The 72,089-nt window shown below is 31.1% G+C and overlaps 3 protein-coding genes across 3 annotated transcripts in view; all 3 read left to right on the forward strand.

Annotated features, from left to right (window-relative positions):
• The window catches only part of LOC108912123, a 91,087-nt gene extending 86,625 nt beyond the window's left edge, over window positions 1-4,462 (forward strand). Inside the window, exon 3 of the mRNA XM_018717290.2 lies at window positions 2,370-4,462. Coding sequence (XP_018572806.1) covers window positions 2,370-2,573 — 204 coding nt within the window. The 3' untranslated portion in view covers window positions 2,574-4,462. The remainder of the gene's footprint in view (window positions 1-2,369) is intronic.
• A 12,460-nt stretch (window positions 4,463-16,922) lies between these two features.
• On the forward strand, window positions 16,923-23,962 carry LOC108912127. The gene is made up of 4 exons (XM_018717293.1): window positions 16,923-16,961; window positions 17,022-17,059; window positions 18,894-19,195; window positions 23,440-23,962. Exons 2-4 carry the CDS (start codon window positions 17,026-17,028, stop codon window positions 23,926-23,928), a joined length of 825 nt encoding a protein of 274 aa, XP_018572809.1. The 5' UTR covers window positions 16,923-16,961; window positions 17,022-17,025; the 3' UTR covers window positions 23,929-23,962.
• Window positions 23,963-53,530: 29,568 nt separating this feature from the next.
• LOC108912128 lies at window positions 53,531-56,949 on the forward strand. Its single transcript, XM_018717295.1, has 4 exons — window positions 53,531-53,563; window positions 53,614-53,652; window positions 54,140-54,378; window positions 56,455-56,949. The coding sequence occupies exons 2-4, from the start codon at window positions 53,619-53,621 to the stop codon at window positions 56,923-56,925; spliced, it is 744 nt and encodes a 247-aa protein (XP_018572811.1). The 5' UTR covers window positions 53,531-53,563; window positions 53,614-53,618; the 3' UTR covers window positions 56,926-56,949.
• Window positions 56,950-72,089: the final 15,140 nt, after the last annotated feature.

Genomic DNA, 72,089 nt, shown 5'->3' on the forward strand with positions numbered 1-72,089 from the left:
GTATACATTTGAATAGAATAAAATAAGATTTACGGCAAATAATTCCATTTAAAACTATCTACTCATTTGATCCAAATACTTTTTTCAGCTTTCCTCTTTTTTATATATTTTATATGTTCAAATACTAAAATCATATAGTAGATTCAGAATATTTACCATCTAGATTCTAGATGATAAGTGGAAATCAGCAGTATAGTTATACTGAAATTCCAATTTCTTCCTAATTTGTGTTCCATTACTGCTTCCAAATATTACTGCTAAGGTCACTTAAAGTATCTAAAAGTTTATAAGCAATATCTTTGAAGGCAGGTCGATATAGATACCACATACCTACACATTTCATAAAAAAACTAGGATTACCTATTTAAATTAAATCCAATAGAGACAGAATAATTGAAACATGACGTAACTATTCTTATATAAGGAAACTACCAGCTGGTTTAAGTGTTGTTTATTTGGCATTAAAATATTACTTCACATGTACCACCTATGAACTTGTGCATTATTCAATCATTATGTTTTACTTATTGGAAATGCCTGGCAATTGATTGTACGAGTATTGCCGCCAAATTAAAGAAGTATACGGATAGATGAGATTTCTAGATCTACTTAGATAAAACCCACATCTTTCATATGTATTTTGAAAATATAATGGTAGGTTTGTATAGCATGATCGACATTGATAGTTTATGCTGTTTTGCTCGGTTATAGTTCATTAAAATAATTTGTTATAATGCATATGTTAATTTCATTTAGATAAACATTATGGTAGAAATTAAAAACAAATTCTTTAAAACTGTATTTCTTTACTTGACTTTTTGATAAAAATCTTACAAGAATAAGACATAAATGATAATTTGACGATCCACAAGAACATTTATATAGTCCAAATTATCGGATAAAAATACCACTTTTCCATTTACTAATGTATCTTCGATTCTAACTATTTCGAAAGGCGAGGTTATATCTCCAAAGAAAAGGTTAAAGCTCAAATTAACTTCTGATCCTAATCGTATTTCATCCTTCTTTACAGGGGATTATNAAACCCACATCTTTCATATGTATTTTGAAAATATAATGGTAGGTTTGTATAGCATGATCGACATTGATAGTTTATGCTGTTTTGCTCGGTTATAGTTCATTAAAATAATTTGTTATAATGCATATGTTAATTTCATTTAGATAAACATTATGGTAGAAATTAAAAACAAATTCTTTAAAACTGTATTTCTTTACTTGACTTTTTGATAAAAATCTTACAAGAATAAGACATAAATGATAATTTGACGATCCACAAGAACATTTATATAGTCCAAATTATCGGATAAAAATACCACTTTTCCATTTACTAATGTATCTTCGATTCTAACTATTTCGAAAGGCGAGGTTATATCTCCAAAGAAAAGGTTAAAGCTCAAATTAACTTCTGATCCTAATCGTATTTCATCCTTCTTTACAGGGGATTATGAATTTCCCTTAACGTATCTTTTAAATTTATCTTTTAAAACCTCCGTCTCTCCAGACATATACCAAAAACCTAAAAAGTTCGATAGATAACTATTACTGCAACTTTTTCAGCTTCGAAATTATTTTACGTGGTCCAACTTATAGTAACATTTATGGAAAAATGCTTCAGTTCAACGTAATTTCATAAAAGGTCCATCACAATTAAACTTCTGTGCCTTACTGTATGTTGCATTAGATAGCAGCAATCTGTTTGATGTCAGCATCTATACTGATTTCAGTAAAACTTCATTTACTTGATAAACTCAATATGACTGGTGGTTTCGATGATTTGCTTAGTCAATTAAAATCCTACGTCTCTGAACGTTTATAGTTTATCGAAGTCCGTGGTTTCAAGTCTACGGAACATGTTTCTACGTCTGGTGTCCCACAGGATTCCTGTCTCAGACCTTTACTCTTTTCGTAAATAATAGGGTTAACTTTATTAACTGCCTTCTGTGTGCTGACGATCTTAAGCTATTTAGAAAAATTAATTCTCCTCAGGATCCAATTACACTTGACTAAAATTTATGAGTAGTGTACAACTAATTGCTTTTTATTAAACATAAGCACATGCTACGTTCTGACATATGCTAGGAAATCCAATGCATTGTGTTTTGATTACACTATTTACAATTCAAGATTAACAAGAGTTAAGAAATAAGGGAGTAGAGCGTGTCATGTGACACGAAAATAATATTTTCTGATCAATTAACATAAAGAACTAGCTGAATGTTCCAAATACCTGGGAACCATTATCAAATATCGACATTCCTTTACTGATTTGCGTGTTTTTTATTACGTCATATATTTTTTTTAGTATATGTTTAATTGTTAATAATAATGAATATTTTTTGACATTACAGCCTGGTGGGAGGCCTGAAGCTGATTTCACACTGGACGTCCCACGTTCAGAGTTGTTGTCGAAGAGGATGAAGGAAGACAAGAAGTGGAGGTGCAGGTGCAGACTGCTGACTTCCTTTCTGGGTCTCATCTTCTTCCTCCTTTCTGTAATGGCTGTTAGTTTGATGCTTACCAGGGGAAAAAGGATGTTTGGTTCCATGGTCTAACATAGCACATGAAAACGCTTTAGTATCTACAGTAGCCTACACATTATTTCTTTCAATTATTTCGATGATGTCATGTTTCTAGTTTGTGCTTTTCTCAAAATTTGTTATTAGTTTTGTTGATGTTAATAGCATAAAGAAATCCAAAAACAAATGTTTGTGTAATAATAGAGCTAACTGCTGTGAATGTAATGGAAATGCAGGCAGAAAGTAACCCATAGTAAAGGTACCACTACTTTGCCATTGCGCATCCTACGCTAAGGGTTTCAGTGAATTTGGTTTACTTGTGCCTACATAACCAATTATTTTGTTGAATGTATGTCATCACTTTAAGAATCTGGAGATACGAAAATCCATGTAAATCGTTTCTTTGATACAAGTGGCGAGAAATTTAAATAATGTAACAAATTACATGGCATCATAACATGACAACCTAAACTGGGTTTAGATTATTTGTTAGGTAAAAAATATTTTATAAAAATTTTTGACTGATCCTTTTGGTTCAGGGATTAGTTTAATCAATTATTACAAAATACTTAATAAATAAAGGAAAAGCAATAACTTCAGACAATATAAAGTTTGTTGAATGTTGAAAATATTGTCTATAAAATAAAAAAGAAGAAAAATCCAATTAAAACAGTTCCCCATAAATCAACCCAAACAACCCAAATTAGGTTCCTGGTAAAAGAAAACAATTTTTGGGCTTCTTTTTGTTAACACGATTTTTAATTCCCAATTTATACCCAATTTATTGTACCATTTAAGGTCCCCCCTCTGCATCATGAAGACAGTTTTATATAGATTCTCGTATCTCCTTATGGTATGGAGGTAATGACATTTCGATGCTCCGTTTATGTTTTGTCGTTTTCTAATTGCTACACATGAGAAGACAAATTATCTAGAACACCTAGACGTTAATACTGAACTTGCTTATAGTAAATGAACCTTTAAAAGTATCACCCTGTATATATAACATTCATTGAATTTCAGTGATTAAGATCTTCCCATCAATTAGAAAATATTATATATTTTTCCCAGTATAATAATAAAAATTTCATTTTTGTATGAATGTGTTAACAATACTTCAACTCGAACCATATTTTTAATTATCTAGATTTTACGTTTAAATGACTACATCTTCGTCTGTTATAATTGTAGTTAATAATTCACTTTTTTACTTGTAATTTGTAAATATTCGACTTAAGAAATATTGTGTAGGTTTATGAGCTTGTATTTAAGAAATAATGTAATACCGAGAAAGTATAGGCAACCAGTAGTCTCTATAACTAAATCGATTACAACTGACCAATTTCATGGAATTACGACCTGCTTCTTTTTTTTTCTAATTGTAAGTTACAAGTAAAATATTTGTTAATCCTATTTTTAAAAGAAGATATGATGAATATTTTTATTTCACTAAGAAGTGAAATCAGAATCTGTTTAGTTAATTTTTTAAATATATCTATAAACATTAACTCTTATCGGTACCTATCTTTTCTAATAAAATTTGATTGTATGTCAAACTAAGTAAACTAATTTTTTGTTGAACTTCAGTATGTTATTAACAAAGTTGTACAAAGTTTCTCTCGTAATAAATATTGAAAATAATTTATTGAAAACACAGGTTACAATTTTGTAGACAGAAATTAGGTCCTAAATATTTATGCATGTTGCCTATCTTTTTTTCTATGTAAATTATTGTAAAAATAAAAATAATTGCTATCACTGCCATAAATATTGCTCATAACTTAATGTTAGAGGTGCCAAATAGTTACCACTTTTGTTACAGTATTGGTTCTTGTAGAACCTTTTATAGTTTTGTGATAAAAAAATGATAAGTGTCATTTTAGTAATAGTTTTGTGATTTCCTATATTTATAATATTTATAATTAATTATTTAATAAGTACTTTTACCATCAGTTTTAATAAAACTCATTAATCTCGTATGTCTGTAGTAAATATTATATTACAAAGGACAGAAATATACTAGATAATTAATTTTTGTATTATTTTATTCTGTTTTATGATCTTCTTCTGTTATTACATTATATAATTATGTATAATTAAAATATTTTCTAAAATTTCACAGGATTAATTAATTAAAAAATTATGGACATCATAAAATCTTAAAACGCGTCGATTTTCTATCAGTGTATTACAAAAGGTAAATTATTTGATTTATTAAATAAAAAAAGTAGATATACTATGTACAAAAATTATTATTTTACTTTTAAAATTGACTCAAGGTTCTAAAAACTGCAGGATATTTAAACATGTGACTTTACCTTTTGTAATATATTATTTGTTAAAATTGTTGGTAATTCTCTATATAAGCTGAATCATATTAACAGTTGATTCTGGATTTTTACTTAAATTATCTCTAAACTTTTAAGTCTGAGTGTAAATTAAAGTGAAGATGAATGTCTTATTGTACATATTGCAAAATTATAAAATAGCTGGATAATAAAATATTTAAATTTTTCTATGTAGTTTTATTCCATGATTTAGTGCTTTCACTTTATAAGATATTCAGCTGAATCAAATCAAGTCTAGAAATTTTCTTAAAATTATCTCTACTGAAGTCATATATGCTCTTTGACACCAATACAGGGTGTCCCACGGTGACGAGACATTAAATATATTTCAGAGACTATTATACAATATAAGTTGACGTCATCTTCGTGATTTTAAATAACACCGTGTATATTATTGCAATTTTGGATTCTACGTCAATTTTTAGGTAAACTTTCATAAATGTTTCCTATTCTTAAAGTTAACCGTTTTTGATATATGTATTTAATTAAAAAAAAAAAAAATAAAAAAGCAGTACCTATCTACTTCAAAAAGAGGTGTATTTTACAATAATAAAGATAGAGCGATAATATTTATAGGGGACATAACTAAAACACTAAGCTTCCCTGTCATAATTTCAAAATGACTTAATTTCATACAGGGAGGTAGAAATTTAATGCCGAATGTTAACTGTAAACCATCTTATTTTTTTTTAAAAAAAGAACACCCTGTATGTATGCTACGAAGTAACCTAAAAAAGAACTTATTAATTAATAACTAAAGACGTTAGAAGAAATAAATACTCTGTAGGTTAAAGCCCCATCCAGCATTGAAAAACATCTTTAATCTTATACCCTTGAAGAAAAAGAATACTGTCAAGATATTATTTTGAATAAGGTACTTTCACTTTAATTAAAAGATAACTGAGTTAATTTAGATATGCCCAATAAAATGTGGAAATAGTGTTGGTCTTCGTCAAGGGCAATGTTGGAACAATGCAAATACAAGACATATCGTATTTTTCGTATCGAAGAACAAAGTCTGACTTAACACCTTTATAAGAAAGTAAAAATACGAAAGCTAATAAAATATATACTTTTTAAATTAAAAAAATCCTTGCTTTTCATTAAATAAAGTTGCACATACTTTTAATATCAAATATTTAGGTAACTACATTAAAGAACGAAGGAACCAACTATATACGTAGACAAGGTAGTGATTAATCATTATCAAAAATAAGGAATAATCTATCCAAACAGAACATATGTACGAAGAGAGTTAAAAATGTAAATATAAGTTAATTATTGGAATTTTTGGTCCAAAGTGATGTTACACCTATTTAAAATGAGAATAGGACATAACTTGATTTAAATATATATTATCTCATTAAAGGACAAAATAATTTTTTCATAATCTGTATTCAAAGGCTAACATTAACCACGTAATTGAAAATTATTTCGAGATTGCCTCATTCTTGATCAATTTCAAAGATATTCTAAGGGTTTGAGGAAAAACAAAATTTATCTTCGGTTGTACTCAAATAAATCTTACATGATCTCTTGGTCCTTACCAAAGATTTAAATTTAGTATTTTCATATCCCTAAAGAAACATTTCGTTGTAGTTAAACCAGTAATTAATTTAGGAAAAATAATTAAGCGTTTAATTAAAAAATAATCGTATATCTGAAATTATTTCTAAAAATTAGTCTGTTATTTTAAATGTTCCAACAGTAACAATTCTTATTATAATGCGTGCTGCTGGTTGTATAAGCTTATTTAAAGATTTTATCAATTCTTTTAATAGAATAGACAATTCTGGAATCCGTACTAAATAATAGTGGAGATTTGTTCAAATTTCAAGTAACAATATAGGTATTATAATTTATTTGAACCCCTATTTAATGTAATTTTTACAAGTACTTCCGTAAATGATTCTAATTTTAATATATGTATAAAAGTAATTGAATCATATCAGTATATGAAAAGATTAAATTTTACATAAAATAATAGTATAACACCTTAAATTGAACTTCGAGAGTATAACAATATATAGAACAAAAAATGATATAATGCGTAAAATACTTTACTATTAAATTTAAAAAAATGCAGTTTTAATACTCCACGAATTTAAAGTTTGGAATAAATATATTTTACGGGAACTGTAAAATTTTTTGAAAAAGAGCCAATTTTACTTATTTGTGTCACTTACGAACCATTTAAGAAAGCACCCTATATAATACGAAAATAGTATTTTTCACGAATAAGGCCATTTTGGGTTTGATAGATATATCTTAACAGTAAAAGACTTATAAGAGGCATATGGCAAAGTAACGACCATGCTGGTTATATTAATTATCGCAAAATAGCTAAAAGATTGAAAGACTTATTTTTGTTCCATGTTTATTTTAAATACAGTATTCAAAATTTTAAAAGGGGCACCATTCTGAATTACCTACTGTAAAATACTTAACCGATTTGAGGAAAACTTGCATCAGACTGTAGGAAAACATATAGCCATTTTTAGTGAATTAAAAAATAATTACTTGAAACAGAACTATTCCTCACTGTTCCATAAGGGCTTTTATAAGTTCATGCATGAGTCGATAGTTAAACTTGCAACTGAAATATTCTATTTCTATCTTCATCCCAATGTCGCCGATAATAATAATTATCCAGGCTTCAGTTTAGGATTATTGATACATGTGTAGAACTGTGTATTTATAAGAGTTACAAGGTATTAATCACTGTTCATATCGTTTTGTAAGTTCATGTATATGATTAAAGTTGATAATGTTCGATAAGAGGATTAAATACAGCATTGAACTCAGTACCGATCTCTGAGTAACACCGGCCGGATGCTTTAATTGACACGTACTTCAAAATGGTCTAGTTTAGGTGCATGGTGTTTTCGTGGAACGCCTTTGAAAAGTTCAAATCATCCAGACATTAGTGAGAGCCTTTTTATCCACAGATAAAGTTTAATTATTTAGGCAGGCTAACACGTTCATTATTGTTGAAGCGTAGCAAGAATCCAAGTTGATAATTTGAAACAATATTGTAGTTGAGAAGGAAATTGGTGTGATGGTTAGCAAATATTCTCCCCATTAGTTCAGACAAAGTGAGACTTATTAGCCTGTAGTTGTTCTCGTCCAATCCAGAGGTATCTGTCTAGTCATATCAGCTAATGGTATGGTGAGAACTACACTACGATCTATTAACATTTTGTAAGGGATCAAATTCGGCCTAGGAAAACTGTTAGCTTTGAGATCCTTTAGAAAACCTGTAATTGTGTAACTAATGATATTTTGGAGGTATTAGAATCCTTTGATATATTTAATGAGATGTAGAGGACCAACTGATTTGTGGATAAAGATGGTCTTAAACGTGTCTGTCAATAGTTCGACTACTACGGAAGAAGTAGTACTTACAGTTTTATCCCACTTTCGTAGTAGCGGAGTTGCTACTATGGACGACCTAAGAATATTTCTTCGGTGGTCTCTGATCCATTTTGTAGGTACGTCTGAGTTTTGTTTCACCAAGTCTATTTCCGACCATTTAGGAAGTTCTCATCAGGTTATACTGGCATTTGCTATTATTTCTTTCTTCATCAGGCTCTTCTGACTGTAGCTTCAACTGCTGTAATCATTTTTTTCCTTCCGTTACCATTAACATAGTCACAAGAACTAATTGCTATTAGCCCAATCAAAAAAGCAGCATTGAAATCAAATAAATTGACGTATGAACTTTGTTTTCACAATTACAACCATGATTTGTTCAGCTTCAATCTTCGGTTATATAAAAATGGCTCCATAAACAAGAAAATTTATATTACTTATCACTATTATGACTGATGCAAGTTCTTCTGCAATGTATTAATTTGAGCATATTACAGTAATTCCTAACGGATCCATTTTTTAGGATGCCCCATTTCATATTTTGAGTAGTTTATACAGTCTCCTCAAATTAAACAGAATTAAAGGACTATTGANTCTTCTGACTGTAGCTTCAACTGCTGTAATCATTTTTTTCCTTCCGTTACCATTAACATAGTCACAAGAACTAATTGCTATTAGCCCAATCAAAAAAGCAGCATTGAAATCAAATAAATTGACGTATGAACTTTGTTTTCACAATTACAACCATGATTTGTTCAGCTTCAATCTTCGGTTATATAAAAATGGCTCCATAAACAAGAACATTCATATTACTTATCATTATTATGACTGATGCAAGTTCTTCTGCAGTGGATTAATTTGAGCATATTACAGTAATTCCTAACGGATCCATTTTTTAGGATGCCCCATTTCAAATTTTGAGTAGTTTATACAGTCTCCTCAAATTAAACAGAATGAAAGGCGGCAATACACATGCCTCTTGCTTGCACAATAGCATGCAAGTAACTTGCAGGAGATAGCTCCTGGTATGTGTATTTATTAAAAGGCATGCCTGTAGAAGGCGCGCAAGTTAATTGCACATCATTTGATTTTTTGGCATGCAATGTGAGGCGGGGGGTTTCGGGGGAGTTCAAGTGGCATGTCGGAACGTGTCTATTTGCACCTACTGATATGCCAATAAGCCATATACTAACAAGGCATTCCATTTTACTTGCAAATGTATCAGTAGTGTGCCATACACCGGCATATGCCATTTCTTAGCATGCAAGTTACTTACCTATTTTACTGGTATGTGTATTTTCGCCTTAAAGGACTATTGAATAAAATAATTTTTCACAAGCCTTCAGTGATCAATCATAATCATCATACGTTATAGTTTTACCATCAGGTAGCGTGACTTATAAAACCAATGGTTTTATGAGAAGTACGGAAATTTTGACGAGGCAGGTTAACGATGCAACGAAAGCAGGTGCCGCTCTGAGAAAATCAGTGCATGAATAAATTTCAAATAAAATCTTCCTGCACCAGAACAGTAATACCATAAAAGCTTTTATGTCGATCGCACTTCATATATGCGTATATGGGGAAAGAGTTTAGTGAAAACTAACACATGTCATTTGCGTAGAATGTTACACAGATAGTGTTACTATTACTATCAAATATTTTTGTTGGATAGATTACGTACACAGGACGGTCACATTATGTCTACTATACTTGGAGATACGAAAAATGATGTCATAGTGTAGCAAGCTCTATATATTTTGCTGCTACCCATCCAAAAATAATTGAAGATCATGCTACTGAGATGCAGAACTAACGTACGTGTTTTTCAAGAATGTCAATTTTGAGTAGCTGCTGTTTCATGCTTAATTACTTTCTAATTGAACTCAAAATAGTAGCCCTAAAGGGAAGAATGATTCAAAACTAAGAAAAAAAAATAACAACTAATTCCCTATCGCAAACTCCCGTAAATTATAAAAATCATTTGTCGCAAGATAATCTTTTAACAGATTTTTAAAAATACAGGGTGAGTCAGTTTTTTGTGATAGGATTTTAACAGTTGATAGAGATTCATTTTTTAATAAGAAAAGTTCCTATAAACGTAGGTCTTAGAACGCTTCGTTTGTGAGATATAGGGTGTTGAAAACAAACTTTTTTTAAGAATTTTTCTTAATATCTCTAAAAGACCAACATATATTGAACAGAAATTTGGTATTAATAACACATTAGTTATGGTGAATAAAATAAAGATATGTTATCCATTTCACCCACCAGTGACGTGCCTGAGGTGGGTAACTGCCCCCTTTAAAAAAATAATTCGTACGCCCGTGAATTTTTCAGGAAAATTACATCATTTCTAAATTTTTTAATCAATTCTGAACAAAACAGATCTCTTTAAATTTTTTATAAAATTAACGGTTTTTGGTTAAATTCATTTGACATGAAACTATTCCAACGATATTGGTACCTAATACATTTGTGAATTAATAAGAAAAATATGATGTGCACAGAAAATCAACAAAAACGATTGAATGAATAATAACAGTTGATAGAGAATCATTTTTTAATAAGAAAAGTTTCTATAAACATAGGTCTTAAAAAGCTTCGTTTGTGAGATATAGGGTGTAGAAAACAAACATTTTTAAGAATTTTTCTTAATATCTCTAAAAGAGCTACAGATATTAAACTGAAATTTGGCATGAAAAAACAAACACAAAACTTAAAAAAAGAACTAATTGACACACACGTTACACAATGTTTGCGTTCTTTTGTTAACGTTATCACATTTAATCGTTTTTGTTGATTTTCGGTTTACATCATATTTTTCTTATTACAAATGTATTTCCAATATCGTTGGAACAGTTTCATGCTAAATGAATTTAACCAAAAACCGTTCATTTTATAAAAAATTGAAAGAGAGCTGTTTTGTTCAGCATTGATTAAAAAATTTAGAAATGATGTTATTTTCCAGAAAAATCCACGGGCGTACGAATTGTTTTTTTAAAGGGGGCAGTAATGGATAACAGATATCTTTGTTTTATTCACCATAATTAATGTGTTATTAATACCAAATTTCAGTTCAATATATGTTGGTCTTTTAGAGATATTAAGAAAAATTCTTAAAAAAAGTTTGTTTTCAACACCCTATATCTCGCAAACGAAGCGTTCTTAGACCTACCTTTATAGGAACTTTTCTTATTAACAAATGCTTCTATATCAACTGTTAAAATCCTACTACAAAAAACTGACTCACCCTGTATATATATTTTCAACATGTCTTATTGAAATTTATTCCAGAACTTTGTATTTTTCTGGTGGATTTATGTTTTGCATATTTGAATGAATAATTTAAAAATTTTATACCTATACCATTTAACAGCTGCAGAACATTACTTGTTACATTTTCCTTTCAACTGTTCGTCTGTCGTGTCTGAAATCAATAGTGACAATTCATCTGCGTATTTATTAGATCACAGTTCAACAAAAGGAGAACTGGACCTAGTGCAGACCCTTGAGGGACCCCATGTCTACACATTTGCCGTCTGTGTTATAGAGTTGTCTAAGTGCATTAAATTAAAATATTACTTGTGATGGGCTGAAAAAGACCTTCTCGTATTCAATACGAATTAAGTTTGCCTATAATTTATTATGATCGGGATCTTATCGATTTATCTTCATCAGACACCATTTTGATGACCAACACGGATGTTTTACGCATGTTTAAATTACGAATATTCATTTGAGATATACAGATGTATGTAGTAAGAGTTATGGATATATTTAAGTCGGATGCCCATGTAGATATCAAAACAATCTGATGAGTATTCAATTAAGGGCTGTAATATTGGACTGAGGACTAAAAATGGTTAAAAAAGCTCATAAAATATTATGTGGTATGTGGCTTCTTTAGGGAGTTTTTTTATTTAATTTCAAAGGCAATAAATCGATAAGATTTTAACAACACGAATATACTTTCACTATTGTGGATCCATGTTTATTTGTCTCCAAAAAAGAAAAATCACTTAAGTGTTGAAGGGTTACAGGGGTGGTTGTTTGGGACAGCCGTTGGTTGGACTATAATAAAAATTGATTCTTATTCATAAATCAGTTACATCGTCCTAGCCCCTCGGGAGTTGATTTTTGGGGTGAAGGAGAGGTTATAGAGCTTCATGCCCATTGACACTTTTCTTTTTCTACATATTAAGAACTATGAACCTGTAAAGTTTCAAGAAAAGTACCCGAAAGCCATTTTCCATAAAAAAAAGTGCGGAGTCCTTTCTCAATTGGCTCTGGTTTTCGAGAAATTCTAACCTAAAAGTGCCAAAATTGCGATTTTTTACATATTTGAGATTATGTTTCATGGAAAGCTAATTTTTTGCTGAAACCGTTAATGGGTTTTAAAGTACTTTACTTACTCTTTAAAATGCACTTGGACTTATTCCGATATCATTTTTCGTCTTTGAGAAATCGCATGTTCAAATTTAGTACTATTATTTCTCGATTTTTAGAGTTTATGGCTTTGAAGTTTATTTGTTAAGGTTTTGTGGGTTTATTGGTTTATGGGCTTAGGGTTTGTGAGTTCAGGATTGAGCGTATTCGACTCTTTTGCGTGTAATGTAGTTCCAGATTGATATAATACATAAAATATCGGCTATATTTAGACATCTTTTTAAAAGTTATTGCAAAATTTGAGGTGGTAGAGTATTTTGGAGTTCAGATTCATATGTAGCGACCCCAAAAACATGTAAGATCCCTACTTGCCGATGAATTTAGGTTTGTGGTTGCTGTGTTGTCAGTATATTCAAAAATCGAGCAATAAGGCAAACTACTACAACGCACCAAAATCCTTCAGAAAAGTACATTCTGGTTTCTGTGTTAAAGGGTCGGCCAAATTTTATCGACCTGTATATTTAACGATCTCGGAATGTAATAATTTTCATTTTTGCACAAAATAATTTGAATTATCTATAAACTCTTTAAAATCTTAAGAACTGAAAATTTGGAAAAAAAAACTGAATCTGGAAAATTCTGTATCAGTTTCCCTTTTCCAGTTTATAAATAAAAGACGCAACTATATTACAGAATATAGGCCAAGTTAATAGTATTCGTAAAGGAATTTACAAAAAACATAGTTCCAATCATAAGAATGTGCAAGAAAGTAACCGATTTTATTCTTATACGGGAAGAAGCGATTAGCGCCAGAAAAAGATATTTATGAAATCAGGGAAAGTAAACTATATCCTTTCTGATAGAGAGAAGACTTTTATATTAATATAGAGACTAAAAAATTACTAAGTTTACTGAAATTATTGCATTATTCGTTTTTTACACTTAGTACAAATTTCAAGAACAACTGAAATTACTCGTAAAATCATCATAAAGGAAGTAGATAAAGAATTAATATTTTTCAGTTTTATAGTTTTCAGTTTCATAATTTCAGTTCTCCACTAATAACGGAATTGAGTTCTTAGGTACTTATATGTACATATAATTAAATAGTGTTTCAGTAAAACGCCTTGGATGACTAACATATTTTTCAGATATAAATTAGGGAAATTACTATTTCTTATGGTTTTTGTTTCTGTTTTGAAATGCGCTATTATTTCATTGAATGGAAGGAAATCTCCTAATAGTCACGAATGAGGTTTGAATTTATTTTTTTTGAATTGAGAATGTCTTCAATTCTCTAAATTAATGTAGGGCGGCGAATATTTTACTGACATATTATTGCAGTTTAGAAGTTAAGCAAAAATCGTGATTCTATTTGCCATGCAACACGTAGAAATTCTTACAAATCTGCTGAATTCGGAAGTAAATCAGCTTCTCGAACAGAAACGTCTTCCGCCAAGTTTACAGCAGATACTTTCATTGCGTTTCTAATAGATCATCGGCAGTTTGTTATTTTTTTGCGTTTTGCCATTATCAGAGCTGCATCTACCGGTGAATGTTAAGCCGTTGCTCCGAATATAGGCGGTTCATGCCAAGAAAATGTTACATATTAAGGAATTTTTACATGAAATGCCTAACGATCCATACAACAGTGGCGCTGCTACTTCGATTAGACAAGAATTATTTACTTTAATCTTTATATAAACACATAAACATGTAGGTATATGAAAATCCTTGTTATCAATAATTCAAGAAAATTTCATAGATATAAATATCACTAAACTAAAAAAAAAACGCATTGTTAAAAAATTTGGAAGGGTTTAATTTATAAGGAATTTTAGAAAAATTTATTAGTCCTAAAGGCAATAGAAAATATAAACATATTCATGCCAAAAATGTTTATTGGCCTTTATATGTATTTATTTCGGGATTGTTAGTTGCTTTAGATTTTAGGTCAATCTTCTGAGGAAAACCAATTCACACATCACAGATCTATATATCGAAAGGTTTGGAAGATTTTTTTGAGTCTGAAGGAATTTTTCAGCAAAATATTCAAATATAAAAGTACAGAAAAGTCATTGTGATATTATTTCGCTTCTACAGTTCTTTTTTTTTCTTTAAGAAGGTATACGTTAACTTAACTCTCTTCTTTAGCTGCAATTTTAGATTGTTCCGATATGACCTTTTTTCTTCAAGATATCACCATTTAAAAACCAGCAGTTATATGTAAAATTTTCTATTCCATTCATTCTAAGCTTGGTCATCTAGAACATACTAAATAATAGTGTATACCTACATCTTTTATTGCTCGTGGTGCTTGATTAACGTGAGTTTCCTCACCCCTGATAAATCAAGTGCTTGATTAACGTGAGCAGATAAGTTTTTCGAGCTCCGAATGAATCATTTAAAAAATATTGCATTTTTTTTACCTGTCATCTAAACGTAACTCATTCAATACTAGAATCAGTTAACCTTTAATTCTTGGAAAAAAAGAAGGCGTATAGAGAAAACCAAAATGAACATTAAAGTGGAAGATAAGTACTTTACGTTAATGTATGTTATTGAGTAGCAGAAATATCTGTAGATGTAATATAACTTCAAAAACATGTTGCACTAGATTTGAATATCTCAAAATTCTGACAGAGCAGTTCTATGGTCAGTTTGGATCCAGAATTCGAAAAATTATATTAGACAGTATCAGATACAGTCTTGAATGGACTAATCCTCGACTTATTGTTAGTATCATTTACTTAGTAAATGTAGATTGTTTTCGAAAATTACCAAGTGTATAAAAAAAGTAATTACGAATTGACAAAAAGAGGTCATAATTATAGAGTCCCGAAGATGATGAAATAAAACAACGAAACAACAACGATTATATAAATTCATTTCTATAAGATTAATCTAAAAACAAAAGTAACTGACAATCTTAAAATAATAAATTATAGTCACTTTTTCTGAGCAAACAAAAGATGCTAGGCCTATACTACGATCATGACATACAAGTTATTTATTTTAAACCTAAATTTTGTCATTAGCTTCGCGGAAATTTGATGGGCGCATCTTTTGTTAGGTTTTAAATCGTTAAATATGTTATGCAGGGATGGTACTTGAATACTATGAGTCTAACTTTTTTAGGTTAGTACTATTTTCTGATGAACATGTTAATTCTACTTAAAGAATGTACTTTTGTTAATGTCAGACCATACTATTTAGAACCTCTCATACATAACCCTACCAATTTTTAAAAAGGTATGTTGAAGAATGACTTTTCCATCTTGGTTTATTGCCCTTTTTGATGTTTTTATAATTATTGTTAAAGATGACAAATTTGTTTTGAAATAATCACTCAAAGCGTACGTATATAATGCATTAGCTAAGCTAGTTCAAATTAATTCCAAAATTTGATTAAATTCTGATTAAATGAAGTGACATATTTCTTTCAAGGCACATATCTAAAACTAAAGATACATTTCATAGAAATAATTATTTTTAAATAAAATTACTCTATTCAAATTGTACTGTTAAGGAAAAAATACATATCTTCGTATTTTAATATCCCTCTCCTGATTTATTACAATTTTTTTTCAGAAGAGTAGTTTTTTGCACAATCTTAACGTTCCTTTTTCTGTTTTGTTTAGTACAGTTGATTTAAATAATTTGGAAACAATTAATTCACCAAAAATTTTGTACATTGTTTTAGTTATATTTTTTATATTATTGTGTTTTCGTTGTCTGCTTTTTCTTCTATTATTATTTCTTTTTTATTTAGTATGTACGTTTGTGTACACTTATACTTTATGTTTTTATCTGTTTAATTATATTTTACCTCCGCAATGAAATTGTTCTATGGGGTTGCCTAATATTAAAAAAATAAATATAGAAATAAATGATGTTTGAATAAACATACAATAACAATTATTTCATCGAATGATCTGACATTTTTTCTTATTTTTTTTTAATATGAAAATAATTATTAAAAAAGTCCTAAATATATTTATTCATATATTCATTTCTAATCTACTCTAATTGCATCATCAAAAATAATTTCATTAATTAATTCAATTAAATAAGATTCCAACGATAATACATGCGTGTAACGCTACTGTCCCTCTAAATTTTACGCTTGGCGCGCTTCTGAATCTGCATTTTTTCATCCAGTCCGTGCATTCTTACGGTATTAATTAATAATACTCACATTATAATGAACCCCTCCAAATCAAATCGCTATATGTATAAATAGAATTACCCCTCTGATAAAAATATTCAGTGTCCTCTTGCACAACTTTCCCATATCATCCAGTCTGTGCTAGCTGTGAGTAGTAGTGTGAAAGTCTTTCTTTTACATCTTATATAAATCACCTTTTTGTTTCAGGAAAATGTTCGGGATTTATGTATTTGCTGTTTATGCGAGTAAGTATTAACCTATAGATATTTAAATCTTTGATATAAAATGAGCAACTTGTGGCCTTTCTTTTCAGTCTAATAGACGTGACGATCCAGCTAATTATTTTAAATAGCTAAACTGTTATTCTATTATGCTATTAAATTATTACATCATTTTGCTTTTTTATGTATTTTGTAACGTTCTCTATAACATATAACTTTAAATACTAATTAACATTTTTTTTTTGGATCAGAAAATACACACAGGGTGTTCGTTTGGTGGATATCCTCTATAGCTTTTATGTGAATTATCTGATCGATGTCAAATTTGAAATTAAATAATTTAAATTCATTTTAATGTTTAGCCTAGTTTTTAAAACCTAATTTCACTTAGATCATACCATCAAAGACCAATGGCTTCAAAATCACTCCTAAACATTTTCATAGTTGCAATATAAACTCGTCATCCAATTCACCAGCCACATTTTTTAGTTTTATTCTTCTTTTACTGCTTCTGTCTGAATATACAGGGTGTCCCACTTAAGAACCGACACAGGGTAGGTGCATATAGGGGTGTCCAAAATATTGTTATTTAACCAAACTTACCAATATATATTATAAAGTTGCACTCTTGAGGAGTTTTTAGCCCCAAAGTGGGGCCCTAAATTTCGAAAAAAATACGAATACAAAAGTAAAAAGTTTTTAAAATTAAATTCTGCTATGAATTAATATTATTATTTTTCAATTCGGTCAATGAAAAAAAAGTTCGGTACAATTTTAGGGATCATCCCCAATGAACACCTTGTAGTGCTTCAATTAACATTAAATCATAGTCAAGGAAGACCAGTAATAAACCTCAATCATGTACCAAATTTGGTTCTTCTGCAGTAAAATGTTGCAGAGATATTAATTTTTTTCGAAATTTAAGGCCCCACTTTGGGGGCTAATAACTCCCCAGGGGTGTAACTTTGTATAAAGGTAAGTATGGTTAAATTACAATATTTCGGACACCCCTACATGCACCTGCCCTGTGTCGGTTCTTATGCGGGACACCCTGCATTATTAAACAAATGGGCAAATCTAAAAGAGATAAATAAACCTTCTATTCTTAAAGAAACGCCTTCAGTTTGGTTCTATTTTCACTGTTTCTATAAAGACATATTATTAAGCAAATAGGCAAAACTTGAACAGGCAAAAAAACCTATCCCATTCTTTATCAAACGTTTTCTGTTTGGTGACTTCTTTTAAATTTTAAAAAAGATAAATAAACTATACTTATTCTTTTCATAAAAGATAAATAAGCCTTGACCATTTCGTAGCAAGGTTTAGTTTTTCTGTTACTGATCCTGTATTATTTGCTCAGAAAATTGAATAGATAAAAGAACCTTGACAATTCAGCAAGTTTTTTCACTTTGGTTCTTATTTTGCTGTTTATATATGGATGTATTATTAAGCCAAACAAAGCTTTAAAAGATAAATCAATCATAATCTATTTATTTATTTAGCAAGTTTCTTCAGTTTGGATGTTATTACGTTACTGTGTCTACCTGAATATATTATTAAGAAAGCAGGCAAAACTTGAATAAATAAATAAATCGTGACTGTTCTTTAACAAGCTTCTTTCGTCTGGTTTTTCTTTACTGTTGCTGCATGAATATATTGTTGAATTAATACAAAAATCGCAACAGATAGATAAACTCTTTTTTTTCTTTAAGCGATTCAGTTAAAATTATTATTAAGGAAATAAGCAAAGTTTAAAAAGATAGCTTCATCATAATTTCTTCCCAACCTCATTCACTTTGGTTTTTATTGTACTGTTTCTGTACGTTAAAAATATAAGTAAACCTTGACCAATCTTCAGCAAGCGTCGCCTTGGCCGGTATTCCCGTCAAGAAACTGAGGATAATAGTTCCCGAGCAGCATGCCCAAGCTACGCACACCCTGGTCGCCACGAGCGGACACGGATTCGACGGCGGCGAGTACGGCGGAGATTTTGAGGGACACGTCAGCGTCGATGGGGGAAAATCCAGCAGCGGCGCCGAACTCACCAGCCTCGCTCATAGCTCCGCCCTGCAAGCCAAGAATGCCGTTCAAAATCAGCAAACCGCTGGCAGCCAAGCTGCCTTCGGAGTCAAAAGCAGCCTTGCCAGTGCTGCCATAGGGGTGAGTCTAGTCTTCTTTTCCACGTATTTCGGCAACTCTTGTGGTGTAAATACAGTCAAGGGGTTCCGAGAAATTATAAAATCATCTTTTAATTTTTTTTTCAATTACATACTTAAATGTAAAAAACAGTAAAATAGTAAGTTTTTCTAATATCAATTGAAGAACCAACAGATTGATAGTATGTACCAGGTTCGGTCGCTGACGCAGCAACTCGGCATTGAAATATTTGAAAAACTTGTTCCCATAAATATGGGAACATACCCATATATAGGTCTGGTCGAACTAAACGTGGAGGCGATAGAAATGTATACGCTCAGTTGAAGAATGCGAGCGCAGGCAAAGGAAAACGATTACAGTTGCATTGGGCTACTGGGCAATAAATCACAACATATGACAAGTGGTTAATAAATTGCCCAGTAGTGCAGTGCAGTAATGCGGAATTTGGTGTGATTCAGGTAATTTTAATTTATTATAGACACCTTCTATCAATCATTCATATTACAATTGCGAAAGGGAGAAATAAGAGGGATATTTTGTTTACTAATATTATCACAACATGGCATTTTGGAGACCTTTTAAAACGGAACAAAACGAAATTTACCACCAATATAATAAAATTGTTTCAGGACATAAATAATTAAAATATGTTGTTGGCCAATTGAACATATAATAAAAATTTTCTGCAAATTATTTATACAAATTATTATAATTTTTTACCTTTAGCAGAAATTTTTTTTAGGGACGCCTACGAAACTCATTAAATTTTAATACCAGATGTTTTTTTGCATGTTCAACTAACTTCGGAAAGCCATAATACGTAATAGTAGTAGTAGTAATAGTAAAATAGTAGTAAACATTGTAACAAGTAAAAAATTATTATTTTTTGACAGGGCTAGTCCAACTATACGAGATCTATACTTACGTGAACAAATATTTATGAATAGCGATTTTTGAATATTTATAAATTTTATGACATTCGTGAATGTTCGTTCATATTTGCTTAACCACTTTGTTTCCACATATCGCTCATCAACAGCTAGTATTTTGCAACGAAACTACAGAAATTATTTAATCTCATTTTCCACAAGCCATACGATCGAAATATTATCCCAAGTTGTATTGATTTATCTATTGAAAACGGACAATATATATATACAGGGTGTTATAATTCTACTTATAAAAATAATGATAAAAGTTCATATGATATATTTTGACGATTCAAACAGTTATTTTTGCAGTTAATATTTAGCAATTTTTTTAATCTATTATTGGAAAACTAGGAAAAAGAATGTTAACAATTTAAGCCTTAATGGACTTACGGTCCTTACTCTCTAGAAAATCTATCACGATTTTTTTATTTGTAGCTTTTTCAGAAAATTAAATAACTTTATATCAAAGGTCATACAAAAATCTTACAAAAAAGACTTCTCGTTTCGGATAACATTTACTGATTTCGTAAAAATCGCATTTAATGTATTTAAGCAACCCTATGAAACGGTTAAAATGATGTTTTTGTTAAAATTGAAAATAATGTTAAATGTGCTGAATTTTCTAGGGCCATTTAGTTTTTTGATACTTGCTTCGTAGGTGAAGTTTATTGCCAAAGACAAGTGCACCAAAGTTCTGAGGATGCCGTAATAAGAACAACGAAACGTTAACAAATTTATTATAGTGTTTATCAATAGAAGAAAAAAAGAATGCGCTCGTTAAAAAAATAGTAAATAAAAATTACCACTTAATTTATTCGTTTTTAGCTCTCGGACATTATGTAGAACGTGTGATACTTATGGTTTAAGCACCATTTTATGATTGTTTAAAAAGTTGTCCTGTAAGTACCAGACATGTGACGATGTGTTTTAGTTAAAAACTTTCAGAATTTATTATCGTAGACTGTGCTTTCACTCACGTAAACCACGCCGAAGAGAATTTTTTCAATCCTTTAGCGGAGTGAAGACAGATCTTTCGTCTAAGAGATTTCAGTTTAGTCAGGAATAGTAAGGAAAAGGAGAGGAAAAGCAGTAACAGCTTTCTTAGAAATTAAAAATTCTTTTAAAAGTAATAATTGTTGAAGAGATTTGTTTCTAGATTTTCTTTATAATCACAGTTTAAACAGTCTTTTTGATAGTTTTCATGACAGGAGTAAGAAAATAATGCTTTTTTCCACTAAATGGTACTCGATAGTAATTACTAAATTATTACAAATCCAAAATTTTGGAATTATGTACTTACATAATCTAAGGTGATGACTACAACTAATTTCGTTAGATATTAGTATTATTTTCAAAATAATTATTGGAACTTATAATGTTTATTTACGTTTATCTTTCATCTCTAAAAACAACTGATACTTTATTTAATCGCACTGAAATGTGGGTAAAGAGTGAATTTAGATAATAATTACACATATTCATTCTTATTTTTGATTTTCTGACTCATTTATTAACCTTTAAACTTCAAGAAGAGGAGAAGTCGATAGTTTAAAAGAATGAAATTTCTACAGACACAGATACGAAAATTGAAATTTATATAGCGTATTACCCAGTGCTCCCTCTGTGCGTCATATTTTTTGAAATTTTTTTTGAATCTAGATTTTGAGATATTGTTGTTGAAAGTTGTTTATTTTAACATAGGTTTATTTTTGCCCATAACTGAAAAAATGTAGAAATTGTGAAACAAAACTTTTCCATATATAGTACACAGTATTATCTTATTTTTAATTTTCATTGCATTTCTGTCTGACTTGAGGATTTATGTGGCAACGTCTCAATCAACTGGCAGCAAGGAGGGAATACATTTGAAAGACTTGATAAAAACGAAATTGATTTCAAACATATACATTTTTCCTAAATTCCATATATATTATTATTAACAACAACAGATTATTTTTTGTAATGTTTTTAAAAAACTAAATTAATTGAAAAAGGCTAGGAAGCTGTGATATATTTATTGGAATAAAAAATACAGTTGATAAATCCTTTTAATATATTTAATGGTTTACAAAAAACATCGTAATCCGTACCCAGCCATATTTAAGGTTACATAAAGTTTTCTTTACTTGATTAATATAATTAGTGATACTTGAGTTAAAAACATTTGTACGGAATAACAAAGGAACATAAATATTTCTCAGCAAACTTTATATCTAAAAAATTAGCTATAGTTGCAAAACTTTTGTAACATTACTAAAATAGAGATTAAAAACACGAACAGTGAGTAATAATGTAATTTCTATCACAGAACCTTCAAAATTGCATCCAACATTTTCTTTGACTTGGACGAGAGATGGGCGCGAGTGTCATTTCATTTCTTTAGAACTAAATTAACATAATTCTCGTTGTTTTACCAGTTCACATGATTTACGGATTTTAAATAAAGGATACAAATCTTCGCGAGGATAATACGATATATTTGCTATATATAATAATTATATTGTACATAGTTTACACACAATACATTTTTGAACGCGTACGCATCTTTACCCGAATTTGACGCGCAATATCTCCGATGTCCGAGGTCTGTAGGTTCGCAGTGTGTACAACTGCTAGTCAATTATTAGCGCTGTTGCCACATCTACATAGTCTTTATGCGTTCATTAAATATAATTTAAAACTACTTAAATATGATATTTTTATGTTGTTAATTAGTCAATATGTATGCTATGTGCATATGAGTAGATTTCTTTGCTATATAGATAATGTTTATCGCAAATAATTTCAAGAGAATTTAATTTTTTCAAATTGGCAGCGGGCTTTAGTCCCATAAGAAAAGCATAGGACTCCCCCTGCGCTCCTGACTTCCCTCGGACCCCGATATACATCCGTAAGAGAAACTGAATTGCAAGATAAAATCACTTGCTATAGACGTTGAAATGGGATTAGTTACAAGTCATTTTTGTACCCTAATAAATTGTGTTTTGTACTTGGTATTGATTTTGGTCTTTTGTATATCTTAAATAGTGTTATCTCTAAAATGTTGTATGCAGAAAAATTATTTCTTCTATCTATCCCACTCTTACAACGTTAATGATTTTTTTTTTGGTATATCATTATTAGGCAATTACACGAATATTTCAGTTTTACTTAAATACAAATATTATATTTGTTTAGACAAATGATTTGAAAACAATAAATTTTAAATTGCATCTTGCACCAGCCTCCAACTGCATTTTTGGTACTACATAGTACGTAACACCAAATTCACTAACCTAACTAATTTAAATCAATAATTATTTATTTTTTATTCAGGCTGCCCAGACCGCCCAAGCTGCCCTTGTTGGTAAGCGCGCCATCGTCCAGAACCTCAGAAGACAAGTCGATGAAGCCCAACAGCAACTTCAAGAAGAGATCGCCCATTACCAACAGATCGAGTCGGTCGTTCAAGCAGCCCTCTCCACCTCCCAGCAAGCCCAAGAGCAACTTAACACCTTGACAGCTGCCCTAGCCGCATCCCAGAGCGGCGCCCAGGGGGCCGAGAGAGCCGCTTCCGAAGCTGCGAATGTCGCAGCTAGCCAACAGGCGATGGTGGTCGAAGCTAGGCAACGTGTAAATAACATTCTCGGTCAGCTTCATAACGCCTTGGGTGACCTTCAACAAACGGAGGCGGCTGCTTACAACGCAGCTGAGTCAGCTCAGGCTGCCCAGTCCAACGCAGCAGCTGCGGGCTTGGAGGTAGCTGCAGCCAGCGCAAAAGGGAGTCAGTCTAAGTCTAGGGGTTCTGGCTACCATCATTTTTAATTCTATATTTTTTATATATGTTTACGTTTTTTTATCTGTGTATTTTAAATAAACTGTTTTATTATTAAAATTGTCTATGATTGGCTTGATGAGAGGTTCGAGGGAGGATCAAAGATTTTTTTATTTGTCAATAGTCAAGATATAACATTAAGTATTGAATTTAATTTAAAAAACCTAGATATAGCGTGTCCCATGATCAAATGTTTATCTAAGACGATTTCCGCGATATGTGCCTCGAACATTAATATAACATTACTTTTGTATGTTTTCAAAAACGTAATCACAAAATTTGATGCAGTAATACAAAAGAAATGTTTAGAAAACCATGCTAGTAATTTTGTATTTTGATTACATGTGTCGGAGATATGAGGAGGTTAGTCACTTTACAACGTAACTTCTACACCTTTGACTTATTTTTAATATTTCTGTACTCTTTGTTGAAGCGACATATTTTTGGTAAATAATAATCCTGTCAAATTTAAAATTTCCTATTTTCTTAAATTTTAAAATAAATAGGATAATTAAGAACTACTTTATTTTTGTTTTACAAAAGCAACTTATTTTCAAAATATTTGAATGATTAATAGGTTACCACAAAAAAGAAACTAAATCTGTACAAGTTTAGTTTAGTTTATTGATTATTAGCAAAGTAAATACACCTAACTTTATTATTTATGTACAACAGTCTTCAAATCAAACATGTGACAAATAAAAAGAACAACAAATACATTAACAACCATTTAAAATAAAATGAGAGTGCCAAGCTCACCTAGAGTTCCTGTGGGGAAGGAGCAAGGCAGAGAAACCCACGATCGTTGCTCTAACTACCCAAATATAAATACAAAACAACTGCTAACAAAAGGCATAAATTAAGATCCTTTGCTAATGATCATTAAGACCTGACTTATTTAATTTCTCACTAAATGTCACCCCACTCGAATTAGACATACACACTTCCAAGTAAAACTGAAGACGTTTGGTGTTAGTTAGCCGGCAGGGCCGGAAGGTACTGGTGTCCCATACGGGAGGCAATCCAGCTATGAGTTGAGATTTCGGAAGATCTGTTTTAGCAATTCTTTTTTTGTATTTAATTATTCATTTTTTCAGATTCGTGCCTCAAGGGCGAAAATGTTAGTAAATTCAACAAGGCCCGTATAGGCGTATGACATAAAGTGAGCACAAGAAATGCTTTATTATTTGTTTTTCGAACAACGTAATCATGATAAAACAAGATAAATGTGAAACAAAGGAGTTGTTATTGCAATATCGGGGCAGTCACGACAATATATGTAATAAATAATGAGCAATCGTTAATAATAATTGTAACAATTTTACTTTAGAAAAATATATGCCCTTGAGCATAAAGCAATGGGGGCTAAACATACAAAGAATTATTATCATGAAACATCTATAACCATCACAATCATAAGATTACATAGAACAACTAACAACAAAGTACTTAGAGAATATTACCTGCTAATTAATACGAGTTAAACACTTTGATTTTCACTATTTTGCCACACTGTCCGCCGATCGTCTTCCTCCCATCTCCACACTGTTCACACTTTAACTATTTAGGCTTCCTTCCAGAATTCCCCACCTAAGCGTTTGTTTTTGTGCTTCCTTCTATCAACTGTCAATATTACGTTTTCATTATTATACACCCACGTAACAGGTGACGTTGAAGTTGATGCTATAAGTATGGTTTTGCACAAGCTGGCGTAAACAAAATATTTGAGATGATAATTTGGAAGAAATATAGTCTACATGAGAGACCAATTAAGTCTGGTGTCGAGTATTATTCCAAGCAGCATGGCATTTATAGATGATATCCATTTGCCAGAAGAGAATAACAGATTTTGAGTTTTAATGTTGTTTATTTCAACATATTGGAAGAAAACCAAATCACTGCTTGAAATAATCTGTCATTATGCAACTCTATAGTATCTCTAGTTGTTGTGTCATCAGCAAATAGTAAACAAGAATCCACACAAACAGAAAAAGGGAGATCATTTATGTAAATAAGAAATAAAATTGGGCCCAGGACCGAGTCTTGTGGAACCCCATTCTTAATAGGTAGCAGGTCTGACTCACTTCCTTTTAAACTTACATACTGCTGCCTTTTATACAGATATGATGATAATAGATTAAGCATGTTTACTTTAATACCGTAGTATTCTAGTTTGCATATCAATATCTCCACATTAACACAGTCAAATGCCTTGGTGAGGTCACACATGGTAGCTTTCGTACTTGTGCCCTCATCAAGTCCCTCCACTACTCTATCAACTAATTTTAATAACGCTTTTATTGTATATTTGTTTTTTCTAAATCCGAATTGTGCTTCGGTAAATATGGATTTATCTTCACAGTATTTGAACAATCTGTGTATAATAATAATAATCTCAAACATTTTACTAATAATAGGAACAGTTGATATTATCTAGAATTGTACAATCGCCCTTCTTATGCAAAGGTAGAATTTTTGTAGTTTTTAGTGAGTCAGGCCACACACCTTCTTCTACATACTTGTTAAATAAACATAGTAATGGTTCAATTAAAATATCGATAGAAGCCTTCAACATATAACTATTCAATCAATAGTAATCCAATCTTGAAGTATTTTTAAGTAATAATATTGCTTCACGTACGTCATGATTCAAAATTGGTGACATAAAAAATGAAAATTGTGGTTTTGGGGCTTTGTTAAGTAATACCTACGGATCAAAGTTAACATTATCAATAGTATTATAGACTGCTTCAGAGACAGTAGTGAAAAAGATATTAAAATCATTAGGATCGATAGCACTGCTAGAATTTGAGCTACGAGTTTTCCTCTCATTGTTTACTAATTTCCATATACTTTTACTTTTATTATTAGTAATTTCATTTGAATAGAACTTTCTCTTTTCCAGTTTTAAAGTTTTTTTATAATTTGTCCGATTGGTACGGAAAACGGACCAATTTTCCTCAGATGGATTTGCATTAAAAGCTTTTTTACTAATAGACTCATTGAACAAGGAGGATATATAAAAATGTAACAAAGAAATATAAAAAATGCATAGGCAACATTTGATAGATTTGTTTAAAATATAGTCGAATATGAGAAACAGATAGGCATCTATTATTGTGTAAGTATAATTTTGTACGTATTATGCCTACATGTTTTTGAAATACAGAGTGATTCACAACTCAATGGACATATAACAAATGCGTGTAGAGGACACCAAAATATGTTGACTTTTCATATGAATTTTTTTTCTTATACCTACGGTTGCGGAGATATTGGCCTCTGAAGATATTTTAAAAAAAAAAACTCGAAAAAACTCGGTATTTCAGTAATGCCTTAAGACAGAACAACCAAATTTTGTAAATATATTAATTTTTTTGACGTCTTTAGCTGGTAGAAACTTGAAGTGACCGGCATCTCAAGAAGGGGTCACCCTTAAAATTTTATGAATTTTTTCAACCTTAACTTAATTTACAATTAAGATTTAATGGCAAATTCAATTTTACACTTTTTTATCCTTGTCAATTTTTCAAGAAACAGTACGTTTTTGAGAAAATAGCGATTTTGTGATAGGGGTCGAAACCGATTAAATCGAACAAAAATATGTGATTTTATAATTGCGGGTAGACTATACTACTACTGCTTTAAGGCCCACTTTTATAACCTAGGTTTAAACCCGAACTGAAGTTTAACTTTTAGATTCGACAAATAAACAATGGAGTGTTATTATGTCAAATCTGTCTGCAAGTTAAACTTCAGTTGAAGTTTAAACCTAGGTTACAAAAGTGGGCCTTAGCATCCAGAACTTAACTAAAGTTGATGCCAAGGAACTCTAGGCTAGGAATTTTTTGGAACAACTTTTGATAGTAGGCCGTGATTAAACCTATCGGTGGTATTCAGATTTGGAAGATTTTTTGCTAACAAGAAATCAAATATATTCGCTTTATTAAATTATTTTTCATTTCGTTCAACGCAAAATTTAACAAACAGTACTATTTCTTTGAAACTAATTAAGTAATAGTAAAAAATTAATACCAAAGATATTAAAACGGCCCCCATTTTCTCTTACACATAAATGTGTAAGTTCAGTTTCAACAGAAGTCGAATGTACAAATACAAAGCCCCCCAAAGAAAAAGTCACATTTACTTAAATCGGGCCATCGCGGTGGCCAGTGTTGAGGGCAGTTATTTCCACGACTTATCCATTGATTTGGAAACTGTTGGTTTAAAAATTCCTGAAAATTCATACTGAAATGCGGAGGCGAAGCATCGTGTATAAGCCACATTTAAAAACGTTTTTTTCCTTCAAATAATTGGAAGATTAAGAAATTCCGGGAATGGTACATTTCCAAACCAAGGTTTATATGAATTTCTTTGGTTATTTTGAAGCATGTTTGATTTTATGTTTCTGCATTTATTACAGGGACACTGTATATATATAAGTTTGATCTTACAATCAAATAATCAATGTTTACTACTACACTTACTAATGTATGATAATGAATGGTTAAATTAATAGTTCACAACTATAATACGAATATTGTTAATATTAAATAGTGAAGTAAAAGTTTTCTGAGTAGAGTAATTCAGATTTCATTCCAAATATTATATGGAGAAAAAAATACTGTATATAAAAGGTTTTTTTAAAAACTTACTGTGTTCTAAACAAATGAAATTTTTTTAAAATAAATATTTTATTATCCCCAAGAAGAACCAGTGGCTCCTCTATGGAGAAAGTAAACAAAGAAAGATCTAACAATTTACATGCCGTCAAAAATAAAATATTGAACAAAGTTAGTACTATTAATAAAGTAACAAGACATTACAAAAAAAACTTGGAACAACTAGTTTTCTAAAAAAATGAATGAATATTAGCATTTGTGTAAAAAAGCTACATATATGATGATAACTATTGACGTTTATCAATTAGTGTCATTATAAAGTACTGTTGGTGTCTATGAATTATCTTGTCATCATACATGTTATATCATATTTTAATGAACATGTGAAATTAATTGTATACCTACGTACTTAAAGAACTACGTAACTTCAGTTTTATAGTAAGTAGGGCATATTCAAACTAGTCATTATGCAGATCATCATGATCTGTTTCTTGTTACCGCATTGAATATATATTATAGTTTTAGTTTTATTTTGAATTTCAATTTAAAAGGATGTTCTTAAAAATAACAATTCGAAATTGATGATTTGAATTTGTTTATCTTAAAACTATTTGGTTTAAAAATCACCTACATATCCTGTATTTAAAGGTGACGTAAGTCATGATCCAAATTCAGGTATTAGTAATACGAGGGTGCAACTGCAACTTTTCAATTAAAAATGTTCTTGCATTTTATTTCACAATGTAATATTTTATATCCTTTCCATTCTAAAATGAGCGACACATTCCTTCACTTCTCTCAATGTATAGAATAATGAATGGAAAGAAATAAATTAACTGTAAATCATTTTTTACTTAAGATCAGACTCATGATTTTACTAGGAAAAACAGAAATTCGTAAAAATTTTACCGACAAAACTGCACTCCGCCTTCTATTATATGATATTATTGATATTACCATTATAACATTTAAAATGGTACCATTGTATTATTTCTCTATTTGCCACCTCAAAGTATTCGTAACCTAAAATATACAGGGTGTTTCAGATAAAGCGGGAAGTGATAGACTTTGTAAAAGTAAGAATAAAAGGATTATAATAACACGTGTTTTAAAAATTTTTGTTTCCGGGATATAGGGTATCAAATGTACACCTGAAGCACCGCATTTTCGTTTATAATTTTGGAAAGATATGTTGGCATTAAATTTGGTAAGACCTATCGTTAAAATAAATCAAAAGAGATATTATTTTTTGAGAAAAAATAAATAAAAGTATTTATTTTGCCCCATTTCGATAGGACTAATCATTTTTAAGTTAACCGACAAATTGTATTAAAAAAAATCTCTTCTGAGGTATTCAAAATATCCTTTTCTCTAGCCACGCCCAAGAGACACTCAAAAATGTTTTTTAGTAAAGTTACAATGAACTTTTTGAGTACCTTTCTGACTTCTGTCTTTCGATTTCGAAAGAGAAAAATAAATTAATAGAGTGTGTAATTCTTAACAAATGTTCTTTATTTCAGTAGTGTAATTAATATTATGCCATGACTCATACAAAAAGCAACTAAGGTAAGAGTTTGAGTGAAGTTGGTAATCTATGCGATACATACTCGTGCTACATACAATTTATTAAAAACCGTTTGCAACAAAATTAAATCAGTGCATCTTACATAACTTTAAAACAAGGAAGGTACCATCACTTTTAGAGATTGCAGTAATAAATTTTCTATTTTAAATTAATTAACTTCCGTGCAAACCGTTATTTAAATCCGCATTTTTGTAACTGCATCTGGTCTGATTATTTGGGGCGGTCTTACGAAATGTTAATTCTCTTTGTTTGGAAAACAGACGTTTCGAAATGTTCAGTTTCCTCTGATCCATGAATTTGAATATGGGTATACCAATTATTAGAATTATTAGACAATTTTTTAAATTAAATATTTTTTATCATTGACACTTGCACTTTAAAAGTACTAAGCTAATTGAAATGGATTTAAAAAAATTCTAAATTTTTATCAAATAAATAATAATGGTATTCACTTGATTTTTTAATGATTTTTTTTACGTACATCTTGTGGGAAGAAATAAATAATTAAGTGAATAATTAATTTGAATAACAATTATTATTATTATATATCCAAAACAATAATTAACCCAGGGAAATTAGCATTTGATCTAGACAAAATTCCGTCCATTCTGAATTTTTGCACAGATGTTCCTACAGGAACGTCCCAATCCTAAATCCGCAAAAATCACAACATGGTTATTGTTAACTCAATATATGTAAATATCTCCCATTCTATGCTTCGGATATCCATAAGGTATGAAATTTGAAGATAATTTTAATTATTTACAAGATCAATCTCTTGAATTTCCGGAAACCTCTCCTTTTCGAGATATTCAAGATCAAAGTTTTTCGCGAATATCTTTAGCCCAATGCATTGGAAAGCGATAAAGTTAACATAAAAGTTGTACACAATTCGATTGTCTACAAAATTTGTCTCTTATATTTTTTCCAAAACCTCGTGCTTTTCGAGATATTCAAGGTCAACGTTCCAAGGAAACCGGTTTTTCGCGAATGTCTCGCTTCCTATACTTCATCGGACGTCCATTTGCTATAGTAAAATCGTTCATAGAAATTAAAGTAATGTAACTAAATACTAGGTTGTTTAAAAAATATATTCTAAAAGCTTAAAGATTTTGAGGTACAACCTTAGGAAATACGTGTGAATTATTCTCGCGTCTCTTCGACCTCCTCAGTTAATCCTTATGGTTATAATTAGAAGTACCTAAATGTATATTTTACAATACGAAACTATTATATCCACTGATTCATAACCAACTTGGATATATCAAATTAACTATAATAAGTCGTTGTACCTAAAGCCTTCAATTATAAACTAATTTTTACCTGTGCTACGTTAACAGAACAAAATATCCACCAATTTCGGAAAAGTTAATCAAAATACTGACTAACATAATGATGTTATTCCAAGTACGAAACATGAATTATACTCTGATTAGTATATTTATTACAAAACCATTAAGTAAAAAATTAAATTTACTTAAGTAGTTCTGCAAAGAAATAATAATTTATTTTAAAGATGTAAAAAATTTATATATTTCTGGATTAATTGTTAATTAGCAAGCTCATTTTGCATTATTTGTAAAAACCAAAACGGAATAATGCATCGATTCACGCAGAGACTGAACGTTCTCAATTTCTAAAATTCCTCATATAGAAGATCTTATAAATTGATTACGTCAGATTCAAGTCAAGAGCTATTACAATTACAATTAATTTATCTTTTCACAGAAAATATCCGTTCCAGAATGTCAAATATGTCGTTGTCTATCTTCGGAAAAGATAAAAAACTGGTTAATGTCTGAAATTATTTGTTGCGCGCTTTGTATCTTTAAAAAAATATTGCATGTATAGAAATATCCTTTTATAGATGACTAAAAGTAGTTTACTTTTAAAAAAATATACGGAGTTCGACCAAAATGTTTAAGGGCGTCATAAATTAACGAAATAAGTTCCTGTAAATAGGTGAAAAACAACTTCCTGATTTTTTCAATTAAAAAACGATTTCAATCAAAACCAGTATACAGATGTAGTATGTGCTAAAGAACTGAATATCATAAAATTGATATTTACTTTTATTTGATTTTGTGATATTTGGCTAAAGTGATGTAGTCCAAGAGAGTTAAGTTCAAAACCTTCAAGATGTGCTTGTTGCTTGACGTAGATTAGATATTAGTAGAGTTTTTTTCTTTATTTTTTGAATATTTTGCCACCTGTGAAAAATTATTATTATTTTTTTTAATTTATAATTTTTTTCACAGGGGGCAAAATACCCAAAAAATCGAAAACTGTGGCACAAATAAATAACTCATACAATATATTAGTAGAAATTGCTAGAAAATAATATAATGAGAATATAAAACCAGGGAAAAATTAACAATTTCAAAAATATGACGTGTTTTTTCCCAATTTTCCAAAATAACTTTGTAAATATGCAGTTTACAGAAAAAAACATTACTAATGAAATTGTTGTGAAATTTGCTACAAGATAGAATGATTGATACTAGCGCATATCATATTTTTGTTGCTAGATAGCCACAACAGCGTAAAAAAGTAACGAAAATCGAGGCAATTTTGAAGCGTTCAACTGACAGGTAAGAAATTGTCCAAATTTACTATGAATATGGTCTAATAGGTCGATAAAGCTTTATAATACTTTATCTAGATCATAGGTCGACAAGATTTTCACTGAACTACAAACTCAATTGGCTCTGGTTTTGGATATCATAACCTAAAAGTGCCAAAATCGCTGATTTTTTGACATATTTGAGGTTATGTTAAATGGAAAGGTTAATTTTTTGCTTAAACCATTAATGGGGGCCTAAAGTACTATACTTACTCTCTAAAACGCACTTGGATTTATTCAAATATCATTTTTAGTTTTTGAGAAATCGTACGTTAAAATTTAGTAGCTTAGACTTATTTCTCGATTTTTGAATATACTCACAACACAGCATCACAAACCATATGGGTTTATGGGCTTAGGGTTTTTGGGTTTAGGGTTTATGAGTTCGGGATTGAGCGTATTAGCATCTTTTGCGTGTAAATGTTTTTCCAGATTGATATAATACGTAAAATATGGGCCATATCGATTTTTTAGATGTATTTTAAAGTTTATTGCAAAATTTGACGTGATAGAGTATTTTGGAGTTCAGTTTCATGAATTTAGGTTTGTGGTGCTGTGTTGTCAGTATATGTATTCAAAAATCGCGAAATAAGTCAACCTAGTAAATTTCAACATGCGATTTCTCAAAGACAAAAAATGATATCGGGATAAATCTAAGTGCATTTTAAAGAGTAAGTATAATACTTTAAGATCCCGTTAATAAATAGCATAACCTCAAATATTAAAAAAATCGCGTTTTTGGCACTTTGAGGTTAGGATATCTCGAAAACCAGAGCAAATTGATAAATTTGGACCTCGGATTCGAATTCAGCGCACCAAAATCTTTCGGAAAAGTACATTCTGGTGTAGAAGGTCGGCCAAATTTTATAGGCCTGTGAATATTCAAGATTGAAGCCATAGAAGCCGTTTTGAACGCAAGATTTCAATTTCTATAATTCATCCCCGCAAGTTTTGCGGCTGAGATTCATTGAATTTTCCTTAAATTATAAAAACATATATGGAAAGTTGTTGAAAAAACCTACCAAATTCACTTTCTGTTGTTACATTATGCACAGTTTTGCTCGTTGAATTTGATACTTAAACGTCTTTCAGAGAACTATTTGTTAGTACTTTGATATATTTTCCAACCTGCAAAACCGCTTCACAAAACTAATTGTTTATAATGTCAAAACTTTTCAAATCGCTCCAAAACTTGTTAAAAAACAGAAAATTGATATTATAACGATTCTATATGAGAATTAAGGGGTTTAAGTGTGTGTAAAAAAAAATCAGCGCCAATTAAAATGCCTAACTTTAACCTCAGCATTGACGCAAAAAAATAACGACATTTCGTGCTGAAATTTAATAACAAATTCTCTCATACCAAAACTATAAGACCGATTTGGATTGAGTTTTGGGTTTTCATTTTGTAATACCTTAAAGCACTTACATCCACATTTATAGTAAACTTGGACAAGTTCTTACCTGTCACTTGAACACTTCAAAACTATTTCGATTTGTAGTTATCTTGGACTATATAAGCTACAAACAAAATAAAGAAATATTGGGAGTTTTCTCTTAAATATTTCTGAACATTGATCAAGGAAGCAGTTCTCCTTTACCTTGAAGAATGCAAAGTTACCGCAATTCGTTGCACTCCAAAGAATAATTACCTGTAAGTGCAGCATTAAGATTTTATTTACTTGCTAATTACCAACTATGAAGAATATCGCTTTTATAGTAAGCTTTTCGAACAGTCATTTTGAACTAATTGCTACTATTAGTAAGAATTATTTTTATTAGACCACTATTACCTACGTCGGGATGTATTCATATCTTTGTTGATATTAATAGCGATTGTTGTTTTTTATTTCGACCTCATAATATGGATGATACATATTTATCGCAATTACGGTTTTAATCCTCTGATTGTGATGAATTATTGCAATTAGTTTTGAACATGCATAAGCCGTCACAGGCCTTTCCCGTGAGAAATTAGTAAAATACACGGAGCAATTAGAGGAGAAGGTGGTAACATGGAACCATGCTGCCAATACGGAACACTCGTAAATTTAAAGCCAGTAAAAATGTCTGGACTAAATTTAGACTAGCTCAAGATTTATTACAATTATTTCACAGTGGAAGAAAACAAAAATGAATTGTTGGTATTACCAACTTTAGTGAATTTTCATTAAATTCTAATATCTTCAGCTAGTTTTTTAAATTTAATAATAACTATACTATACGATGTGGTTATCACGAATCCTCCCTCCTAAGTAATACAGGAGGGGGGCGGGGTTCGACACCCCAAGCGACAAGTTTCGAAGGGTTTCTATCATAGGTACGAATTTTTCGCAAAAATTGGGCCAAGTAAAATATGGAAAAATAGAAAAAATGAACATTTAATTCAATCCAGGATATACAGGGTGTTAAAAAAGAGTGTAAAATATTTAAGGAGGTAATAGTATGAACCAAAATAAGCAGAAAAGTCTCAATAAACATCTGTCCGCAAAGTAACGGTTGCGGAGATATGAAATGTTTTATGTTTTTTAGCCCCTTTTATAATTTTGCAAAAACGTGTAATTTCTTATAATAGTTGGTTGATGTTTAGTGAAATAAACAGTACGTATTTGACAGTTGTTCTCAGTGCACAAGTTTTCTTTCGCTATGGCTGGTTACTCTAACGCAGAATTAACAGACATGCATGTCATGTATGGTCGTGCTTATGGGAACGCCACCGAAGCGCGACGTCTTTATGTTGACGCTTATCCAAATCGCCAGATTCCTTCACAACGCATGTTTGGAAGAATTCACCAAAGATTGCGTGATACCGGTTCCTTGAGCAAACAGTGCCATTTATCCGGAAGACCAAGGTCGGTATCCACTCCTAGAGCAGAAGAAGAAATTCTAGCACTGGTAGAGCAGAATCCAGGTATGAGTGTGCGGAGAATATCAGCCGAGGTAGGAATTAGTGGTCCTCTTGTTTGGAGAATCCTTCACGAGCAACTGCTTTATCCATACCATGTACAACGAGTACAGGCCTTAAATCCAATAAATGATCATCAAGCACGTTTGGTTTTTTGTCGCTGGTTTCTACGTCATGATGCTGAAGACCCTCGTTTTCTTGCAAACATTCTTTTTACTGATGAGGCCGGATCACAAGAAATGGAGTGTTTAATTTTCACAATACGCATATTTGGGCAGACGAAAATCCTCATGCTCTAATAGAATCTGGACATCAGGCACGTTTTTCATTAAACATTTGGATGGGTATTGTAGGTGACAGGTTTCTAGGTCCTATTGTTTTACCAAACCGATTAACAGGCGCTGCTTACCTCAACTTTCTGCAGAACACACTGTATGATTCCTTTGAATCAGAGGCAACAAATGTGGTTCCAGCATGATGGTGCTCCAGCTCATTTTTTCATGGCCGTTAGAGAGCATTTACACCAAACTTTTCCACATAGATGGGTAGGAAGGGCCGGGCCTGTTTTATGGCCTCCAAGATCGCCTGATCTGAACCCTCTAGATTTCTTTGTTTGGGGATATTTGAAGACATTAATGTATGGTACTCCTATAAATAGCCTGGAAGAGCTGCAGCTACGGATTAATCAAAAGTGTCAAGAAATCCAAACCAAGGAGGGTGTTTTCGAAAGAGTTCGAATATCGTTGAGACGAAGATGTCGTGCCTGCTTGGAAATGGACGGAGGGCACTTTGAACATCTTCTGTAAAAACGAAGCTTTTGGTGAGTTTCTCGCATTTATGGAGGAGATAAACAAAAAATTGGTAACATGTCAGATTTGATTTTCAAAAAAAGTAGGTCATAATTCCTTATCGTTTTTTGTGATTTTGAGTAATATTTGTCTGTCAAAATATTGGACTAGAATCCAGTCACTCATGCCATATTTTTCTATATCTATACTTTTTTAAATGTCGCATCCTATTTACCTTTCGATTTTTGAAATCTACATAAAATATTCATTCAAATGACCATATGATAATGTTCGTACATGAATTGGGTCTTGGTATGGTTAAATGTGGCATGGGTGTATTTAACATGTCGATGAAAAGGTTCATAGATTTCAGTAGCAAAAAATAATGTTACAAACAATTTCTTCTTTTACTTTCTGAAAAACAAAATGTGTAAATAAAGTGTATGATACATTATTTCCACGTACACTGTTTTGACTCATATTCTTTGGTGAATTTTAAAGGAAGTCTTCCTTATAAAGTTTTTATCTAAGACGCTTCCTTAAAAATATACATGGTGTTGAACTTAAAAAAATATTTTTCATTTTTTTTAAATCATTTAAAAACTGGTAAGTGAAATAATTTGAAATTGGACACATGTATTTATGTAAACATTGTCCAAAATCTGAGACCTTTTCTAAAATTTAGATGGATGCTTCAGTGGCGGAGATACAGGGTATCGTTGGATTATTTTTCTAAATAAAACAGTGTTGCAAATTTATAAAATTGCTATATATCTTTTAAATATTTTGACTATAAAAAATAATCTGTTAGAGAATCAATATGTCCATAATGTGATATATTTTTCAATTATAAAAAAGGAGGCAATTGTCATAAAAAGAAAAAAGTGTGACATTCTCAAACAGCGGTATCGGAGTTAGTGTACCGAAATCTATAATAAATACGTGTGCTAGTAATCATCACTTTCATTTTAAACTCTCGTGTTGCTGCAGACGGGTAGTTTATATGTGTACACGAAAAATAGTACGCCACTGCTTTACGATAACAATCGTGATATTTTCGGATTCGCCTTTCAATTTTCTATAAATTACTACTCGAGTAAAACTTAAAAAACGAACTGAAAACACCGGACCTCAACCCACTGGATTTCTTCTTGTGAGGTGCTGTTAAACGGCTGGTATACAGTGAACAAATACCTGAGCAGTTAAAAGAAAGAATAAATAATGCTTTTCATCAGATTCAAGTAACAATAAATTTCGAACAAATTACATTTTCGTTACTAAAAGGATGTCCCGTTTGTGTTCATGGAATTGGAGGTATTTTTGAGCATTTATCTCAAGTAAAGTCATGATTACTAATGCTATTAATTTCTTTATTTGATTAAATATCCGAATGATTAATGTTTGTCATGTCATTTAAGTAAAAGTGTTTTCAGTAAATTTTTTAAGTTTTACTCGAAAATCAAGCTTTTTTCGAAAAACACAAGAGAGTAGTAATTTGTAGAAAATTGAAAGACGAATTCGAAAATATCATGATTATTACAGCGGCGTACTATTTTATTTATAAAAATATGCCGTCGATACCCTGTATCTCCGCCACTGGAGCATCTAAATTTTAGAAAAAGGCCTCAGATTTTGGACAATGTTTACATAATTACATGTGCCCAATTTTAAATTATTTCACTTAGGTATTAGCTTTTAAATATTAATAAAAACATTAAAAATATTTTTTTAAGTTTAACACCCTGTATATTTTTAACGAAGCGTCCTAGATAAAAATTTTATGTGAATCACCCTGTATTATAGGTAATAAGTGAAAACCTAGAAATATGTATCGTACACCACTGGATTATTTGCAAAAAACCTTATAAAAACATTTTCACAAAATCATGTTTTCACAAACAAAATAGTAATTAAACATTATAAAAAAATCCTACCAAAAATTCGCCTTGTGTTTCTTATTCAACCTTTCTCGAAAATAGAGCCCGTGACATTTTACTACCACACTTACATTTTACTTTTTATCTATTTACGTGAAAATTACGAGAAACTTCAAGTAGCGTTGAATCTAACTCACGCTGTACAAATATGTATATAATGTATGTAATAAAAAACAGATAGGGCGTTTTGTTAAAAAAAAACTTGTTTAAAAATGATTGAAAGTACATACATACGAGTATAGTATCGAGCGTTCAAATAAAAACGTGGTCAAGTTGGTTCTGAAAATTTGGACGTAGGGCGTAGCGTATAGCAAATGAACTTAAACGTCATCTGTCAAAGCGCTATATCGCCGCTATCAATTTGAATATTTTCGTTTTAAAAAGCGTTTAAAATGGTGTTTTCTCAAGAACAAAAAGTGTTTATCATAGAGTCCTACTTTAGAAATGGACGCAAGATTGATGGAATATGGAAGTATTCTATTGAGGAATGTTTCATAGAATTTCAAAATCAATTTCCCGGCGTTGTTGAGTACAAAATTTTTCAAAGTGCAGTTCAGCGTTGTGTTAATGTTTTTCGTGAAACGGGCAGTGTAACAAGAAAAGAAGGAAGCGGCCGACCTAAAAAGCGGACTGAAGAATTAAAAGAAAATGTCCAACAAATAATGGAAAATGCGCCAAGAACTTCTGTACGTGTTTTATCACAAATGGTGGGAGTATCAGTCGGTACCTGCCACACAGTGTTAAAAAAAGATTTGCGTTTGTTCTCCTATCGTTTAACTTGTCAGCAAGAACTTCATGAAGTTGATTTTCCGCGACGGGCTGTATTTTGTGAATGGTTTTTAAACAACTACGGTGAACTTCATAATATCACCTTTTTTTCTGATGAAGCCTGGTTTCATTTAAGTGGTTACGTAAACTCACAGAATATGAGAATGTGGTCTTCTGAAAAACCAGATAACTTTTTTGTCGAGGGCCCTCTACACGCTCAAAAAATTGGAGTTTGGTGTGCTCTCAATCGAAGGAGGATTTATGGACCTATTTTTTTTAATGGTACTCTTACTGCGCAAAGGTATAGAGAAGAAATTATCGCTCCTTTTGTTAACCAGCTGGAAGAAAACGAAATTACAAACTTTTACTTTCAACAAGATGGCGCAAGGGCACATACGGCAGGCGAGACGATGAATATGTTGAGGGAAGTTTTCCAAAATCGACTAATAAGTCTCAATGCTGAACATGAATTTCCACCGAGGTCATGTGATATTACGCCGTGTGATTTCTTTTTGTGGCCTTACCTTAAAAACACTATTTTTGAACTGCCTATTCCTGATTTAAACCATCTGCAGGCTCGACTTATAGACAAGATTCGTGAAATTAACAATACCCCGAGCATCTTAGAAAATGTCTTTAATTCTTTGAGGAACAGGTGTGAAAAGTGCTTGGAACAAGGAGGGGGACACTTTCAGCAGCTCCTTTAATTGTTTGTTATTGTTATCACGATTATTCCTTAAAATAAAGTTATATAGTCATTAACGTTATTGAAACTGACAGCTGCTATAGAGCTCGTTGAGAAATGAGGTTAAGTTGGTCGCTATAAGCTACTCCCTACGTCCAATGTGTCAACTTCGACCACGTTTTTATTTGAACTCTCGTTACAAATTTAATGATTATGACTTTTCTCTGTATCTTAAATAATAATTTGCGCATCTAAACGTGGCGAATTTAGCGGTCTGATTTGGGTTTATTGCAGCAAATACAAGAATGTCGTATCATAATCCTGTGTTTACTGCATTTAGTGGTTATTAAAAAATGCGATCTTATTAATTTGACGCGCCACGGTTGACGACCGTTTACGAATAAAATTTAAAACAAAAAGTAAATGTACTTTTAAAAGGGAAATACCGCAGTGTATCGCAGCATTTTTTTCTGTTTTACATACTACAACCACGACTAATGTACGTTTAATGAGCTACGAATTTACTGCGGGAATATGTTTTAGAATCCATTAGAATTTGAAGAATTTATGAGATTATATAACAAATGCATTGTTTTTAACAATTAGTTCTAATATTTTATATCTGTTTTAAAGATGTTAAGTTGCATCAAACCTATTTAACAGTTTCCTTCAATTACTGTAAACTATAATTATACAGGGCAATTCTAGTTTTTGAGGCAGGACTTCAAAAGAAAACTTTAAGAAAACAATTTCATTTGAACATGGATTTAGTATACTAAGAAAAGTAAATGAATGTAGATGAATCCTAAGAAAACTAACTAAACAGGAAATTTAAATATTAGTCTTAGGCCCGGTACTTTGAGTCTCGGTTAAAGCTTGATTAACTGATCAGGCGATTGGACTGTACATATACTGATTTATTTTATAAAGGACATCACAGTCTAATCGCCTGATTAGTAATCAAGCCTTAACCAAGACTCAAAGTACCGGGCCTTAGTAATTGGTACAAGGAAGTTAGTAATTTTTTTGTAATTTACTTAGATGAATAAATTTAAAGCTGTTCGTATCATTGGTATGAATTTTTAGCATCTAAAATTTCTTCCTTTGAAAGGACCCCGCAAAACCTTATGGGTTTGAGTTTCCAGTCGATTCGTCTGAATTTTTGATATGTTCTACTTGACACCCTCCTGATCAAAAGTCAAAGTCTCAAAAAAATGGAATATTTCCATGAACCTAAACACGGAAACGAACACTTTTGAAAATATTATTATCCATTTTGTATTATTTATCGGATTTAGATCGATTTGAGTATTCATAATAAATGTCTGGAATGGAAATCCGTACGACTACACTCTCAAAATGAGGGTGGAAAGACTAAAACATTTATATCTCAGGTTGTGACGATATTATCCACTTGTTTTTTTTTCATGAATCATTCTATATTGCTAAGAGCATGTGTGGGAAATTGCTCGAGCTATTTGCACCCTGAAACACCCTCCTAATAGGGGTAGAAAACTAAAATATTTATATCTCAGGTTCTTACGATATTATCCACCTATTTTTTTTTTTTTTGTAAATCGGCTAAGGGATATGTGTAGAAAGATCCTCGAGTCATTTCCACCCCGAAACACCCCCAAATTAGTCATGTACCACTACCATGCACCCTTACCCTGTATATATCCCCTATTTGGAGGGTGTTTCGGGGTGGAAATGGCTCGAGGAATTTTCAATACATGCTCTTTATGATTCATGAAAACAAGTGGATAAAATCGTAACAACCTGAGATATAAATACATATTTTAGTTTTTCAACCCTTATTTTGGGAGTGTCTCGGGGGTGGAGTTGTACTAATTTCCATTCCAGATAGATATTATGAATACTCAAATTGATCCAAACCCGATATATAATACAAGAATGGATAATAATAATTTTCAAAAGTGCTCTTTCCGTGGAAATGAAAATTCTATTAATAATAACAGTGACATGATGGGTTATCAAGTATTTATTTTGATCCAATTAAATAATATTGCAAATTTTTACATTTTCCTTAGGTAACTTAAATTTAATTTCTATTAACTTGCATATCGTCTATGAAATATAAAAAAAACCTATAAGATTTCTTATGAACATTCTTTACCTCGACTTGGTTCGTTTTAAAACAGAATATTTTCACGTGTCATATTGCCTCCGACCTTATTAAATTATACATATACTTAGGTTGTTTAACAATGTAATAGAAAACTAAATTTATTAGTATTATATTTGGCATATGTTTAAAGGTTTTAAGCAACATTTTGACCTGTGTTTTTAATAGATAATGTTTTATAATAATAGGTGTTAATTTTTTTTTTTTTTAGATAATAACAATTGTAAAAGAAATTTTGTAATAATTCTCGTTTTGATGCTGTTACTGAAGATGGGGTAAAACCCGAAACGATCGTAATAAACAATTTTTGGATGAAAAATAGTTTTATACACTAAGTGTTTTTTTGACCAGTATACCAGGAAATAAATAATTTTCAAGAATTAAATGGGACGTTGAACAAATAAATGACTAACACCGGAATGTTTGTAATATGAGTTACTTCTATATTTACTTAGTTTGTTACAAGAGCCGTAGTTTCTTTGTTGTCTTCATTCTCAGAAATATCGTACTTCCCCAAGGTTAAGGTTGTTCTTAGAGGTGGAAACAAGATTTTTATGTCTCATTTCATTGTTTCAACTTATCCAGTTTGACACCTCTCCTTTTGTGTTTATCTTCAAAAATTGTTTTTGTCCTCATCATCCGAGGTGTGATATTTTTGAGGATGCAGACAAGAAAAAGACTACTACTGTCTCTGCCTCTAAGAGTAGACTTAACCTTTTTGGGAAGGTTTTGGGAAGGTATTTCGGACATTTCTCTTTAATTTGATGTTTTATCCCATTCAAATTGCAATAAAATTCACTGCAAAAGAAAAAAATACTGTAATTTACTTGCACTGTACTTGCAGTGCCTAAAACAAATATAATGACCTTGACATCTTTACATATATTTTTGATTTTACTTTTTAATTAAACTTTTAACTAAATAGGAATGAATACTGACTTGTTCGCCAAGCAACGCACAATGACATAAAATACTTTTGTTATTTTCGAGAAAAGCACCAAGTGCCGCAGACAAGGCTCTTTCCTTTCGTCAATCTCATGTTCTGCTAACACACTATTAATTTAAAATCGCTTAAAAAACCGTGATTCATCGATACTGGACCTAGACTGGTCTGAGACTAGGACTGGTCTGACCGCGACTGCCTAATACGTTGCTCTACATAGAATTTAAATTAATAGGGAAACGAGTTTTATTTAGAAACATATTTCACACTTTCTGTGAATGGCTCTAACCGTTACGTTACATTTTTTTTAGTCGGCCAATCAATTAAAAAAATCCTTTCGATTTCTATGCATTTCTATAAAATGGACTACTACTTACCTTTCAGTTCCTCAATGACAAAATTCAATTACTTTTTCTTACGGGTTTATGTGGCGACAATGGAAAATAGTACAATGTGGAAAGTCGCAGTTCAATTCCAAACTTTAGGGAATAATTAGGTCCTCTGTTTAAAAGATTGAATTATAAAAAATAATGCGGGCCACATTTGAAATTTCAAATACATGCCAAGGAACACTTTTAGTGAATTGATTAAAAATATACGCTTTTACGAAAAGTCTACTTTAAAGTTGCATAATCTCTTTTTATTTTATAAATCATACCGTGGAAACTTTTATATTATCTTTAATGGACTGCAAAGTGGAAAACTAATACTGGCACTAATTCTATTATTGATCTCTATAAGTAATAAGAATATAACAAATTATGTATATTGCCATAATTAATAAAAACAACAAAATAGTATTGCCTAATAAATGCTTGTTACTGAGGCGAATGAAACGTAACGATTTTTATTAAATTTTCATGTTTATTCCACAAAAACGTGGAATACATTTCATCGGATACACACGACAAAACAATATTAACTACTTTTCTGTATTAAATAATAAAATCGTAAAATTTGTAGTGGGTATCTAGTACCAAAAATATTTAAAGAAATGTTGAAAAAGGAGTGGATGTTTGAAACAGGTTGACCAAAAAAACCACCATAGAAAATGGTAATTACATGGTGCAATAGCGGCAGTGACAAAAAAAAATAAAGTACAATTAAACGCAATTTTGTCCGAGTTTTATGGGCTTCTTGCTTCTATAGAGAAAACTTAATTATACAAATACAATTAATACCGCAAAATTTTAGTTAGGATACGCTTCATTTAGCTCAAAGTCGTTTTACCTAAAACTTGATAATGAACTTCGTCAGTTGCCCTGATCCACAACCAAGTCAATAAACGTTTAAAAAAGGATTTAATGAATTTACACAATTAACAATTATATTCGTTATACAGGGTGTGTGGTAAGTATATGGCATACTCTCGGGAGTGTATAGGGGAGATCAAAATAACCCTAGTTTGTCATAAAAAAATTCTTAAAGTGTCCCTTAAAGGAGACCCAAAGGGGTACCCAGCTATTTAACTTTTGAATCGACGGCGACGTGTATAATTTAATAAAATTTTAATATTTTATGTAGGCTATAAAGGCTTATAAAACCATGCTACAGTAGATGTTTTACACTATCAGGGAAGTCAGGAACGGACTTGCTACCACACTCGGTTGGGCCAAAATTTTGACAGGCTTCATTTTATAAAGCTGAAAACTGCATTTTAAAATACTTTCGTCATTCTTCTTTAAAAAAGGTACTCTACATTTGTTTCGATAAAATTAGCCGTTTTCGAATTAAGTTTTTGTATAACATTTTTGTATCACGTTTAAACATTGACTTTCGAAATTTATTTATAACGAATAATATCGTAATTAATAATTCGTATTAAAATAATAAAATTTGTCATTATTATTACATCTAATTAATGCTGACATGCATCTAACTTATGGACAAGCACTCGGTAATTGTGTGGGGGCAAGAAGAATTTATTCTGATACATTTAAAAGTAAAAAGGTCTGAAGGATACACTTCTTTAACTTTTAAAAACGTTTAAAGCTGTTAGAAATTTTTGTTCATAAATTTAAATTCCAAACACCTACGAATTTGTAAAAAAATATTAACGCATTTTGTTGTTAATTTAAAGTGTCACTGTAACGTTAAGAAACATTTCCAGAATATTAGTAACATGCTAATCAATTCATTAACGTCATCATCCTTTCATTTCCTATAATCGCTATGTTCAATAAAAAATGGTAACATTACCACTAAACAGACTGTCACTAAATTCTGCATATAAATAATAATAAAAATTAAACCGATATTGTAAACACATTACAAGCACGTTCATGTCTACGTCATTTTTAGGTATGCATTATCAGCGTTGTCATTTTAGTTATACATATTTGTAATATACAGATCTATTCACAAAATCAACAAATTACATTGAAAACATTGCAAAAAGGCAGAGTTCAGGTTATTGAATTACTCTTCCACTGAACCTTCACGAAACAGTAGCTATATCTGCAATTAAATCTAACATTTCTTAGAAATTTATATAAATATAAATAAATTAAAATTACAATATTCTCCAGAAAAAGTAACAAAAAGGTAAAAGTAACAATATGATAAATAGTTAACACTTTAGATAGAAACAGAACTTTTTAAAAGTGAGTGGTATAAATAGTGAAAAATAAGAGGCCTGAAATAGGCTCCTGTGGCACTCCGCTATTAATTACTTGGAGATAATAACGCTGATTATTCTACACAACACACTGTTTTCTGCCAGTACATTGTTTCCTTATTATTGTCAGTAGCTCTCACTATATCATCTCAAATGCCGTGGTGCAACTATAATTTAAACGAAATCCTGAATGATGCACTGACAGTATTCTAAACTGACCTAAATAAGAATTTACTTCGTTGCAAGCAGACTTTTCAAATAGATTTTGATAGTGTGAGGAGCATGCTTATTGGTCTTAGAATTATATACTCGGTAATATCATCTACTTTCATTAATTGTAAAATATTTGCAACTTCCACTGACTTGGAAAGAGATCAGATGACTTTATCGAAAGAAGGTTTCAATATATTTCGTCTCTTGAACCCAAGCGAAACCAAAATTCTTTTGCATTCCATCTTTCATTAGGTATTTAGTAACGTAGAGAAGAGTAAAAATGCATGGTCGCATAGATAACGGCAATCTCAGATCTACAGGGGTTGATAAATAGTTATTAATATTATAATATTTATATCAGCAATAAGATCTAAATGTATTGTCGTTTTTTTACCATGTGTATTAAAATTTTTTAATTCCTGCCGCACAACATACTTTTTACAATTAGATCTTACAATTATAATTATTTTCTTGTTTAAAACTCTTTTAGTTTTATTACGTAATATTTTGTAATATTACTATTCTAAATAAATTTTATTATAGAGATAGTATTGTATCCACATTATACTTAAGAAATATGTAATATACCTATTCAAGCAATAGTCACGAATAACGATTAAAGTTATAAAAAAGCGGTTTGAATAAATTATCTACTCAATAAAGACTTTTTAGAGAAAGTTCATTATTAAAAAAAAAGAAAAATCTAATATATCGTTTACAAAATACAGTTCGTTATTATACTCCTGCTTATGTTAAAGGTTCGGCTGTAATGGTTACGAGACTAATCGTAAAAAATTGGAACAAGCTACAAAAAGTGACTGTTAAAATTTTCAGTTTTCAAACTTTAATTAATAAACGTTTTCGGTCTTTACGTAGGCGTAAACCGGCACGACGGAAGTTTGTAATGAAACTGAAATTGTCGTTTTTTAAGACACCTATTAAGAAACTGGAATTTGCTAAAGCTCCCTACACACTACCGTATCCGATCGGGACGAACTGCTGTTTGGTTATAATTTTCATACCAATAACAATAAATGTTTCATTTTTACGTTTATTTGAGAAAAAATAGAATGTTCTCCAATTACCTTTAGGTTTTATATTAAAGTTGACTTAAACGAATATGTATTGCAAGATAAAACATAAAAGAAATTATTAAAATTTATTAAAACTTAAACATTTGGTACGACGGGACAACATATATATAGTTGTTTTTCTCTCGATTTCATTGAAATTAAAATAATGTTTACGAAAAATTTTATGTGAACCCCTTCCAGAGTACAAAGAAAAACGGAAAATGTAACCATACAGCGGCATTTCATTAATACTGTGGGTACACATGCCGCAAGTGACCCATTTTTAAGCATTACGTCAAGAGCGCCAGCAGGACGCCGCCAGACGCACCAGCGTTCCAAGAAGGGTCTACGGCGGACTGGCGCCGGCGACCAGATGCTTACTCATATACCTATGACTGACCCCACACACGGAGACTCTCCAACGAACACTCACCCCGTCAACACGTCTTTTTCTATACAACTTAGTTTTCAATAAAATACTTTATTATTATACCGTTGAGAGAGCGTTTTATTTTTGTTGTACAGCTAAAGCAACCCTCAAGTAAATTCTAACAATCGTTTATGAAAAAGTTAAAATAACATCTATTCCCTTCGGGTATAGGATCTTATTCCAGGAGTTAAAAATATAAAATGAAACATACTGTAGAATTTTTATCAAATAACCCTCTTATCTTTTAGATGCCTTTTTAAAGCATATTCAACAACGTATTTTTGTTGCAGCTAATGAAATTCGCCAAATTCCGGAAATATTTGCACGTACGCGTACTAATTTTGATCGTCTTTTGGAAGCATGTCTATTGGCACATGGAAACAACTTTGAGGTTACTCATTTTCGTGCCCTCTGTTTCCCTTTTCAAGGAACGCACTTGTTTTAGAAACACCCTGTATAATCACAAATTTTACCCGGCAATGGCCAGTGTTTGAAAGTAGATAATATGTCACATGTTCAAGAAAGAAATATGACAAACAAGTCAATCTAATGATAGGTATCTGAAGTTGTTAGGGGTTTTGTAAATCTTTGTATGAAATTTGTAACTAGACGTTTTTCTGAGCACGCTTCATAATTTTATGTAATTTAGAATTTACTAAATTATATGTTACCAAGAAAATGTAACTTTAAAATACCTGGTAGTTCCTTTAAAAACTGTTGTTATTTTTATAAGTGCTTGTCTCATTTAAACGGACAATTACTGTTACCAGTTCGGAATTATGCCTTTCAAGGATAAGCCATAATTCCCAGGATAAAAAAATGCATATTTTTTACCTTTTTTTAAAACGAAGATATTGATAGTTGACTTTTAAAATAAGTAAAATAATAGGTATATTTTGGGATTCATCATTTTCAAATAACAATGTAATGAGATAAAAAAAAAACAGTATAATTCCATTCGCTGTCATTAAAAAAATAAATATACATAAAAGTGGATGCAATAAATTCCAATTAAAATGAATTAGAAAAATTGTAATTTTTGTTGTGTTTATCCTGGTAAATTACTAAATATACCTACATATTTTCGGACAATTTTCTTCGGTTCTGTAAATGCTTTAATACGAGTTGAATAGATATTAAAAGAAATAAGAACCATATACATAACTTATTGTTCATGCCACAGGTTTACTATAAAAAATACATTTTGTTGATATGGTGCATTAAAGTGGTGTTAACATAAATAGTAGATATTTTACGGTTTAAAATTGTAATGCAGAGTAAAATTATGGGAAAATTCCGTCATGTGTTCAAAAAGCGGTAGTAGAAAGTTGAGTTGAAGAAGATATTTCTGAGTCGTTTTGTCGTTTATGACTTCTGTACAATTTTGAACTATTTTTTATAATGTTTAGGAAGACTACAAGACATATTTCAAAAGTGTCATAAATTTTTGCTTGGCTTCTCTCGTCATAACAAAAATTATTATAATAAATTTAATTTACTAAGAATAAATAGTGTCCCTAACAAACAAAATTATATCCAATATAAAGATGTTCACATATTATAGATACAAGTTATACTGGTTCTCATATCTTATGGTAACTTTAATGAGTCATTGAGTTGAACAATACAATTAAACTTGAAACATACTAAAACACGTGATTTGTTTAATACCCAGTATGATACAGCAAATAAGCTGATCAAATTATTCTCATATGATATACTAACGTTTTAAATGTGTTCCACCTAAGAGGGATTCTTCTGTAACTCTGCAACTGTAAAATTTATAAAAAAAAATGGTTTTAATAAAAGTTGCCTGGAATTATGTGGGCCATGTAAGAAAAATATTTTTAACTTTACAGGGTGTTTCATTTTGCGTAGGCGCTACATAACTTTGTTATTTTAAGTGGAACACCCTGTATATTGTTACGTTTTGAATTCCTTGGTTAATATTAGGTAGAGTTTATTAAATGTACATGGTGTTTAAAACTTACCATTTTCGAAATAATCAATTGTTTTTGAAAAAATCACGATTTCAGCTCTCTAAATGAGCTAGATAACGTCTAAACCGTAAAGAGTTAGAAATCTGCATTTTTCACAGTTCATTGTGGCATAAATTACTTTAATTTGTCATCTGTGAGCACAACGTGTACCTTATTCAGCCTTGGAAATACTGAGACCTACATTTAATAAATATTTTTTTTTTCAAATGGAATGATCCATATTAATTGTCGTGCATGAATGCAAAATTTAATGCCCTTTCAACTGATATAAGGTTGTCCGTACTTATCTTTTTCCAGTTTTCCAGAAAAATCAGGTTCTTTTCTAAAATCCGAAATAGTATCTATGTAACAGTGTCAAGAACGTCTTGCAAAACCACTTTTCTCTCACATTTTATCAGACCTGGGACTGACAGTATCAATATTTACTGGCATTTAATAATCTTACGAGTTGATTTTTTTTTTTCAAATGGAATGACCCATATTAATTGTCATGGGTAAATGCAAAATTGAATGCCCTTTCGACTGGTATAAGGTTGTCAATACTTATCGTTAACAGTTTTCCAGAAAAATCAGGTTCCTTTCTAAAGTCCGAAACTCACATTTTATCAGGCCTGGGACTGACAGTGTCAATATTTACTGGCATGTTTAAAAAGTAGTTTGACAAACAAAAGTAAATCACTAACAAGAACTGAAACAAAACGCAAAACGAAACAAACTGTAACTCGGAACACAACAAGGAGAAGAATACTTAGATCGCTGATTTATATCAATTCCTCGAAGTGTCCTGCATTTTGATTAATACACAAACTAATTCGGTTTTTAAAATATTGTTCAACATTGGTAAGCACGTCTGGTGTAATTTCTTGAAATGCTACTGTAATGGGCTACCACATATCATAAAAAGAAGTCGCAACTTGTCATATCTGGACACCTTGAAGGCCAACTCACTGGTCCCCCACGCCCAATCCATCTGTTGGGAAAAGTTTCGTGTAAAAACTGACGGACCGCAGCGGTATTGGAGGTGGAGCATCATCATGTTGCATCCACATTCTTCGAAGTGTAGCTAAAGGAATGTCGCCTAACAAATCTTCTAGATTGTTTGTTAAAAAGTTTAAATAAACTGCTCCAGTTAGATGCTGGTCAAAAAAGAATGGTCCATTGACATAGGTTCCCAAAGTTGCTCCCCACACGTTCAAGGACCATCGTTGGCTGAATTGGTGAGGATTTACTGTGTCATAATAATGGCAATTATGACTATTAACGAAACCATTTTTATGAATAGTAGCCCCATCGGAGAACATGACCCGTTTAAAAAAATCATCACCTTTAATAACTCTTGGTATAATTGGATGCGATAAGGATGTGCTGTGCTGTGCTTTTATAAAATTCTATGTATCGACGTTGCACTAATAATTGCAAGGCCTTCTTGACGCTGTTACATAGCTACTTTTTCGAACTTTAGAACAGAACCTGATTTTTTTGGAAAAATGTTAGAGATAAGTACGGACAACCTTATATCAGTCGAAAGGGCATTCAATTTTGCATTCACCCATGCCAATTAATATGGCTCAGTTTTTCAACTCGTAAGATTATTAAATGTAGGTCTCAGTATTTCCGAGTCTGATTAACGTACACGTTTTGCTCACAGATGACAATATAGAGTAATTTATGCAAAAACGAACGGTGAAAACTGCAGGTTTCTAACTTTTGCGGTTTAGACTCTATCTAGCCTCATTTAGAAAACTTAAATCGTGATTTTTTCAAAAACAACTGATAATCTCGAAATCTGTAAGTTTTAAACACCATGTATTTTTAATAAATTCTACAAAAGATTAGCCAAGGAATTCAAAAACGCAATAATATACAGGGTGTTCCATTTAAAAGAACAAAGTTATGTATCGTCCAAGCGAAATGGAACACCCTGTAAAGCTAAAAATGGCCCACATGATTCCAGACAACTTTTATCAAGACATTTTTTTAAATAAATTTTACAGTTACAGAGTTACAGAAGAATCCCTCTTAGGTGGAACACCCTGGATATGAGGGTACTAGATAAGTTTTCTCCCCAACAACGAAACAAAAGATAAGATTTTTCAACATAATCTACCTTAATTTCAACATTTTTAGTTAACAGCAGTTCGTAATAATAATTGTATAATAATTCCTTCTTGGTTTTGAGAGATAATAGCCATACATTTCTCCCTGTTTCCTGTTTGTGGTCCTTTATTTTGGAGGCGGATAACCCTTAGGGATCCATTGCATGAGTTATAATTTTGGATTCCAATGACGTACCCAAATCTCACTACCTTTCACTATTTTAGAGAAAAAGTTATGAGTATGATTCAAAACATTTCAAATGGTTAAAGAAATTTGCTGCCTAAGCAGTTAACAGCTTTGGAACCCATCCTTCTCAAAGTTTACTCATATTTAGTTTGTCATATAAAATTATGAAATTATTTGGTTCAGATATATTCTATAGGTACTACCACAGACAAAATGGATATGGCAGTAAGCTATATTGTCTGTAGTACTACTAATAGCAAACACTTTCAAACGACAATCTTTGAGAACCATTGTTTCAGCTTTTTTGCAAACAGTAGAATTGGTTGCATTTGATTTCTTATTCTTATAAAATTAAGAATCTCCTTTTTGATACGGATGTGTTGAATGAAGCAGACATTTTAGCTGTTATTGCAGCGTCCAAGGTACTGTACTTATTTAATAAGGAATGTTATAATACTTCGTACGGGTAGACACAAGTAAGTTTGCGTTCCTGATTCAAACAGAGCTGCGCGAGATGGAAAAATAATGCATTCGGATAGAAGGAATAGGACATAGGGGCAGCGAATTGAGATAGCGTGCTTTGGAGTGTTTCCTTTACCGTGTCCAGCGCGTATTTGTTTATGGAGTTAGCTCAGATGCAAACTTATTCGTGTTGTACATAGATTTTCTTAAAGATCTTCCATGCTTAAAATATATATATATATATATATATAATAATAATAACAATAATAAATCTTTATTCATGTAAGCCTGTCACAGGATATGAAACGTCATAAATTATTCTAACATACATAAGACAAACCAAAGTTAGAAAAAATACAGCATTATACATATATACACATAAAAAACGAACAATTTACCTTGACACAGGAAAATCATAAAATTCCTGTAACGAATAAAAACAGTTGCCGATAAGGAAAGAACGTAATTCTTTTTTGAATAGGTATAGGTATAGAATAAAGTATAAAAAGTCCCAAACAATAAAAAGATAGGAAAAGAAAAGTAATTATTAGTCATTACTAACTACAGTCACTAACAATCACTAAAATTTTGATATAAAGTTAGAGTTTAAAATATTACTGAGAATGTATGCGTTGTTTATGAGACATCCATCAATAAGTTTTGACATAAGCCTACTTTGAAAAAAATCACTTATTTTCTACACCGTAATATTGTATTTTTAGAAAATAAAATTGTACATTAGAAATTGAAGCCCGAAAAAAACCTAGCCTCAAAAGAATTAGAACTTAAAATGTAATAAGAATGTAGCATAACTAGCGCCCTATATGAAACGTCCAAAAAATAATTAGACCAGCGTATTTGGCATCCTTAAAAACCCTGGAATACCAAATTTCATAAAAATATTTCGCACCATTTGGAAATTTTCGTAAAAATTCTATTTAAAAAATTTTATTTTGTCGCTCTGTATTTCGAAAACAAGAGCAGATAGACATATAGTTCATAAGACAAAAAATTCTTATTTTTTGTCGTACTATCACCCCCTGAATTTACGGGAGGTCTTTCTGAAACACCCTGTATAAGTATAAAAGAATAATTAATATTAGATGAGCTTATTATTTTTATTACTATTAATCTATTAATCTACTACTAACAATCTCATTGAAATTGCACATATTCCTACATTTTACATTAATTTACTATGATTTATTGCTCATTTTAATTATCTTCTGCAAATTAGAATAAAAATACTTTTAGATATAATGGCCTCTTCTATATCCTTTTAAAATAAGAACATTTTTTTGAATAATATACCTAGAAATAAATAATATAATATGTAAGAAAAAAATGCCCGCGTTACGTATCCGTATTTCCAAGATTTTACGCCCCATGCACAAAATGCAGAGGTCGTGATCTCACCAATATGATCTGATTGTCTGACCCCACCTATATTGGAAATGAGGTAGGTATAAATATTACAACGTGAACTAGAAAATTTATCATTGCTTTCTTCCTCCACCTTTACACCAAACAATCACCTCTGTAACAGTAAGTACAAAATCATTAAATTAGCAAATTATTAAAAACAATTTTTTCAGTAGCCATGTTCAGGTTTTTCGTCGTAGTTGCTTGTGCTGGTAAGTGTATTTATCTCAATAAAAGGAAACTCGGTAACAATCTTTTTTCTCCTCGGATATTTCTTTCCTTTGTTTGAAAACTTCATGAAAGTATATGCATTTCTTAATTATATTATGAAAGAATTCCATTCAATTATCAATTCATTAAAGTATGTACTATGTAAAATTATTATATTGTATGAACTTGAGATAACCTATTGTCTGTAACATCTTCAGTTTAGTTCAATGTTCTTTTTATTAGAGATACGTTTTTGAAGATGTTTAATCATCAACATTTTTTTGTTGTGTGTCAAACTTTTGAGAAGTTTATGTGTTACTCTGTATTTATAATATAATTTAGAAAAACACTTTTAATATATTTCTATTATATTCTAGGACAGAATTATTATATTTCATTTTCATTCCTTCTGTCTAAATGCCTATTTAATAGAGATGTATTCTTTTAAATTATAATAATTGTCTAACCTGACCTAATCTGTTTTTCAAGTTGCTCTGAGTTCTGCTGGAATTGCAAAGCATTACAACGTAGTCCTTGACCACGGTTTTGGCGGAGCATTTGGGGGACACGGAGGGTATGATGACGGAAAAGACACTCATGGCGCAGAACTTTCTAGTTTAGCCCATAGTTCCGCCATACAGGCCAAAAATGCTGTCCAGAATCAACATACCGCCGGCAGTCACGCTGCGTACGGCATCAAAAGCAGTCTCGCCAGTGCTGCTTTAGGGGTAAGTTTTTTTATGCAAAAAAACTTTAATGAATGAATGGGTCACTCTAAAAGATAAATATATTTTTTGACATTTTACTATACTGAAACTTGAGAAAAATAGTAAAACAAGCCTTTGCATTCCAATGATAGATCAAAGGTTGTTTTTAACGAATTTACTTTTGCCCAGAGCGAAATAGATAAATATATCTCTAAAAACACGCTTATCAACTATTCAAACTATCTGCTTTTTGACTGAAATTGTCAATCGACAGTTTATAACAGTGAGATAAGGTATATCTAATATTAATATGCTATTACTTACATCGTTTTTGAGAGAAGATTTGTAACTGATCAAAATTTATTTTATTATTGATTTATTATTTTCCCTCAACCACGTTTAGAAATTTTTTAAATATCTCGAAATGTCAAAGACGAATTCTGTAAATGCAGTTTTTTGAATTTAGATATTTTTGAACATAAACAATTCTAATATTGGACATAGTATCAATTCTCTTTGCATTCCCTGTGTATATGATATTTTAATTGGGTATATAATTTCTCTCCCTTATCTTTGATATTTATTTCTATTTTTAATATCCTTAAACACTTAGCCACAACATTTTCAACTAAATTATTACCTTATTATTACCATAATAAAACATTTTCTTAATTTTTTTAAGGAATTAAATTTGTTCTTTCACGTAAACTTTTAATTGCAATTGTGTTTATTATAATGTGATGATTGGAACTGAAATTCACATATTTATTTGCACATATCGATTTCTGAACTTGTTTTATGTATTTTCATTTTTTTTAATTAAATAATGCATTTGAGAAAGGTAAAGCACTTTTCTTCCTAATTCTCAAGTATTTTTTTGGATTGTTAATATGATACAAAAATATTTTTAATACCTATTATATAGCCAAATAGCAAATATGTCATCTACATATTGTATATACCAAATAATAGTTTTTTTTGTACAATTATAAACTCTCAACATTTGACAATTTTATTAAGAAAAGACCATTTGTTTTGAACAAGAAAATAGCAAATCTTTCAAACTTCGTTAATATGAAGTGGTTCTTAAATAAGAACCATTAAAATATAGTGCTTGTTAATTTGTTCGATAGATGGCGTTATTAAAGTTGGCAAAAATTTTTATTTTATTTTTTTCAAATAACTAACACATTTTCACCGATTTATATTAAATTTAGAGCGCTACTACTTGTGTAGTGTGTAGTCACTTTCCTTTCGACATAACCAAAGTAACTCCTAAATAAATATGCTCATATTTTTTCAGATGACGTTACAATTTCAATTTATTTTATTATTTATTACCCATGTGTTTTTTATACAAAATTTAATTTAATTGCCATCAAAAATTTAATTTATATGATAATAAAACTGAAATAAAAGTTCCTACAATACAAAAACTTTAATCCGTATATTCTTCCACGAGAATTTTTGTAAACAATCACCAATTTTAAGCTTCTTCTATTCTGTAATAGTGACAATCAAATTTGAACTTCTGTGATTAAACTTAGTTGGAGAGCATTAAGTTAGATTAATTTGAAGATAATTTGCTGGAAGAGGAAAATTTAGAATGAATATGATTCATTTTTCTTTTGTGATTCAACTAGGGGTTATTGAAAACGGTGAACATTCCAACAATTTACATAAAAAATCATGCATTTACAAAATTCTCAACTTAGTTTCATTTTTATTATCAAATACCGCTAGGGGTAGTCTTTCCAGTTCCATGTGTGCAAATATTTCGGTTACTCTGTCAAAATATGACATCTATAAGTATTAACAAACCAAATTTTATTAAAATCCATTTTAGCACTTTAGAGCCATCTTGAAAAAAAAACACCACGTGTTGGTTCATTTACAAATTACCGTGTATGAACTTGTCTTTAGTAATTGCTGTATCCATCTTCTTCTCATTCAGAGATTTCCAATTGGGGAGAAATATACTTGTTAAAAACAACCCCTGAATAGTTTTAGGGCAATATTAAGAAATATACATTTAAGATAACGATTTTTACCTTTATTCAAGTTCTAATAATAACACTGGGTGTTGAAACATTTCAGGCCGCTCAAACCGCACAAGCAGCCCTTGTTGGAAAGCATGCCATCGTCGGCAACCTCAAACAACAACTGAGCGAAGCTCAGAAGCAACTCGAAGGCGAACTCGCCCTGCACCAACAAACCGAAAACGCCGCCCATTCCGCTCAAGCAGCGGCCCAGCAAGCCCAGAACCAACTCAATACCATCACAGCTGCGTTAGCCACAGCTCAAGCGGGAGTACAACACGCCCAGCACGCAGCCGTTGAAGCTGCCAACTCCGCTTCCGTTCAGCAGAACATGGTTGCCGAGGCTAAGCAACGCGTCGCTCACGTATTGGGACAGCTTCAGCACGCCAGCGCTGATCTCCAAGAGACTGAAGTGTCCGCCAGTAAGGCGGCTGAAGCTGCACACATCGCCAAGTCCAATGCAGCTGCCGCTGGTGCTGAGGTCACAGCTGCTGGAGCTAAAGGGGGATATTCCGGGCATCATTACTAAAAGAGACTTTAAAAATACTTTTATAATTTTTTAATAATAAATTTAACATATCAACTACTTGTGTTTCAATTATTTATTTCGTCACCATTATAATAGTTCACTTCAGTGCACACTACTAGGTTCGCAGTTGTTCAGTGTGTTTCGAAATATGAGTACTTAGTGGCATTTGTTGTTAAAATGAGAAAAGTATAACAAAAAAAATGAAGTTATTGAACAGTAGATAATCTAAAGTAAACTGAAAAAATTTGCTGTATCAAAGACAAGATAAATAAGAAAAATGAACTCAAAAGTAAAAGAAATAATGTATTTATTGTAACAGGTAGAAATTGAATTAAGAGTTTTTAATTATAAAATCTAATAGAAGTTAAGTTAAAATACAATAAGTAATGACATATTGGATATATGGTGACAAAATAGTAAGGATAATTTGGGTAACAGCGGGATGAAAAATGACAGTGTATAATGATATGAAAATTATAATGAAATCTCAGTATAAAGGAATAAAAAGTGTCCACAAAATAATGTAATGTAGTTAAAAAAAGAATAAAATGGTATTAAAAATGGTAAATTAAAAATGTATAAAATATAAAATAATCTAACTGGTTGAGATTGAAAATGATATATTAATAAACATTGTAATTAGATATAAGAGTGCGGTGTGAAAGAAAATGATAGAAAAAAGTGGTGATCAAGGAGACAGAAATAAATAGTGAGGAGAATCTACTTCTTGATGAAGAGGAATTAGAAGATATACAAATCATAGCAATTAAAAGAAGTTTAAAATAAGAAGAAGTAAAATAGAATATAGAAGATTAAAAGAAAATCATATGAACTACCAAGAAAAAAAACAAGTGTTGAGGAGAAGAAGAGTATTTAAAGGAAATAGGAAAGAAGAAGTTATTTGGAAGAAAGGAAATTAGGGTGAAGTCTAAACTGACAGATGACTCAATATAATCATAATACTGTCAGGATAGTAAAACATCATTTTGAATTGTCGTAGACATTTAGAAAAGGAAAGGAGCAGTACGAGCCAGGGAGGGGATTCAGACAGTAGCAGTCAACGGAGTGGAGTAGGAAACAGAAGGAAGACAAGACAAAATAAAGGACAGTTCGAGTGAAAGAAAGGAAGGAGAAGAGACAGGAGAGAGATTACAGGAAGGACATTACTAGTGAGGAAAACATAGACAAAAGGTCAACAAAAGTAGTATAGGTAACAAGAAACTATAAGTTTATAGAATAAGTAATTAGCAATAATTTAGCTCAAGTTAGATAGGGAATTAGGAAGGATTTTATAAATTTATAACCTGTTATTTATAATATACGAATTTCAAACTCAATTAAAACAATACTATTTTATTACTATTTAACAAAAGCAAAGAAACAAAATTAATTACATATTAACATTTTCTTCATAATTAATTTCAAAAAGCTTTAGAACCGACTACTGAGATATCAACATGCTCTATAAAAATTTTATTATATAATTTGCAGATAGTACACTAGTAGTCTAGTTGTCATTAAAAATTATTAATTATATTTTTAAATATAATTAAATTATAATTTGAGAATAATTTAAAAAAATATATATAATGAATAAATTTACATTTAAAGATTCAAAATCAAATTAAGTGACATATAAAAAGAGCTAGGGATAAGGGGTAAGTATAGAACATAATTTATTGTAATATTTCAAAAAATTCAAAATTTAAATATTTTAAATACATTTCACATGTTAAATAAATCTTGATAATACTATAAATTGGCGCCTAACATTATTGAATAAATAAACTACACAGAACAAACAAAACTAAATTATTATAAATAAAACACAAAAATATAATTATTTATAGTATTATAATATATGATTCACTAATCACTGCACTAAAATATCTCTAACGATTTAGCACTCAGTTAGTTATTAGTACATTAGCAGTCGTAAATAACTACTAACACATAACTTTAATGTGAAACAGTAATTTGACACTACATATTACGATAATGATATTGCAACATTCAGAAAAGTTCAAAACTCTCATTTAGTGCTCACTAATTAATCTCTTAAATTTACTTAATTTAGAAATCACTGGTGATTCAAGTGATTTAGCTAACAATCAGACTAATAACTTAATATTCATGAGTCCTTACCAACTGTCTGATTAGCGGCAGTACTAAAATATCAATGATATCTTAGCACTCACAAGTAATCAACACTTAGCAGTCAGAAATTGCTAGTAACTTAGCAAGCCTAAGTAACTACTAACATATAAGTGACTATTTAATAAGAAACTATGATTTGACTTTAAATACTACTATAATAATATAGGAAGATTCAGAAATTCAAAACTCTCATTTAGTACTCTCTGACTGCTATAGCTATATTTTATTGATTTTGAAAATATTAATGACATAATATGATGATTTAGCTAGTCAATACATATATTAATAGCTTAATTTCTATGAGCCTTAATAACTTGATGCTTGTTATTAGTGACTTAACACTAAAGCGTCACTAGTGATTTAACACTAGAAATATTAGTGTTTTTGTACTTAAATAAATTATATAACACAGAAGTACCAATAGTGATTTAGCACTAGCGACATTAGCGTTTTAGCAATTAATATATGATTAGTAGTGACTAACTAATGATTTAATACTCATAAGTCATCAATGATTTAGCACTCAGAAGCTAATAGTAAATTAGTAGTCATAAATAACTACTAACACATAACACACAATTTAATATGAAACAGTGATTTGATACTAAATATTACGATAATGATATAGCAATATTCAGAAATGTTCAGAACGCTCATTTAGCACTCATAATTGAATTGAATTGAATTTAATTAATTTAGAAATCATTAGCGAATCAAGTGATTTAACTAGTCGAAAAATCAGACTTATAACTTAACATTTATGAACTTAGCAACTCGATATGAGATCATTGACTTAACACTAAAATATCACCAGTGATTTAGCACTAAAGAATTGGTGATTTAGCAATTAATATGTGCTTATTGACTGAGTACTGAAATACCAATATAAATTAAGCATTAGACATATTAGTGATCCAGCACGACTTAGTACTAAGTTATTAATAGTGATTTAGCACCAGATATTAGTGATTTAGCAATTAATATGTGATTTCTGACTGAATACTGAAATACCAATCTAAATTTAGCATTAGACATATTAGTGATTTAGCACGACTTAGCACTAAATTGTTAATAGTGATTCAGAACTTGGTGATTGGTGACTTAGCATCAAACTATCACCTGCGACTTGGCATTACAGATATTAGAATCTTAACACTAAGAATTCAGTAAGAATTAGTGATTTAGCAATTAATATGTGATTACTGACTAAGCACTGAAATACCAATATAAATTTAGCATTAGACACATTTGTGATTTAACACGACTTAGTACTAAATTATTAATAATGACTTAGCACCAGACATTAACGATTTATAACTTAACATGTGATTGGTGACTTGCTAAATAAGTCTCTGTGACCAATCAATAGTTTTTGGAGAAAAAAAATTAATTTTATATTTCTGTGCTCCCGACCCGTCATATTTTTAAATGCCAATCAAATCCAGTCGGCGTTACGAGTTACGGGAACAACAAATCCGTCCGCAAAAGTGACATAAAACTTGATACGCGCGAATAAAAATTTTATCCTTTCATAAATTTTATATTACACACATACACAATTCCAGTTTAGAACGTGCTGCCGTCTCGAGCAACAATTATGCTAAGTTTTATTCGGTTTACATAAATGACGGTTTTACTGCCAACGCTCAAAGAGGAAAGGCGGGCCCGTAGGTCGTTTGTGGTTGTTTTCGAGGAATGCGTATGGAGCGTCCTGAAAAAACAAATGCAACCGGACGGGTCCCCAGAATTTTTCCCACGAGAACTGATCTCGCAACTACTCTCAGCAACAAATTTTGTGTTAGAAACAATATCAATCGACATCGACGGTTGTTTCTTTGGAATTTCTATCATAACTTCGTTATTTTATGAGTGAAAACATCTGAATTCCTCCCAGACCGGCTATAAAACAGGAATTAATTAAGGATTTATTTGCCTTAAAGGGAGAAATGACAGTTTTATAGTCGGGTATCAGGTACGATCACGATTTGTACCACTGCGATAAAACTGGCACGTCTCCAGAGAATAAAACACAGCATTGACAAATATTTAGGGAACGATAGTGCAGTTTAATAACGGTTCACTTCGTAAAGAAAATACTGGCGATTATTTTCCCAGGATTAAAATAATAATCTCCGTCTGAGAGTAGTTATTTTCACGCGAGCTAGTGATTAATACTCGCTTATCTTTGCTTGCATACATGTCGGTACCGTTGATTGACAAGGGAAACAATACAACTTTAAAGCACAAGCTTTAGCACTATTTTATTATTTCCTGCTTCTACGATGGCTTTTTCATTTAATTACATTGAAAACGAAATTTAAATTCAAAATTATACATACGAGGTTTGTTCAAAAAATAACAGAACTTTTTGAATAACGCGCTAATGGGGATATTTAGTGATATGCGGTTGGCAGCATTGCGTTACGTATAACCTGCTCTATAACCACATGTTCTTGGATTGTTGGTACCTCTTTTAGTTTTCGTGGTATTATTAATTGAATGCAACAAGTTTAACTATTAGAGACGATTTTACAAATGTGCGATTTTCTGGAACAACGATGCAACGTAAAATGTTACGTGAAACTGGACAAAACTTTCACGGAAACGTTTCAACTTTTTAACAAGCTTACGTAGATGATGCTCTGGGTCATACGCTATGTTACGAATGACGTTTTCACGATTTAAAAGTGGTCGTCAGTCCATTGAAGATGATCATCGATCAGGAATGCCTTCGACTTCTACTGATGACTCTCACGTTCAGAAAGTCAAAGATCTGGTGCGTGAAAATTTCCGATTGACTGTCAAAAAAATTGCAGAAGTGGTTAGCATCTCAATTAGGTCATGCCATAAACTTTTGTATGAAAAATTGAACATGTACCGAGTTGCAGCAAAATTTGTTCCTCATTCGATGACCGAGCAACAAGAAAATCGTGTGGACGTTTGTCGGCAACTCTATGAACAATCCAATGACGATGGAACGTTCATTCAAAGGATCATAACGGGAAACGAAATCTGGAATATGCCTATGACATTAAGACAAAAATTCAATCATCACAATGCATTGGCAAAGGATCTTCACGCTCCAAGACAGCACATCAGTCTCGATCCAATCCAATGTGAAGGTGACGCTCACTGTTTTTTTCGGCTTTATAAAATCATGCTTTTTGTATTTTTGCCTCAAATTGAAACAGTGAACCATGTGTACTATCAAGGCGTATTACAATGGTTACGTGAAAAAATCCACAAAAAGAGACCACAGTTGTGACGAGGCAACTCATGGTTCTTGCACTATGACAATGCGCCCACACACTCAGCTTTGTCAGTTCGTCAGATTTGTACCAAAAATCAGATTAGTATCCTCTCTCACCATCCTTACTTGCCAGACCTAGCTCNGTAACTCTGCAACTGTAAAATTTATAAAAAAATGGTTTTAATAAAAGTTGCCCGGAATCATGTGGGCCATGAAAAGAAAATTTTTAGCTTTACAGGGTGTCTCCGCTGAAAGTCTACTTTTAGTAACTCTTCCTATGTATCGACGTTGTACTAATACAATTATTGCAAGGCCTTCTTGATGCTGTTACATAGCTACTTTTTCCGACTTTAGAAAAGAACCTGATTTTTCTGGAAAAATGTGAAAGATAAGTATGGACAACCGTATACCAGCCGAAAGGGCATTTAATTTTGCATTTACCCATGATATTTAATATGGGTCATTCCATTTGAAAAAATAAAATTTTCAATTAGTAAGATTATTAAATGTAGGTCTCAATATTTCCGGGTCTGAATAAGGTACACGCTTTGCTCACAAATGAGAAAATAGAGTAATTTATGTCGAAACGAACTGTGAAAACTACAGGTTTCTAACTCTTACGGTTTAGATACAATCTAGCCTCATTTAGAGAGCTAAAATAGTGATTTTTTTAAAAAATAACTAATTATCTCAAAAACGGTAAATTTTAAACAGTATGTACATTTAATCAACTCTACCTAATATTAACTAAAGAAATAAAAAATGCAATAATATATGCATTTAAAATAACAAAGTTATGTAGCGCCCATGCGAAATGGAACACCCTGTAAAGCTAAAGATATTTTCTTTACATGGTCCATATGATTCCAGACAACTTTTATTATTATTATTATTATTTTATAAATATTACTGTTACAGAGTTACAGAAGAATCCCTCGTAGGTGGAACACCCTGTATAATTATTTTGTATTTGTTACTTGCATATCAAAAAGTATTGTACAAAAATGTTTTCCTTAAAGCTGTTATTTAAATTCATTTAAATCTTTTATAGCATTTTCTTTGTGAAAATGAATACTCTGAGGCAAAGAATTTTATTATTAAAATTAAGTATGTTCATTTATGAAGCGTTTTACATACATAATGATATGATGAATTGTCCACAAATAAAAGCAAAACCTATCGTAATTCTATCCATAAAGATGTTGGAAGATGATTTTTTTTTCATTTATTCGTAATACACACCTAAAAGACCATAAAATTTTTAAAGAATTAAGGATTATTGACTAAAAAAATCATTACAACCGTTTCGTTTGTTGTTCTCAGTAAACATTAAAAACTATAAAACAAAAATTACAAATAGATCCTATTGATCCAAGATCCAGTTTACCTGTTTTGCTGCATAAACGAAACAATAGGCTCATTCAGTAGAATTTTTTTTGCATATTCTAAAAGTTTACCCTTTAATTAGTTAGTATGCCAAAAATCAATTTTTTGTGTCAACGAGAAATGTGTGAAATAAATTAATGAAAACAGAGTGCGGAAAAACGTTGAGGAACCATTGCCTGACGTCATAATACCGGTACGGGCGGTTGGCAGAGCACTCCGCTCGCGCTCGCTCCCATCCCATTCTGTGTTAATACACACGGTGTGTGGTTCGCTTGACAATTTCGTTAATCATTGTTTTCATGTTTACATGGGTCGAAACCGAGGATTGTACAAATATTGTATAGTTCCAAGCTGCAAAAGTACCTCAGTATCGACTCCGAATAAAATATTTACTTCATTAGCGAAAAATGAAAAATTTGTGTGATGTTATAGTCCAATTAACTAAGCCTTTAAAACGAAATTTTGCCAACTTGGCTGAATTTTTGATATGAGTTAGTTTAAGGTATATTATAACAATAAGTGAGAGTAATTTTTTGTTCAACCCCCGGCCAAGGGTGGAAAAAGATAAAACAAAGGGCTTTTTCAAGATAACTCAAAAAGGGTAAGAGCTAGAAAAAAAAGTTTTTCATGAAAGTTGTAAAGCAGACAATTCTACATAAAAATGGCCTCTTAACTTTTTCTTAACAGAGTTAGGGAGGCTAGAAGTTAAGGGAAGATTTCAGAAATTTAAAAAAAAATCATAACAAATAGACAAATGATTGAATTTTGTAATTTTTTTTTTCAATCTGCTCTAAAATATGTAACTTTTCTTTTCAAAGAAATAGATATATTTTTTAATTTTTAATAAGAAAGTTATAACAAAAAATCAAATTTTTAATCGTTACTTTTAATGATTTAACAAAATTAAATTTCTGAAATCTTCCCTTAACTTCTAGCCTCCCTAACTCTGTTAATTGTAATAGTACAAGAAAAAGGCCATTTTTATGTAGAATTGTCTGCTTTACAACTTTCATGAACTTTTTTTTCTAGCTCTTACCCTTTTTGAGTTATCTTGAAAAAGCCCTTTGTTTTATCTTTTTCCACCCTTGGCCGGGGGTTGAACAAAAAATTACTCTCACTTATTGTTATAATATACCTTAAACTAACTCATATCAAAAATTCAGCCAAGTTGACAAAATTTCGATTTAAAGGCTTAGTTAATTGGACTACTATGCACGGTTTCCCCAGCGACGGTTTATGACCAGCGGGAAATCATATTTGGGATGGAGGAGCTCAGATCACCGAATTGTGGGCGGAAATTTATACTACATTTTCATGTTTATTGCACCTCGCTTATAAAAAAATTAAAATAGAAGATCTAGGGGAACCTATAAGCAACTCAGAACCACCTTCGTTTTTCTTTGGTTGCAACTCTAGGGGGTTGTAAAATATTATTATTTGAACATTTAGAGCACAATTTTCAACTTTATGCCGGAAAAAAATTTTACCCCATGTAAATGTTCGTGTTCACAAAAAATTCGAAATATGTCGGCGAGAGGGATCTACAAGCAGCTAAGAACCACTCTCGTTTTTCTTTGGTTGCCCGTCTAGGGGGTTGTAAATATTATTATTTGAACATTTAGAGCAGAATTTTCAAATTTATGCCGAAAAAAAATTCTACCCCATCTAAATGTTCGTGTTCACAAAAAAATCTAAATATATCGCCGAGAGGGACCTACAAGAAACTCAGAACCACCCTCGTTTTTCTTTGGTTGTCCGTCTAGAGGGTTGTAAATATTATTATTTGAACATTTAAAGCATAATTTTCAAATTTATGCTGAAAAAAAAATTCTACCCCATCTAAACGTTTCCGTTCACAAAAATTTCAAATACATGATGAGGGGGACCTATAAGCAATTTATTTATATAACAATATTTTACAACCCCCTAGATGGGCAACCAAAGGAAAACGAAGGTGGTTCCGAGTTGCTTCAAATACTAGTCAAAGTACTACTGGCACATACACGTCATCGCATACATCCACAAGTACCGAGTCTAGTACATTGGGTACATTTGTACAAAAATTAAACGCAATAGAAAATGTAGAAAAGCGAACCATTTACGTCATTGAGAAAAATCCGAAAATGTATTTAGATATGCCAAGACATTCTATGTTTATAATAAATATGTTGTGTGAAAAATGCATTTCAACAAGACTTGATATACATTATATCTCTTATACACTCTCTATATACACTTAAAAGTATGGGTATATACTTAATACCTATAGGTAAAAGTATAGGCAAATATGTACACATCTCTTCGACTGCTCGCAACTTGATCGCCGAGTGGCCGGTATCGTGACGTCATTACCTGTTCTCCCGCAGTGTTGACTTTTTTAAGGGACTTACAAATTCAGAATTAAATATATCACTTATTATTAATCCTATTGACATAATTTTTTAAGATATATTTAGGTGGTTGAATACTATCAGAAAATGAAAGAAAAAGTTTAAAATTATATATCACTGAATGGGCCTATTGGACATAAAATAAATGTCTTTTCTCATACATTTCTTGCTACAGACTCTACCTCCCCCCCCCCCCCAAACTTCGCAAAAATCCTAATATCTTTAATAAAATAATAAAACTCTTTTTTGTTCGGGGGAGACGTACCTGGATTTGTTGGAGCACAACATTGATCCAGTCTTGACAAACATTATCGAGAATAATGAGAATTATCTCGAAGACCAGTTGATATTCCAATAAGATGGAGCTCCCCCACACTACGCCCTGCCTGTTCAGCAGTATCTTGATCGTATGTTTGCGAATCAGTGAATTAGGAGAAGAGGCGTCACAGAATGGCCTTCACGATCGCCGGGTTTATCTCCTTTGAACTTTTTCTTGTGAGGTAACTTAAAGTTCAAAATTTATTTCACTCCACCTACCTTCAAGATCTACGCCAACGCATTGTTACTCCAGAAATGTTACGAAATGTGCATGAACGCTTTTTAGAAAACTTATATTACTGTATGGGGGTTGGAGATCATCAATTTGAACACTTAATTGGCTGGCATGTAGTAATTTGCAAATAAATTTGTAAAAAGTAGGTTTTCTTTATTAACCTGTATCTCCGAAACTAATTGTTCAAATTCAAAAAATAAAACACGGTTGTGTAGAGAATTAGAATACCTTTCAAACGAGGCATCACTTAACCCTCCTTCCCTATTAAGATTTTTCTGTAACAAGAAATTTATGTGAGAAGATATTCCCTTCGATAAAAAAATTCGACCTGGCGTTTTTCGGAAAAATAATATTCCTGAGAGTTATTCCCTCTGTTTCGTTTTAAGAACCCACCCTGTATTTAAAAATAATAATTATTATTATTATAAACTTAATTCTGGTAACATTAAATGAATTTTTTGTAGACTTTTAGTGATTTAATATTTAGTTATTTATTTTCAGAAAAAGTGCAAATAAAAATCAGTATGGTTGTAAAACAGTGCAATTAACTAACTTTCAGGTGAACTAAGCTAACACGAACTTTTCAAAAAACGACCAGGATGTTGTACCATTTCTTTTATTAAAACAATTACCCCTTAATTTCTTTGTCCATAGTTCCTAGTTCCCTATATAGTAATAATATCTATATAAAAAAATAAAAACGATTTGAAAATTTAGAAAATACAGTTTAATTAATTTAACAGTTATACAGGGTGTTCCGATGCGAATCGGTCAAATACTCATTTCTAAAGGAAATAAAGTGGCATTTCTAAAAACATCGGGGCTCTGTTAAAATCACCACCAACATAAATATGTGGCAAAAATAAGAAAAGAAAGACTATTAAGGTGTTCTTAGCGACCTATATATTTTAGGTAAAAAATAAATTCATTATCCCAAAAACCTCCCGTATCAAATTCATAGTTTTGGAAGTGATGAAGTTTTCTTAAAAAAATAAAAGAATCAAGTCGAAATGATTTCGATGGTTATGAATTTTTTAAGGAAGCAATATTGTACTAAGTTTGGCCCATTCCTTTTCGGATACCTTTTATAATCAATTATCGAAAAACGTTAATTTATCAAAACCAAGTTGTAAGTATAGTTGTCTTTTGCATAATTTGGATATACTTAAACTTTTTTCAAAGTAAAGAAATGAATGAAAGACTAACGTAATTAAGGCATCATTTAGCTAATTTAATTATCCGCCAATTTCATGCACGATTATGTGCGCGTACCCGCCTAAAAGCTCTAGTTTACTACAATTCCTTCGCTTCATTAATCTGTAATTACTATTATGTTGAATATTGTTCTTTTAATTGCGTTTATCCGGCACAATGTTAAATTACTGATACACTGACTAAATATTTGACCTTATTTTAGAGTGGTTATTTTTTGCCGACAACGATTGCGGCGGATTTTGTAATTTCTATATATTTGGCGTATTTCTAACTGAAAAAAGAGCGGGTTCTTATTAGGAAATTTTGTTTCTTTTTTATACCATTGCAATTGAGCCTTGCACTTTTATTTTATAACGTAATCCATATTCTTTGGTATTTATGTGCAATTTTCCGCATACTTAATTTGTTTTTCATGGCATGTTATTGTCGTAAAAAAATCATGTTAAAAATCTGATAAGTATACTGTAGAATGATGTAGTGTAAAATAAACCGGATTGAATTTATAAAAAAAAGACCTTCATACTTCACTATGACAGTCCCAATCTATCGAGTGTGACGGAGAATTTGATTTTTCTGTGAAAAGTTCTGAAAAGTTTAGTAAAAAAGATAAAGATCATACAAATTCGCTTTCTGAAATGAGTATTAGAGGCAATAAAAAACGTGTAATATACTTTCGTTCCATGTGCATGTGGCCTACAGAGAGAGGGGTATACCATATGGTCCTGTTTTGGAAATAATTTTTATATTCATGGACTTTTTCGATGATGTAAATTAATGTTTTCAGTTCTATATCCAAACCATTTCTTGTTGATTTGACTTAATGTTGTTAGATTTTGAATGAGAATAATTTGTGACTATATTTTCGAAAATTGCCAGTATAAATGCATGACTGTTGGTTTTGCTCTAAAACTTCTTAAAATCTTTCTATACAAAATGATAAAAACAAATACTTCAAACTGTTAAACACATAATTATTATTTGAACAATAATAATGGGATTTTTTCAAAACTATATTAAATAATAAAAAAAAACATAAAACACACCACAGAAATGAGACAACCCCCAAATCCAAAAGCCAAAGGCTTGTGCGGAAGGGGGCTACACTTGAAAAAACGCGGACAAACACCCATTATCCATCGACATTGCCAGTGCCGACACCGGGGATCGAACCCGGACCAGAGTAGGAAGCCTAGCCGAGAAATGCTTGCCACCGCACTCTCGACCGACTGCGCTACCGTGGCGATAATGGCTTATCTAATTACCTAATTGGTTCGTGTTTTGACTCTAACGTCAAAAAATTTCTCTAGAAAATGGTTTTCAAGGTCACAAATGGATAGTCACTGATTACAAAACAATTGGAATTCATCTAATCGAACCATGACCCCTCAACCCCATAAGTCCGTAACTCCAATAATGCGAGGGTGTATAACCATGAATATCATATATCAGGAATCCAAAATTATATCATTCTAGATAACTTTTTCATCACAATGCTCAGGACATGCAACCTATATGAGCTTATGGTATAAACTGTATACTACTGTCATTACGTCATCTAAGTATTTTTCCTTGATGTTATGGTCAAAACACGAATCAATCCGGAAATTATGACAGTATATTCGGGTTCGGCGGGTTAAAATACTGTGGATCTGATCCATAGCTCACCACACATTTTATTGTGGTACTGTGTTATTAATAACAATAACTTCGCATCGACGTTTATTAAATCTCAGTATATTTTTTGTGCAAAATTGATAAAAATAACCGAAATACAAATGGAGGAAAGGGGAGATGTAGTTCTCGTTGACCTCTCCTACTTTTTTCAAATGTATTGTGTTTTGTGTTCTTTCATTGTACTTTCTTACGTTTGTTGAGACTAGATGTGCTATAATCTTTTCTCCTCTGTTCCTGCTTTAATTTTTTATATGAAAATTATACAAAAATACAATGAAATTATTAACAAAATTATTTTTCTAAATTTACATTTACACCTTGAATACTTTCGCTTAAAAAATTGTCACCTGGTAAAGCTTCTGGACTAATCTGCATAGCCGTCCTTTATCAGCTGAAAATTCGAAATTCACAGTTTTTTCCGGAAACTGTCTGAAACGAATTATACTTAATATTTAAAAATAGTAAGCATATTCTCCTATAATCGCTTTGCATTATTTGGTAATCGAATTATAATTTTTTTAGTTGTTGTGTATTTCAAAATTACATCAAACTACACAAAACACAAAATAAATTGTTTGAAAGTAACCAATGTTCCGATAAATGGGCAGCATCTTTAATTAAATCACCTGCTTCTGTACCAAATTTAATTATTTTTTTAGGTTTCAAGCATGTTTAATCGGTGGCCAAGCGGTTCGAGGCGTCAACTGATGAATACCAACTGTCGCGTTCGGTCCACGCGACCGTAGGACCGTAGATCAGTTCTGTTATATTCGTAGAGAGGAATTGGGCACCTACACTACGGATGTGAGATGTTGATGCCGGTCGGCGTTTGACCATCCCCCTAATTAATGAGGTTTTCAGGGTTTTCCTCAGCCCTGTACTGAATGGTGGTTAGGGCTTACCAAGTAAGTCGTTCCTAGGCACACATACGACCTCTGAATAATAATAATAATATGTCGCCCTCTCTCCCGCACAAGTCTTCAACTTCTGGGCTAATGATATAACATATTTATTTCCTATTTTTTATGTATATTTCTAAAGAATATTGCAAAAGAATTTGAAAAAATCCTACTTTTGAAATTTGAATTTTCATTTGATATTAAACTTGTTACTTCCTAACATTATTGTGATATAGGTACCGGAGTTTTAATAAAAATATCGGTGTCAAAGTCATCCGAATGCTAGGGGCTAAACTATGTGACATGGCATATTATTTTTTTGATAACTTTTTGTATATAATTATGTAATTAAAACTTATTTTTAAAATTTTTAAATATATGTATGTTGAACAATATTCAGTAACGTGTCTTAATAACATGTCATAAATCATCACAAATAAAAATGTTAATACATCCAAACACTTTTGCAATCGATTTTATTTCTTAACACAAAAATTTTTATACACTTAAGTCATAAAATATACCTATTTCAAGTACAAGTAATTCCGTTTTTCCAGTAAATCGTTTTTCTGAGCTCAAAATCTAACAGTTCATAGTGCGTATGTAAATATCCATTCCATCATAACATATGCTATTTTAGTATGGGGTCATGCTCCCTCTATGAGAAAAGTTTTTATTTTTCAGAGAAAAATTATTTGAATCATATCTGACCTTGGTTTTAGAGATGACTGTAGAGAGCAGTTTTCTAAATTGAATATACTAACTGTACCCTCTGCATAATATATACTTCAATGTCTTATTTATGTCAAAAAACATATACATAACTTTGAAATCAGAAGTGAGATTCACTCTTATAATACCCGAAAGGGCACCTACTTATGTAATAAATTTCTAAGACTTAGTAAAACGCGGGTCGGTACTAATTATTGGGCCATCAAATTTTTTAACATAATACCTTACCAAATTCAAATTCTTAATGAAAATAATTTTAAATCAAGGATAAAAAAATACTTAATAAAAAATGCCTTTTATATTTTTGAAGATTTTATTGACAGTAATGTAGCTCGAATATGAATGTTATCATTAATCTTAGTATGTCGTTTATCCTATTTATTTTAATTAAATTTAAAAATTTTTGAAATGCCTCTTTCTCTTCTACTCAAGGTAAAATAATTTTTCAAATCGGTTTGTTGAAAGTCAAGTAATTCAATAAAAACTGCGGTTTCAGGGAATTATAATCTAAACAAATTAGCGAAACGTAATCATGATCTTTAACTTCCTGGCAAAAGGCGAAATAGTTTCTGAAAACTGAAATTTAATTCTTGTTTGTTCTTAAGAATTTGCTGGAGCACATTTCGAGCATTTTATTATATAATTTTTATTTTGACTTGACTTAATATTTTTTTATAAATGTGGAAACAAAAACATCTTGTAACAACGTTGCCAAACGTTAAAGCAAGAATATAGGATGTTTCTCTGAATGATTGCATTATTTGAGAATGTACACATATCATGTATGTGTTTTTCTATTAATTATTTAAACATTTCATTTTATTTTGAATAATTAATGTTTACTAACATTTAACTAACTGTTTGGTGTGTACTAGTTGGAGTATGTAGCCCAGTTTTATTCTATCTAT

The sequence above is a fragment of the Anoplophora glabripennis genome, unplaced genomic scaffold, assembly GCF_000390285.2.
Source record: "Anoplophora glabripennis isolate ALB-LARVAE unplaced genomic scaffold, Agla_2.0 scaffold479, whole genome shotgun sequence".
Classification (NCBI taxonomy): domain Eukaryota; kingdom Metazoa; phylum Arthropoda; class Insecta; order Coleoptera; family Cerambycidae; genus Anoplophora; species Anoplophora glabripennis.

Coding starts and splice junctions, on each gene's coding strand:
- LOC108912127 (XM_018717293.1), top strand. CDS start 17,026: ATGTTCGGGATTTATGTATTTGCTGTTTATGCGA. Junction 17,060..18,893: donor TGTATTTGCTGTTTATGCGA/GTAAGTATTAAC, acceptor ACCAATCTTCAG/CAAGCGTCGCCTTGGCCGGT. Junction 19,196..23,439: donor TTGCCAGTGCTGCCATAGGG/GTGAGTCTAGTC, acceptor TTTTTTATTCAG/GCTGCCCAGACCGCCCAAGC.
- LOC108912128 (XM_018717295.1), top strand. CDS start 53,619: ATGTTCAGGTTTTTCGTCGTAGTTGCTTGTGCTG. Junction 53,653..54,139: donor CGTCGTAGTTGCTTGTGCTG/GTAAGTGTATTT, acceptor CTGTTTTTCAAG/TTGCTCTGAGTTCTGCTGGA. Junction 54,379..56,454: donor TCGCCAGTGCTGCTTTAGGG/GTAAGTTTTTTT, acceptor GAAACATTTCAG/GCCGCTCAAACCGCACAAGC.